Source organism: Metopolophium dirhodum, chromosome 6 (genome assembly GCF_019925205.1).
Source record: "Metopolophium dirhodum isolate CAU chromosome 6, ASM1992520v1, whole genome shotgun sequence".
Taxonomy (NCBI): Eukaryota; Metazoa; Arthropoda; class Insecta; order Hemiptera; family Aphididae; genus Metopolophium; species Metopolophium dirhodum.
This window is the reverse complement of record NC_083565.1, coordinates 30,862,549-30,923,966: the sequence shown is the minus strand read 5'-3', so window position 1 is coordinate 30,923,966 and position 61,418 is coordinate 30,862,549. Positions and strand designations below refer to the sequence as shown.

Genomic DNA, 61,418 nt, shown 5'->3' with positions numbered 1-61,418 from the left:
CAATATAAATTTTGAAATTATTTATTTAATAAATCTTGGTTTTTTCCACATTAGTTACAGCTGAAGTATTCACTTGAAAAATAATAAAAAATAAATATTTTAATTTAACCTAAGCATAAAGAACATTTTTGTTTAATGCTTTTAAAGCATGAAATATTCTCAGTCTAATATACAGTTTTTTTAGAAAATCAATATCAAAATCAGGGCATGGATGGTCAAAAGGATTATTATCTACCACATTTCTCAATTCTTAACCAACATTATTCTTTACTGAAATTATAGGGAATTCACTAATAAAAAAATTATCCAGTTCATTAATATAGTTAATAAATTGATCTGGTGGTACTGTTAAATTTCCATAATTTGAATTTTCTTTATTTTGATATGCTTTAAAATAGGTAAATAAGAGTGATTGATCTAACTCATTTTTAACCCTGGTATAATTAAAACAGATATGACACGTATGTTTTTCAAGACATTTTTTTATTAAATAGCCAGAAACATATGCAAGTGCATTTCTAGCCGGTATACACAAATTGCGGTAATCAACAGTACCAATTTTCAAAACATTATTACTAAAAGGATTTTTGTCTGAAAATAATAACTTAACAGAACCCAAAGCAGGAGCAACTTCACTAATATTTGTCAAAATTTGATCTAAATCATCCAAGCAATTAGCCCCATCAGAATGCTGAAAAAAGTTTAGTGAAAAATTTTTTTAAATGTCCACAAAAATTGAATAGGGGTAGGATTCACATTGTTACCATTTTGATTGCGAAAATTACCAAACAGATTTTCTATGGTATCTGAATTTACTCTATATGTACATAGTGAATATTCAGGGGATTTATCAATGTCATCCCATAATTGTAACAACGAATTTATAGTAATTTGCCAACCATCTTAAATGTTTAATTTGATGTGTAACATCATTATTTACTAATTCACCATTTACAATATTGGTTTCCAAGACACGCATACATTTAAAAACATCTAACATGTATATTATGTGTTGTCTTTGGGAGGTAGTGTTTTTAAAAGGTCGATTGAAGTCTTTACTTCCTGTTTTAGGCTTTGAATTAAATATGTCAAATAATTTGTACATATAATCTATAAACATGACAGAAGTTTCAGCAGTAGGTGACAATATACCGCCTTCAATACAAGTGCGTATACCGGCTGCTACGTTTGCACTAAAAATTTGACTAGCGTACAGCACTTTCATTTTTTTGAAAAGGGCCCAGATTTATATGTGCATCTGTTAATTTGGCTGCAAGGCGATTAAGGCCTTAATCAAATTTATAAAAATTAACTAAATATTTTTTTTCTGTGATTCCATTAGCAAATGTTAAATGATACTTAAAAAAGTTATTTCTAGTTGATTTTAACAAGTGAGGGACATCAAAAACATAAAATATTATTTTTTGATTGACAAAAAAATAGGGACGTTGAGGTGAAACATTCATTTTTTTTTTGCAAATCCAATAAAATGTGATCCCTGATCAGTTGTTAAAACCCTTATATTTAAAGAAATACTTTGTATTTTAGAAATTACAGCAAAATAATATTGTATTTTGCAATTGAAGACCAGTGCAACTATTTTTGATAAAATAATAAGCAACTGGTTGTTTCTAGTTATAGCTTACGCCCCTTAACATAAAACATAGTTTGCAGGTTCATATGTCTTCTGATCAAAAGAACTATTAAACCCTACAATGTAATCTTTTGACAAATTATAAAAAAGATTAGTTTTAATCGCCATTTCATCGATGAACAGAACACAATCTTTTGCATCATCTTTAAAATTATTTAATTTAAAATTCAATGATTCAAAGATAACATAATTTAACCCAAGTACTATATAAATTTTTTCAGTAACCCTTCGCAATATTCTTGTGCTCGGAAATTGCAAAATATTTTTTAAAAACTGATAAGCACGAGGTCCGAAAAAAAATAAATTGTGGGAGCTAATTGTTTAAGTTCCTTTGAGTAACGGAAACCTTGGGGTTTTCTAGTGGCTATTTTAACAAAACTTTTTGAAACTAAAGATAAATTAGGTTGTAAATGTACATCACAAACGTTATAAAAATGATTTACTGATGATAAAGTGTCATTCATTTGCTTTTATAACGTTTCAACCTGTTTTTCCAAATTGGCACATCTATTACTAAGTTCACTTACTTTACCTTTTAGTTTTAATTTTCTCGGAAAGTAAGCTCTTTTGTATTTTGTGTTGATGCTGCAGGTGAACTTGGTTTACTAAGTTCATCCAAAGTTGTAGTAGATGGAGACATTGCTGCTAAACAAATTTTCAAATTTTGAATTAGCATTTAGAAATTTAGTATATAAAAAAAAATACAGATATGAACTTACAGGTAGATGGTAAACTCAAATTTATTTGTTCGTCAACCATTGTAGAAACATCAACAGAGATATATGTAGTTTTAATGGTTGTATGCATTACTGTAATTAAGAAAATAAAATATAAGCAAATATAACATTTTAATATGTATACCTAATATCTAGATTCTAGATTATAATGAGTATGTTTATAAAACAACATTTTATACTCATAATTACCAAACTCAGTAGGCACAGCACTAATCAACAATCAAGTTTTTTCTGGGTTTGAAAACATTTTTTTCTTTAAAATGGTTCATACACACTCTATAATTGTTATAAAGGTTATCAACAGACTTTGAACAAAGTTCTTCCCTTCCACAATTAATTAACCATTCTTTAGACCTATAAATAAATTTATGATATTGAAGCAATTCCTTAAAAATTAACTAATACAATCATTGTATTGTTTTAATAAATTACTTACCGATCCAAATCTTTGGGTATTCTAAAAAGGTTGCAATTTTTTTCCTTTCTTGTACTTTTGGCATTTCTACAATTTTGAACAATACATACGAGCACCATTTTAGCCAATGCAATTTATTCAGTGACAATATTTAAGCTGGATAAATGAATTGGTTTTAAACTTAGTCAAAACACTCAAAACTCAAAAAGTCGACCGTTATAACACAGAATAAACAACTAATAAATATCAAAACAATATTATCACAAAATAATGTTGATATTAGCTTCCTCCAAAAAAATGACCGCTTATAATTGATAACATTATGAGTGTCCAGAGCCTGCCTTTGTACTTATTAGTTATTATCGATTATGATCGTTACGACTTATGGGTATTGTTAAATTGAGATACAATTTCGTTTTTCCTTCTGGTTTTTACTGTTGGGTTTGTTAAATTGCCCAGTAGCAGTAAATTTAACGAATATTAGGCATTAATAAGTCGCAAACGGATTACTCAAATTAAATTCTGTAAACGTTAAAATTATTTTTTTCAGTATGTTTATAGATTTTTGTTAACAAAAATAGGTATTGCCATTTGAAAATTGAAAGTTGATAGTGTTTTATCAAATAAGGGAGGAAGTTAAAATTATCGAAATTGCATCACAGTGTAAAATAGTAAAACCTAATAAGTTTAAAAAAAAAAAATATTTTAAAATTCCAAATACTTCCCGAGATATTAACTGGTTCACGATAAAAAAATAAGCCTATATAAACATGCAACATGCAAAGGATCAAAATTAAACACACCAGATCATATCCCGTTCACACTTAGTGCATTAAGTGCAGCACTTTGCTTAAATAATTTTCACTTATCCTTGGAGATAGCAATGTCCCACCGTCCCACCGTACACTACCTCTAATTGGACGATGTGTTGGTGGAGGGGGGGCGAGAAGTAAGGAGAGACATTACCGTCTTCCGCGACATCACATTGATACGTTGAACCCACAATGGATAGTTTTTCCTATTAAAATTACAATATATTAATAAATACCTACTGAAAGAAAAAATAATTTATCTTTATTACTTTATTAAGTTTTTTTCTGTCGCTAGCCTCAGTCAATACCCTTTTTCTTTTCGTCCCCTCAGCTCTATGGAGTGAAAGTGGAACATTACCGCTTTCCTTGACATCGAGTACATACTTCGATCCAGAAATGGGTGGTTTTCCATACTTTCCCTGTAAAAATTATAATATACTAGCTGATACCGTGCACTTCGTTACCCGTTAAATGTACAAACTTTTATATGACTCAAACTTTGTTCAATGCGTTATTAAATATTCGGTGTTTGATATTCTATATTTATCTTAAATTTTCTGCTGCCCGAGATAAAAATTCTAATTCGCAGCAGTTATTATCAGGTAGGCAATCTACCTGCGGTAGATCGCGGACCCCGTGCTGTTTGTACGTAAGTGTATGAATTAACTCTAAAGTATCAAAGTCATACCATGTTTGTCGTTTTTACTTGGTATAACTTTGATAAAAAATATAAAAAGTAAAAAAGGAAATTTAGCCCTTTTTAAAAAAGTAAAAAGTAAATTTTTGACATTTTCCCCTAAGATTTAACCCTTTCTAAAAATGAATCCTTTCTTAAAATTCAACCATTTCTAAAAATAATCATTTCTTTAAAAAAAAATCAACCCTTTTTAAAAAATAAATAAATATTTTATCTATTAATTATTTCTTCTATAACCAATAACGACCATATATATAAACAAACATTTCCACCGTAAGTCTCAAAATCCCTGTTTGATCACTTCCCCAGGCTTCTATTAATTTATCGTAGTGTGGTGTTCTATAGCCTTCCTCGATAAATGGACTATCCAACAAAAAATGAATTTTTCAATTCGAACCAGTAGTTCCTGAGATTAGCGCGTTCAAACAAACAAACAAACAAACAAACTCTACAGCTTTATAAAATAATAATAATAATATATAATATAAATAAATAATACAAATATCGATAATAGCTGGGCTTGAAATCGATTAATATCGATAAAAATAAAAAATATTCTGGTTGATATACATTTTTTATTTTAGACACTCATAACTCTAGAGTAAACAAATATAATAGTTGGCACATTATTCATTTTATTTTGAAACATTATCGTTTTATGTTATCTAAAACTTTTTCAATAAAAACGACTATTGTTTTTTGGAGAGAATTTTTATGCTTAAAGTTATGAGTGTCTAAAATAAAAAATGTATGTCAACCAGAATATAAAAATATATTTTTTTTTTTCGATTTTTATCGATATTAATCGATTTCAAGCCCACCTATTATCGATATTTGTATTATTTATTTATTATTATTATTATTTTTATATTATTTATATTTTTTTCTGCTAGATGGCGCCACCGGTGTAACTCAGTTTTTGTCTCTAAATCTCTAACTCACATCAGTTAGGTCCGTAATTTATGCTGTAAACCCGCCTCCATTTTTATATATATATAGATTAATAAATACTGAATGAAATAATAATTATCCTTTTTTACTTTTTTAAACTTATTGTCGCTATCTTCTGGCGGTACACTTTTTCTTTTTTCTCCGGCTCTAGAGAGTGAGAGGGAGGTTGTTTCAATTTTATTCGAGTCTACTTTAAACAATCGTGCTTTCTTACCAGAAGTATGTTTTAAGACCGGTGTTTCAGTCGATGATTTGCTATTGGGACGATGCTGACGTATTACACTAGATATTTTCAGCCAACGAAATTATAAAAAAAAACATTTGGTTATGTGAATATTTTATTTCTTATGGACGCCATGTGGTTATGTTACTGTGAATGTCCGCAATTGGTGAATGCTGACAGTCACCTGGTGAATGTCAACATACACCTAATGAATTGGTGAATGTTGAAAAACTAAAATAATACAGACATTTACTAGTGGATGTTGACATTTACGTCAGGATTTTGGACAATGTTGACATACCTACACAACAAGATTTTGGTTAATGTTGACATAGATACGTATTCGCACATATATTATTATTAAAGTACTATACATATAGTTAATAGTTGAATGTTTTTTATGTTATAAAGTAGAAACAACATAATATCTTTAATTAAATCAAAAAAAATATTATTATTACTATAATTATTAAACAATATTATAAAATATTATATTTGTATAATGATTAGGTATTTAAATTATGATTATTTTATAATATTACTTATTACAGCATGACAAACTGTCATGACATTGTGTACTACATAAAATGCCAACATTTCTACATTTACACTTTTTTGTAGTACACTTTGTTTTACAGTTACATTTTGTATATCCTTGCCCACCAATCAATGAATTTGATGTAGAAGCTTCCCTTAAAGAAATTTGTACATCCCTTTGTACATCAGTGATTGATATTAAATTTTCTTTACACACTGAAAACTGGTTTCTGGTGTATAATCGATTTATAACACCGTTTTTGGTAGCTAATTTATAAAAATCATTATCTACTATATCTAATACTACGGCTAAAATATTTTGGGGATCCATTTTACTACGATCAACATCTGGAACTCGAATACGGACAGTTTCTCCAACATTAGCCGGCTGAAACTTTTGTTTTGAAGTTCGCAACATTTTTACAGCTTGCACTTGAAGATTGGTGATTGCTACTTCTCTATTCAAAATTATTTATCAAAATTATCAATTTGTATAATACCTGTTTTATAATTGCGATTAAATAATATCGGCATTACCAACATTCACCAATATCGTTGTATAAATGTCGACATTCACTAGTGTATGTTTACTAAGGTCACAAATTTAATCAATAAGTCGACATTCACCAATGAATTTAGTGTATGTTGGCATTAACCGGTGACTGTCAGCATTCACCAATTGCGGTCTTTCACAGTAACATATATATATATTATATTGTATAGTCTTTTTCCATTTATTGAATTTTTCAATTTCTTATTTTGTTAAACTTTCTATACTTGAATGACTGACATCCCAAGAAATTAAGGTTATAACCTATCAGTTGACAGTTGTTCAATTTACCTGAATTTGGTAAATTTCAGAAGCTAACTTATATTCTAACTTAGTTACTTTTTATATTAGAGTAATTTAACTTTAACTAGTTGAAAAAAGTGAATTGCCCAGTTTTGCCTATAGGTAGGTATTTATTTTTAAATGTTATCCTTTATTAGATAGTATCTATTAGTTACTAAAAGGTAAAGTTCCTACTATCTATTAAAATGGCTCTATTTCTATGGCTTTAACATATTTATAATATTGTGAATTTGTGTAGGTACCAAAAGTTAAACAAATCATAATAATTGAGCAAACACTTCAATACCTTCATCATTATATATTATAATTTTTGATATAAGGAGTGTCTGAATACTTAAATTTTGTGTACCAGTAAAATAAACAAAATAATATATTTTAAACTGTACCTAATTTATGAAGTACTTACTATTGGTTAAATCTGATGTGTTGGCATTGTTATTTATCTGTCCATCCAATATTTTAATGCGCTTTAGAGACACTTCTTCAATTTATAGTCATTTTTATTGTATATTCTGTTAAAATCAATATCTATCTAGAATTTAAAACAATACGTATTAGTTATTTTTGACTGAATACATTACAAATATTATTATTAAGTAAATACCTACTTAATTGTATAGATTCAATGTCCACAGAAGTTAGTGTCACAATAACAAATTCATTTTGTGAATTTCGCACTTCATTTAGTAAAACCTCCTCTACCATTTTCATCATGAATGGATTTTTTTTACAAAGGAATGAATACACTATGTAAAAAATATATTTTTACCAATATTTTTGAATCTGAAAAATTAATAACTTGTGAGAAATTTTCTATATAATAACATATAAATAGATAATAACAAAAAAAAAATTTAAGTTGGACTCTAAGATCACCAACCCTGGTATTTGTAGGTAGGTACTAAATAATGAAGATTATACCTACTATATTCAAATTTTATAAGAATCATATTTCAACAGTTTTTTTATTGAATTTATCATTTTTTTTACTATGGAGTATTATTATAATACAAAACATTAGTACAATAATACCTACCTAATGGAAATAATTTATTTGTAATATTATAACATGCTTTCTAGACTTATTCATGAGGTATAAAAAATTTATAATTTTGACATTTCTTAAGTTAGTGAGAATTAAACTAAGCTAGTATTAAATCTTAATTAGGAACAAAATGTACCTTACATTGTATATGCAAATAGACTTTCAAATATTCAGCAAATATAACCTGGTGAAAATCGTGAAGCGTAATGTTGAAAAATTTTTCAAAAATTGAATTTCCTGTATTTACTTTGGATATCAATATCAACCTAGCAACTATATCATAGGCAGTAAATTAAAAATGATCCCTTAAATACTAAACATTCTAAAATCATAATATTAATGTTTCAAGTTTCTATAAAATTGTGTTTAATGAATAACTCAATTTTAGAAATATTTTGAGAAGACAAGCTGTTACAAGAATATAAGTATTAGGAATTATACCTATTAATGTATACTTATCATGTATTTAATATTATTCTATAATTTTTATTTTTGAATCTTAATGTTTAAAACTCTAATGTACAGTACTATAATATAATGCACATGACTCATAGAATTGTACAACTGTATAAGTTATTGAAGCAGAGCTATTCCATGAATATTATTTCTAAAGCAGCAACTTCAATGTAGGCTTCACAGTTCTATAATCTATTGATGAAAATATTGTGATTTATACGTCATATGTTGTGGTCTCCTTACAATCCTTAAAATTAACGAAAAACACTAAAAATTAAACTTACAATTTAAAATTGTTGGTGATTCCACAAAGAAAATCTTCAATATTTGTATTATTGTTATAATTAGTTCATATTTTTTTTATTTTAGCTGCTCTAAATCGGTAAATTTTTTTTGGGGGTCTCGATGCCCTCTTCATATTGTTTGATTTTTAATCTGTTAATGCTCTCTTTTTTTTTTAATTCATCTATAAATCGCCAAATTAAAGAATGCATACCATTTATTAGTGATGTAAAACACTAAATAATATTTTTTATTTAATATAAAAGTATATAAGTATATATATAAGTATATTGTTAGGTAACTACTTTTACATAAGACTTGTATTACCTTGATTTCCGAATGAAAAGTTCAAACAATTACTGGCTATAGAATACTATACAACTTTTATTGCAAAGCCATTTTATATTGACAAACAATATCCCACCAACATATTTAGATAACTTTTGCTTAAAACATTATTCTCTGTAAAGTAACATCAATAGGATTATTGAAAAAATGTGTTTTTTGATATTGAATCGTTTGACCAGCAATTCTTTGAATAATAGGTAACTTGTTCAATATTAGAGGTTCTTTATTCAGTGTATTCCAGCTTAAATGTGTATATTATCTAAAAATATTAAAGTTAAACATTTAGTTTAAACATGTATTACCTAATTTTTTTTTTTAATTTTACCTATATAATATGTGTATACTCATTATAAATTCTATTCTATAAGCAAATTCATCGACCGTTCATTGTAATGAAATTCTGGAAATCTTCTAGGAAGAGATGTAGTTGTGTTTTTTTTTTTAGATGAATTATTAGACGGAAAAAGTTTCTGTGCAATTCTAAGAGAACGGATTAAGGATCTTTACTTATAAACAGAAGGTATATTATACAAATATTTCACTCACCGCATTTATAACAAATATTATATGAGTAAACATATATTTGTATACTGCAAATAACATTCCACTATTGATTGGTTATTTATTACCACAAATTAAGATATACTGGATACGGAACGGAGCAGGTTATCAGCTTATAAAATGAAACTGAAAAGTGCTAAGACAATCAGCTGCTGTGTCAAGAATACTAGCGCTCTCTAGTTATATTATACTCTCTAGTTTTATGAAATTCCCGCACTTTTTTTGAAAATATATTATATATATTATTGTATTTGATTTGTCACAGAAAATGTGGGCAAGAGTCAAAATATTTTGAAATTTATATGATGTATTTTAAAATGCTAATACAAACATCTAAATAAAATTTAAAATATTTGTGGCTAAGTTTTTTGGTTGCATAAAAAAAACTAAATCTATTTGGTCTAAAACTGTTTCTGCCTAAAAATCCGAGTCAATTACGACCACTCAAAAGTACCAACTAGATTATCTTTCCCACCAGAAAATATTATGCAGTTTAAAATAGAAGCATTATTTCTATTGGCATAAAAGATCAAGAATTTGTGGAGCTCATTTTTCTAAAAATGATATTCACGATACTTGGACTTCTGGCGAAGGGTCAAATCAGTATTCGGTAAGTTATAAGTTTAATTTTTGATTATAATCATTGTCCTAACATAATATACTTAGTATAATGCTAAATTATATCACTGATGCTTACTAAGTTTTTGTTCTAAAATATATATAGATATGCTTAAAAAAGCCAAGATTAAAAGATGGAGCAGTTCCTAAATTATTTTTAAATGGCAATACTGGAAATATTGATACACCCATCACTCTCAATACCTCAAGTAGTTTTAATGTTGAGTATGACTAATGAGTGTACCCTATATTTTTAAATAACAATAATAATTATTTAATATATATTTTATATTTTATATTTTAGAATACTAATGAAAATATGGAATGGAGTGTATCTTCTGATATTAATACTAGTTATACATCTCAAACCAGCAGTACAACTTTGTCAACTAATTTTAATGAAAATTCGGAATTATATAATCTTTTATTAAAGAAGAGTCATAACATAAAATTACCATCTTATTGGTTAAATGATCTTACAACTAATAAAAAACTTAAAACTAAATTTATATCATTTTTTAAAATGGGATGTTATGGCAACAGATGTCAACGAATTGTTGAAAAGCAACTAGTAGTTACTGAAAGTATGTATTATGAATAGGTACATAATAATTTGAACTAAGAGAATTTACACATATTTTATAATATTTTTTTAGAGTCTGAACTTATTATATATGTACTCAACGTACAGCTCTCTGTTGAAGAAATAGAAATGTTTTATCCTACTTCATCTGTTACTTTAACAAAGCCCACCATTTTAGATATTGAAAAAATAATAAGTACCCTTGATAAAGCGTATGTATGTTATGGTGCAGCCTTGGTTTCTGACTTTCCAAATGTAAAACCATCTTTTGGATTTCAATATACCATGAGCAATGGTTATTGGAAACATTCAAACTGTAAAAAAATATCAATTGAAAATAGGTAAGAATAAGTAAACTGTACATTTTAATAAACTATTATAGTAGAAAACTGAAATTGTTAAACTTTTGTTTAGTGGTATGTGTTCATGGTGTCAACACCTATATTTTTCATTGAAAAGAAAATACAAGAGGTTAATGGATGGAGACAAAATAAACATATTTTTCTCACCATCTAAGTTAAAACCCCTAAATAAACTAAGACATACCAAGAGGATAGTGAGACAAAAGGCTGCAAGAGCCAATACTAGAATCATGAAGCTTCAAAATAGTTTAAGGCAGGTACAATACCAAATGAAAATGTTTTCTGAAGAATCATTAACAGATATAGTTGAAAAATCTGGTATTTCACAAATCCAATCAGATTTATTATGTGAAATATTTGCAGCTGCAAAACTGAAAAATAATAAAAGTCAACGTTACTCAGAAAATTGGATGCTCTTATGCCCATTATTTCAAATTCGGTAATTTTTAATTGTTTAGCGTTATTTTTTTAATATAATCTTATTTTTATCACAAAAAAATTAATTCATATTGTATCTATTTAATTTTCTACAGATCTCTTCAGGATATAACTTTTTGAAAGAACAAGGAGTTTTGCCATTACCATGTGTTGAAACAATTAGAAGACATTTGCTAGCAGTAAAAAATGGATGTGGTTTTGACCTATCATTTTTTAAGCTTCTGAAAAAAAAATATTTAAGTTAAACACCGAGCCAAAAAAAAGGAATTTTGCTTCTTGATGAAACTTTTTTGAGAAAAAATATTCATGTCAATAGCAGAAGTCTTACTTACAGTGGATTAGAGGACTTTGGAGGAGAGATAAAAAATAAGGTTGGGAGTTCTGAAGAAGCTGACCATGGATTAGTGTTCATGTGGCAAGGGTTAGCAACCAACGTTACTCAGCCTATAGCTGTATTTGCGTCCAAAGGGCCAGTTAAAGGTTTTACTATACTTAACTATTTTATATATTTTTACATTTTTTTTTTTTTTATATATTATATAATGTTTGTTGAAATTATAGGTGTTGATTTATCTCAATTACTTATTAAGGCTATTCTTTTGCTGGAAGATGCTGGGCTACAGGTTTTAGGTGTAACATGTGATACTAATAAGACTATGTTCAAAAACCTAGGAATAAATGGAAGCAAATCAGAGTTAAAAAACTATTTTATTAATCCTTTCGACGAGCTTAGAAAAATATTTGTTTTCAGTGATGCTCCACATGTAATAAAGAATATACGAAATCGTTTAGTTCAAAAAAAACTGTTGAAGGTATTTAACTTTTTAATTATAACTATATTATCTAATTTAATTAAATACATGTTTAAGAATATTTCTTGAACTTTTTAGCTTCATCCATTGAAGGATTATGTCAAATGGGAACATTACTATTCTGTTTTTAATAACGATTCAAAAACCATGTTGAAAATATGCCCAAAAATTACTAAAGCCCATATTGAATTAAACAATCTATCAAAAATGAAGGTGAAATATGCCACACAGGTAATAGTTTGTTAGGGATTAATGTAGTAATATGAATAATAATAATTTAAAAATATTAATTGTATAACATTGGAAAAAGTGTAATATTTCATCTACTAAAGAATATTATTTATGTGTCTATTGAAATAAATTTAAAATACTCATGTTTAAATAGATATTTAGTAATTCAATGGCCATTGGCATCCGATTTTACCGTGACCGGAAATTAAAAGGACTCGAAGATTCTTTAGAAACTGAAGAATTCACATTATTCTTAAATAATATGTTTGATGCTCTAAATAGGAAATTTTCTGCTGAAGGCATTAAGAAACACAGCAAAGATTTAGAGGTTATTTATGTGTTTCTGTTGTGTGTGTGTTGGCCATGAATTAAGATATCTTAATTTGTGGTATTGCCTAATGGCATTTGTTCTTTATATATGTCTGTGTTTTTATGTTTAACTATTTATCTATAATTTGTAGTACTTAATATCTTAATAAATCTAATAGGTTAGGTTATTTAGAAAAATTGGTTGATTATTTGTTTATTTTATACTAATAAATGTTTAATATTAGTGTGCATAACTTATATAAAATTGATTAGCTAATTACATTTTTTATTCTAAAAAATGTATTAAACCAAAGCCTTATTTGGTTAGATAATTGGGAATAAAATTTCATAGATAGTAAAATACTGGAAAAAGAATTTCTAACTAGAAATACAGCAGATTCTTTGAGATTGACTTTAAAATCTAGCATCGATTTAGTTACATATTTACTTGACGAATGCAATTTTCAGTATGTTCTAACTTCCAAGTTCAATCAAGATGCGATTGAAGTAAGCAAATCATTTCCAGTTAATTAGTGTGTATTAAAAGTCTTAATGATATTTATTGCAGATTTTTTTTGGTATTGTGAGACAAACAGCAGGACCTAATGACCACCCTGCTACTCCAACATTTCTACAGCTATACAGACTATTATCTGTATACTCGTTAGGCAAACCACCTAAATCAGGAAATTGTACATTATCAGAAGGTATGATTAAAATTTAACTAACTATCTAATTTAATTAATATAATTAACATACCTAGTACTTACTTTAAATTCCAGTTATAGTCCTGCATTAACAATAACTGATTTGAAAGAAGCAGCTATGAAAAATGTATCACAGCGAGTTGAAAAAATAAATCAACTAAAATCTCAGATAGACTTAATTGTTGAAGAAGGTAGATGGGACCTAGATGATATATTTGAAAATGCTGACATTAGTAAAGCTGACACATTTGACTGTGTTGTTTATTATTTAGCAGGGTAATATATATTATTTATTTTTAATCTGTAATACTACTTTTAGACTACAGTAGTATAGCCAAAGTATAATATACAATTTATAATTTATATTTATCTATTTGATTAGATATTTGGCCAGACGGATTGCAAAGAAAACGGATTGCCCTGACTGCTTAGCTGGGATTAAGAGCTTCGATGAAGTTACCATAAATCATGCTGAATTAATCAATCTAAAATCTCGAGGCTATTTAACTCACCCAGACAGTAATTTTTATGTACTACTTAGGAGGATTGAGAGTTCATTCATGAAACATGCAAATAGTGCCAATGTGTTTGATGATACTGTAGAGGATTTCATATCAAACAACTATATAGTACCATTTCCTTGTGATGTCCATAAAGAAAAAGTCATATTGGATAGGTATACTAATATCATATATCACAATGAGAATGCGTCAACATTCCTATATGACTAATAAAAAACTAAAAAGTCAAAACATAATAAAAAAGAAACTGTCAAAGTTAGTTTTCAAATAGTGTTACGAAAAATTTATTTGGAAATAATTGTATACAATTAAAAGTTATAATTAATAAATAAAATATGTATTAAAAATTTGAGAAATTTAAATATTTAAGTAGGGACCTGGCACAGTGGCACATCGGTAACATAAATAAATGATTTTTGAATAATTCTCTGTGATAGACGATAGTATTGATAATAAGTACATACATTATACACTAGGGCTAAAATAGCGCTAGTTGGTTTGACACATCTTAGCAATTAGTGTATTCAGTTTATCACATTCCGTTCCGTATCCAGTATATCTTAATTCGTGTTTATTACTTAACCACTCATTGTATTACAACGTCGTACAACGTATTAGACATGATTAAAATAATATCATGGGTGTATTTAGTATTTACGCATTATTTACATTAGTCAATAATAAATAGTAATAGATAATATTATGATAACCAATCTTTTATTTTAATAAATAATAATATTAATGATTCTTAGTTCATGGTCAACACCTCTACCGTGGTTGAGAATGCAACCGTTTTAATATTTTATATGGGATCGGGGTACTTGTCCCGAAATGTAACTATGCGAAAAAAGCTCAACGCCCGCGCCACGAGTCCCCGTGACTATTATTACTATAATTAGTCTACGAAGTACGATTTACGAGTTACGACCATAGACTATTCTATGTTTACGACGCACCGACCACCGGCTCATCGGGCTCGCGAACAAACTGTAAATATTGTCATCTCAGTATAATAAATCATAATATTATGGTACTGGTCTAGTTGACCCACGCCCAGAAAGGCAATTCCCCCGCCACTCAGGTTTAGTTGACGCCCGCCACTTACATCTCTCGTATTTTCGATATTATAATCAATAATCAATAATACATTATTCATTTATGATAATACAGAACAATTCAGGCGATCAAAATAAAAATATAATATAAATAAGTCGTGATACCTACGTATAATAAAAAATAAAAAATAATAAAATAAATCGTAGTCATCGTATAATTTTTTTTTTTGTTGTTCAGATGACGACTGAATAACTGAGGTAGGTACTCCATAATGTTACCCGCTATTATACCTATCTTATATCATTAATTTTACTGCACGGATTTTTCCAAACATTATTCTTAAAATATCTAATTAGAGAATTTCACACGAATACCTAACGTATGTATTATGAACTCGTACCTTTTTTATCTGCACTCTGCAATCTATCTGTATATTATACATTTTATAATATCGATCTATAATAGGTATCGATAGATAAGATATTTTGATCGCCTGAATTGTTCTGTATAATTATAAATGTATAATGTATTATTGATTATAACATCAAGAATACGAGAGATGTATGTGGCGGTCGTCAATTAAATCTGAGTTGTAGGAAAATTGCCTTCTGGGCGGGGGTCAACTAGACCAGTACCCTAAAACGTTATACCATTGTTTATAAATACTAGTAATTATGTTCTATGTGTACATTTTTCAGAAAAGCCAATTTAAATGTGTTTAAATATTTGTCAGCTTATTATTATTTGATTTGTATGTATAGGTTATCAAAACTTTTTTAATTAAACCAGAATTTGTATTATTTCAACAATTGATTGAGAAGAAATTTGGTAATCAAAAAATAATAAAATATTTACATAGAACCTTTTGGATCCAAACCCGCGATGAGTTTCTCATTATCCCGAATCATTTTGTATCAACTAAATACATTCTGACTCCGCTGTATTCACTGGAAAAAAGTAATTTGTTAGTCTTTAGATATCATTATTGCAAATTTGCAACCACGTCTACATTTTATAACATGTATATTATTTTATATTTTATATATTAGATTTAATGATGATGATCCAGAATTCTTTTATGCTGAAGTTTGGACAGTAGTAATAGATTTCATTTTAAAGAGAGTTGGCTGGGAAAAAGTTTAAGCGGATATCAATTGTGTCGGAATTCAGTGTTTTTTAAATGGAGGCGTTTATAGAACTGCTTATCATTTACATGATGTAAGTATAATATTATAGAAACTCAATTTAAATATTAAATGTTTTATTGTTTTATAATGTGATATTCATCTTATTAATTAGAGGTTAATTAATATATATTTTTCATTAATGTAAATGTTACTAACTAAAATATATTCCATTTTTAAGCTACTCTATTTCTTAAACTGTGGAAACGGTATTCAACTACCATTACACAATGCCGGGGATTGACAGAATTCAATTTTGAAGCTCAACATCTAAGGCCACAATAATTAGCACGTTTAGCTTGATATAATCATACCAAACATAGTCACAGGGAATTGTCGAACCAACTGTGACTCTGGAAGAATATTTCTGCTGCATAATTTAGCATTTCTGTTCTTTTACTATAAGTAACATTAAGTATTAATTTAATTAACATTTAAATCCTCTTTTTTTTTTTTAAGACTGTAGTTGCTTATGCTGCCGTGTTCGGAGTTGTGCTGTATTGAACGTCTGATTTATCATTACTTAGTCAAACAAATCAATCAGATTGGATGTGTACATATAGCAATATATTTATTCCAACTACAGGAGCTATCATCAATTCGTTTTGCATTAAATTATTACATTTTGTAAGTATTTATATTTTTTTATTTATATAACAACTAACCTGAGACCTTGGAAGTAGTAAATTCATAAAATAAAAATGGAAAGATAAATATCTCAATACTCATTTCATTTTAGATTCTGAGCAAATCGATGAATATATTGGTTCTATAATGAAGTGTTTTTGAATATTTTTTTTCGTCATCATATTTTCGGAACCATACAAATGGTATGATATTCAAGTTTAAAAATTAGTTCAACCTACCATATTAACAATAGAAAAATAAATTTATAATAGTAATAAAAATATATAATAAAATATCCTTTGAAATATAGGTTGTCTCGACTTATAATTGTTTTTTCATAGTGTATAATAATGTATCATTGAACTTGAATTTACATTTAACACATCCACTATAATGATTTACTCAATTATCTAATTTACTATAAATCATAGCAAGTTCTCTTTTTTTTTTATTTTACTTTTTTCATATAATTGAAAAATGTAATAAGCTTTCTTAACACACTGACTGCCATGTGAACGTCTGCAGTCATTTGTAATCCTTAAACTCTATACGCTTGTGACCTCTTGTACCAATAATTGATCATTACTACCTCACCATGTCATGACAAAGGTTTCTTAAACAATACTTTAGCTTACTTTGAAAGAGATATCGCTTCATTGTCATCATCATATACTAATTATTTGTTAATTCGTACTAAACTATATATAAGTGTGTTACATTATTTATTTTTATTATATTATTATAATATTTATGATCATTTTTATTTTATAACAATATAACATTTGAGAACTGTAATTGTTGGTTTTGTTTTCTTATTAAATGGTGTTTGTGTGTTCTCTTCAAAACTACAACAAAAACCATTAATCTAACTGAAAATGTAATTATCTGTCTTCTATTTACCTTTTAGAAATGGAACACATAGATGGTTGCATGGTGTCAATTCAACACAAACCTTATAAGACAAATAAATAAAGATATTGAGGATTGATTATTTATTGTTTAAAATTATGTTTTGTTCAGCCACACTTTCTGTATATTAATACATTTATTATATCAATCTAAATTAGTGAGGCCCAACGTTTTTTAATCTGTGGGCCATAGAAAATTCAAAATATAAATATTTAAAAATAAAAGGAGGAAATTTAAATACCTTGGAAATAATTGTATTTTTAAATATTTTGTTTCAACTTAATTAAACAAAAAATAACACAAAGATTACTTACTGTAAAATACAGATACCTAAATTCAAAAAAGTATTCCAATACTCTGCCCGAGTACTTAAAAAGTATTTGAATACTTTTACACAAGTACTTTACAAGACAGATGTCCAGTATTATTTTAACACGGCCTTCGTAATTTTTGTCCTGTACTGCACAACGCTAACATGTGTTTCATAGTTCTTAGGTCATAGCCTTATATTATGGTCATGTGCCTGTGTATAATATATTATAATACAATGGAGCTATATTATAGATCTATATGAATTATAAGTATTGCATATTTTACTGATTAAAGGTTTGATAAATTTTTAACATTGAATAATAATTGTGTTTGTTTAATCTATACTTATAAAATCCAAATACCACTCACTCACTGATCACTGTATCTCAAAAACTACTCAACGTACAGACTTTAAATTTGGAATAGGGGTTCTTCTCATGTTTTCACCGTGCAATAAGAAAGGATTTGCCAAAATTCGCATTTTAAAGAGGTGCTCAAACAGGGACATTGAAGTTTACATTGGAAATTTTATTTTTATTTATTAATAGTTCCCATTGGTTACAGTCAACAGTAGAAATTATTTGTGTTTGTTTATTATCGGTTGCCATTGGTTTTTTGAGCAGATCAAGTACAAGCTTGGATCAATTCGAATTATTGAAAATTGTCTACCAAGGTGATTGGTGAAAGAGTTGCCTTTGTCCGCGATCCGACGTACTCGGATTGCCTACCGGGGTGGTTGAGTTGCACTTACTGCAGGCTGCAGCATGTTACACCCAAAAGTAGATTAACAATCATCATTTTTTTAAGATTTGCGTTTTTTTAAGGGTAATGAAGTGCTATAAAAATTAATACCATTAATACCGTTAGAAACATTTCAATACGTTTTCATTAACCGTTTTTTATATTCACTTGCCGATCACATTAAAAGATAAAATTTAAATAAAAAATTATACATATCATTGTCCAAAAACAAAATAAACAACCAATCACGGGTGAAGCTGTGACGGGTCGGCTAGTATATGTATAAAAGTCACTCAATATTTATAAAATGCTTTTAAATATTTAAATTTAAAAACTGTTCCTTTAATATTTATTGAAGTGTTATTACATTTTTTTAATTTAATTTAAAACAAACATTTATTAAATCAGTTTCATTGAAAAATGCTGCGCGGGATAGAAAATTAAAATTCGTGAATATCATAATTTTATTTTTAAAAATACTATAATTTACTAATAATATTTCTTTCCAGTCTTCACTGCTAAGATATTATCTCCTTAGGAAAAGATTCATTCTAAAATATCTTTTGAATTGTGTCATTAAGAGACACGCTGCTTTCTAATTCTTTTAATATGACTTTTTGTTTATTCCCTTTTCCGGGATGTTCTTCATATTCCTATAAACACAAAACATATTTTTAATTATTAAAAATATTGTAATGGTAAACTCTTAAAATAAACATACCATAACATATGTTTTTCCTCTCAATGAAGATAGATATGGTCTTATCTCAAGATTTAAGATCTTGTTTAAACCGGCAAGTGTCACTCTACGAACCATTGTTGGTAACTAAAAAAATATCATTGCAATTAGTGCAATAAATTTGGTTAGCCATTCTAGCCATTCTAGCCATTTTAAGCTAATTTTATTAAGCAAAAGTATTATTATATTTTCTGCTCACTTTATTTGGTGAAACATAGTTAGGCAATGAAAATATATGTTTAGGTGGGATCATATCAGTTTCACCAACATCAATTAAAATACATTTGACCATATTTGCATTGTCAATCTTTGATACCATGACCCTAGCTCTATAAATCCCTCCATTATTCTTTGTAGAATATACTGCCACATAATCATTAGCCTTTACAGCAACTGGTATGTATTTTTCCCCTATAAATATAAATGTTAGTATACACTAAACACATTGAAAAAAGTTCAGTTTAATATTTACAAAAAGTGTAAAACCAAAACAATACATATTAATAACAGTAAAGTATTTATTTTATAATAAAATATCTAAAATAAGGTTTCAAAACCAATATAATGTCTCAACCAAATTAAGACTGTTAGAAATAATGTTAACGTGGAATATTATACAGATAGGTACTTACTCCAAATTTGTCAATATCAAACAATTATTAAATACTATTTTAACCCATTAGTTTAGTTTTAATTGTTATAGCCCCTGCTATTATGCACACCCTTTCTACTTAAGAGGATGTCACACCAAAACCTGTACGCGTGCAACGCTCCAGAGATGGCGTTGTGCGCCGTATCGCCGCCGTCGCGGCTGGACGTAACCACGCCCATGTCTCCTTGGCGAGATTCACGCGGCGTTCTCGCAGGAGAGGCGCATTATTATTTCACGAACAGTCTAGTTGAGCGGGTTCATACAATATTGACATTGACAATTGCGTAAATTGTTACCCGTGTATTTCTAATGCACGTACCATTACGCCGCGCGCTCGATCTTCGCTGGACTTACTTTTTAATGAAAGCTCCTGATTACTTAAATATGTGTATCAATACATAAATTACAACAAATTTAACCAGATGGCTTGATATACATTTGTAACCTAATTAGTAATTACTTTTTTAAAATACACATAAAATAATAATTCGTAATGAGTAAATACATTTTTTAGTAACCATGTTGCGTCTTTTACGTTTTAACCTGAAGCACTTTGCGTACGATAGTTGATTATTCTCCTATATACGTATCTATTAGTAATGATTTAAATAGGTAGTTGATATTAATATAAACAGCATAATATACCTAACCTAATTTCAAATTAATAAATCTTTGGAAAATTTCATTGTCACCCCTATTGAAAACTATGATTTAAGTAACAGTGGGTTGTTTCAAGTTTCGATGAATAATATTTTTTGAATAACAAATACCTATTTAAATTAAATAACAAACGGTGTTTTGTAATTTATTTTTCGACAGATTATTTTGTACGGTAGTTGTTTGTATTATTTTTGAATGAAAATATATGTACACACGTTGTAAAATATGTAAGTTTATGGGCTTATGGCTGATTTTCTGTTAATCGTCTATTTGGTTAACCCTCATAGTCCTGGTCTGGACAGTGACGATTAATCGAGTTTCTACTGTATACTTATAAACAGATAATGTGATGGTGACAAAATATTTTATTTGGTAAAATAGCAATTACTGTTCAATAATTGTTGACATTTTTGTTTATAGTTTCAATGAAATATATCATAAATATAAAAAAATTCTATAACTTAACCTACACAATAAAAAAATAGTTGGTTTGTGAAAAAGCCTACTACAATAAATTACAATAATTTGTTACAATCCATCTTTTATTCGTAAACTAACATTAAAAAGTTCTGATAAATTATTTCTGAAAGCTGGATGTCAAATTCATTTTTTTTAGTATTAGGCATTCGTACTACAGTAGGCAAAATTCATTTTTGTCAAAAAAATTGCATTTGAAAGTGTCATTGTCTGTATAATATAATATAATAATATACTTCAAAAGTTTCAAGTACTCAAGAACAATAATTTTAAGTTACAACAAATTAACTAAAATCTTTTATTTTGGTTAAAATATCTAATTTTGTCCACAAATGAACATAAAATTGCTTTTAAAAAACACTGTGTTTATATTTTTTTTTTAGGTTTTTTGGTTACAGAAAAAACAAATTTTTATTTTGTCAACATTTAAACTTTAAATGCTTATAAAAAAAAATTTGGACTATGAATTTTTAATATTTTTAAAAAGATATATTGTAACAATTTGTGAGGAGCCTTGTATTAAATTTTCAAGCTTTTTGATCTAACAAATAAAATTTAATTGATATTTATAGAAAAAAAATAAAAAATTTGAAAATGAAAAATTTCCGCAAACACCTCAAAACACGCGTCAAAATATTTTGAAAATTTTATCAAGTATAGAAAATAAACATTTGGTGGAAATTTCAAGAATTTACGGTTATTCGTTTTTTAACTACAACGAAATAAGAATAACGTTCCATGAAAATTCGAGTCAATATCTAATGTTGTAAAAATGTAAGCTTCAAACACTCATAACAATTTAATTCAACTTTCCGGTAGGCATTTTATTTTAGATTCTGAGTGGAACGATGAATGTATTGATTTTACAATGATGTGGGTTTTTTTTATTTTTGTATCTGTCATCACCTTTTATCACAGTAAAATTGCTTAGATTTTCTTCAACAGTATCCTTTTCTGATAGGAAAGTGAATCTAGTTGGTACTCTGGCGGGTCAAAAGTAAAAATTTCCTAGTAATTTTCAAAATCGCCGTGAAAAACAAAAAAAATGAAGGAAAAGCGGGAATTTTTACTCAAAATCTGTTTTTGAAAAAATTGATTTTGGTTTTTGTTGTAACTTTAAAACAAATGAACGTATATACATAAAATTTTCAATGGTAGTTTATATTTGCATTTTCTATACACGATAAAATTTTCGAAATATTTTGATTTCTTTTGAACTGTTTAGGAATATTTTCTGTTTCTAATTTTATTAGTCTTTTTTTCTATATGAATGTCAATAAAACTTTATTTGTTGGGTAGAAATGCTTGAAATTTAATACAAGGCTCCTACTATATTTTTACAACGATATTTGAAAAATATTAAAAATATTTAGTCACAGTATTTATTTATAATCATTTAAAGTTCAAATATTGACAAAATACTGAAAAATCACGAAAATTAACAAATTATTTTGAGTTGAGAATTTCTAAAAATTTTTCTTTTTAAATCTAAGATTTAAAAATGTAATACAAGATTCCTAATAAGTTTGTCTACCTTTATCAAAAAAAAATATTTACAAAAAAGTCAAATTAAATTTTTATGATCATTTGAAATTCATATTTGTACAACATTTGATATTCACTCTATTTCTCATGTAACGATTTTCTTATTTTGTTGTAATTAAAAAATGAATGACTGTAAAATACTTTAAAATTTCACTGAATATTTATATTAGCATTTTCTATACACGATATATCGTTCTAATAGCAGTTGATAAATATTAAAAATACATAGAAACAATTTTTTTTTATAAGCATTTAAAGTTCAAAGAATTTTTATTTATCGATTTTTGATATTTTGTTGTAATTTAGAAACGAATAACTCAAAGTGTTCACAGGTAAAATTTTCAATTTATTGAAAATAAATTAGAAAAATAGAATTTGACACATTTTGAGCTATTTATAGCCATGAGAATTGTTTTAAATATAATTTATTTACAGTTAAAAATTCATGAGCACGGAGAAAAACAAAAAAAAATGAAGGAAAACCCGGAGTTTTTACGCAAAATCGGTTTAACAAAATCGATTTTGGTTTTTGGTGTAACTCTAAAACAAATAACCTTTATAGATTCATGCGATTTTCACTGGTTGTTTATACTGACGTTTTCTATACACAATAAATTTTCAAAAATCAAAAAATATTGATTTGTTTTAACTGTTTCCGGACATTTTCAGTTTCCAAAATTGTAGAGAAGAATTTTTTCTAACAATCGTCCGATGCACGTTATGTTATTTTATTTAATTAGTTAAATAATTAATTGATCAAAAGTAAGAAGATAACTTGTTAATTTACCATGCGATATATTAGAAAACCCGTTTTGACCTATGGTGCGGTACTGCTGTTATCGCGCGCGGGGTGGTGGTATGAACACCTAGTATCGAGCGCTGCCGCTGCCTATAATGGGCGCAGCACATGACGAGCGTAATTAAATGTTTTTTTACCGAAAAACATGGTTTTGTAATTCCAGGAATACGGCTTATTGAAGCGTTTTACAGTATAAATACCTATTACAAAAATTGTAGAGGAGAATTTTTTCTAGAAACGTAAGAAGCCCGATTTTTGATATCTTGTTCCAATCGTTCAATATCGCATGGTAAATTAACACATTTTTTAAACTTTTTATCAATTAATTATTTTACTAATTAATAAGAATATCGAAAATCGGGCTTCTTACGTTTCTAGAAAAAATTCTCCTCTACAATTTTTGTAATAGGTATTTATACTGTAAAACGCTTCAATAAGCCGTATTCCTGGAATTACGAAACAATGTTTTTATGCCATATTTTGTCTACCATATTTTGGTGTGACATCCTCTTAAGTGTTAGTTTACTAAATTACTCGAAACACTTGTGCCTTTGTTAGAAAATTGCTTATCTTAGAAATTTTTTTAGTTTTAAAAATAATATATTTGACTGAAAATTGATCCTTACTATTTTCTCTTTTTAGTTGGTCTAAAACATTTTTAAATTCTTCATAAAATTTTATATTTCTTACAAATATATCATCGACATTATATCCATGTAAAAATTCAACATGATCTCCACTTAGCCATTTTTTTGAAACTGAAAATTTAAATATATATTTTATAAATAATTTTAATTACAATTGAAGGATACACTATGCATTATATACAAAAATTAAAAACATTGAACATTTCTTTGAAAATATTTAAAATAGTCAGAAGTATTATAAAATTAAAACCTATAAAAAAAATGTTTAGATAGTAACAATATTCTTTTACCATAAGTTTCTTTAGTTCTCAATTCAATATTTGATATAACTTCTAGTTCAGGCGAGTTTATCGACAGTGTCTCTTTTTCAGTAATATTTTGTGGTTTTTGAATAGATTCTTCTACAAATCAGAAATATTATTATGAAATATTGAAGTACTTTTATATATTTATACTGGCGTAAGTTCTGATTCATAAAATGATAATAATTTATAAATATACTACGTATTATTTATTCAACAAATAAAATGAAAGATAATACAACTATAATAATATTACCAGTTTGTATTGATGTACATTTCATTATATATTTAGAATCAATATATGTTCCATTTTCTATATCTCTCAATTTTACATTTTGCAGATAATTTTTAGAGTTTTCATCGAACTCCTAAAAAATATTAAATATATAAATTTAAATAACATTTAATTTTTAAAATATAATAAAAGTGAATATAATATATATAATACTGTTTGTAAAATAATATTTGAATTACCATTATTTGTCTTCTTATAAGTTTCAAATAATAATAGTAAAATTGTGTAGTATTAAACAATGTTATTGTTTAATATAAACATAAATGTGATAGAATATTAACATTATTTCTTATATTAACTCATTGAATAAATTATATTTTCTTATTAGTTGATTAATTACAATTATAAAAATATAAGATACATATCTGTTTTCTAATAATCTTAAGTATAGTATACATTACATACAATCACAAATGCCTTTGCAACGTCACAAAATGTTTGAAACATATTTTTAATTTGTTCAGTAGTTTGAATATCTTTTAAATCACTGAGTCCTATTTTAACAGCTATTCCAGGCTGAAATTAAAAAAATATAGATTAGACTTTACATGACTTATACATGACTATGACTTGTTTGACACTATACATGTTATAGCACATGTATGTATAATGTATATCATTAGTTTAGATTTATTTTGATGTACAATAAATAATAAAAACTCTGTGTCAACTTTATAAACATTGTCTTTAATAGTTATACTAATTGATTGATAGTTTTTGATTAAGTACTTGACGATACTAGTTATGTATCTAAATTATATATTATATATTTATATTCTATCGGTTATAAATTGTATATTATTATTTAGAATTAGAATATTATTTAATTTAGTATTATACCAATATGTGGATTATTTTTGTTTATTTTATGTTGTTGTTCTTGTTTTATAATTATTTCTATATTAATTATGACACTATTTTAAGTTAATATAATGATTTGCAACATAGGTTTTGCTGGTGTTAAGGTTTTTTTTTCTATGTAAACGGAGTTTGAAACCGTTAAACTACAAACAAATAAATAGTAATTATATTTGTATTATTAACTGGAAAACAGACTATAAAACTAATTCAATAATAAATACCTAACTGAAAAAAAATGTTTATGATTTTTACATAAAAATCAGATATTTTATAATAATTTGTAGTTTGCCTATAAAATTATATTAAATTTTGTCACAAAAATTTAAGTAACAATACAAATATGCAATTCATAAATTTAACTTAACAAGATAAAACCTAGTTATGATTTTGTGTTTACCACAAATAATAAAAAAAGGTAGGGTTATAAAAACATTTTTAATTAATCTGCTTTGATACTTATAGCCATATTTAGGCTTACAATTAATTTTTGATTTCAAAGATGATTTTCAAAAATTAATAATGTAAATCACTAATTCAATATAATTTTATAAATATTATGTCCATGGGCCAATGCTGAGCTACAAAATATGCTGTATTAAATATTTAGGATTGCATGGTTTAAAAAATCACAAGCATTCTATTAACCATGGTACACACAATATACTACCAAATATGTTTTTAGTGTAGGTATCTACAATAGTACAAAACATTTTGTAAAGAACACCTGATGTAATGATTTTTGTACCATCAATATTGGTCAGTGTGGGGTATACGATTTAAATGATAGTTGGTGAACACACACAATATTATATTAAGGGCCTCGTGCAAAAGTTATTCATACAATATTATGAAATATCATCTCCCTTTTACAAAACAACTCACTTTGCTACGTAAATTGTTTTAGTCAATACCTACTTCATATTTTCAAAATTTGCTTTGTTTATCCTAAATAATAAATTAAAAGTATAAGACAAAAAATACCTTTTTCAATTCATCGGCTAATTCATAAATAACATTTGATGGAACTGTTTCAATGTTTCCAAAATCAATGTAGAAAACATCATAACTACCATTAATATTTTTTAATATTTTGGCTCTATATAAACCATCATATTGAGATGAAAAAACTTTGACCTTGTCTCCCACAACTAGATGATACTTTAGTATTTTATCTAGTTAAAAAAAAAAATACATATATAAATTAATGGTTTCGTAGTTTATTACATAAAATAATTATGAAAACAAATTAAGCCATTAAGGTACTTATTGATTATCTCCAACTACCTATCATTGCTATATTATAATAACTATACTAATTAGTTTAATACAATTTTGACTATCAGATAAGGTGTTTTAATGTTGTAGGTACTCAAAAATAATATTAAAAATAATAATAACCATCACAACATAAATTATCTTCATATTCAGATGAACTCAAGTAAAGAAAATACAGATGTAAAAAAAAATAAATGTTAACAATGGAAGTTAAGTTAGTACAGAGTCGTTTTAAAAAATCTTTAGATTAATATTTGCTTGGACTGAAGAACACACATTTCAGAAATAATGTAAAAAATAAACCTTATAAAACCTACTTTCACAATGGACTTATATAAAAAAATACTAAAATTTAAAGTTTGTAGTTAATAAAACACCAATTGTCAACATTGCAAGTGGTCTTAAATTATGAGTCACAAAAAAATAAAAAATTACCAATAACAATAATTAATTATTTTGAATTTACAAATTTCTAAAAATTGTTCTAACGATTTGACCAGTAAAAAATATAGATTAATTTTACCTGTACTCTCAGCAGTGTTGAATAAAGTATCAGAATCAACGAATCTATAACTGCCATTATTGCCACATTTCATAGCTTTTCCAACATACAAACAAGTAAAATCTTCAAAATAAGTCAAAATGCAATAATCCTCATTTTTTAACGGCACATTGTTAAGTGTTTCTTTGCTAATAACTGAACTACTAGATAGATATAAGCTGTGAATATAAATTTTTCTATAAACATAATAATCAGGGAATCATTAGATAGAAGAAAAAATATATAATTACCTTGATTCGATACTATTATGATCAGTGATTATATTTTGAACACTTATAATTTTTGGACCAATAGTAGAGTCAATGCTAAAAAAAATTTTAAATAAATAAATCACAGAAACTAGTAATTACAATAGAAGCATTATGTAAAGTTAAAATGAGTTCTAAGCTTTAGAACCTTTAGAGCAGTTCTGCCTAACTTTCCTTTTTTCATTGGAAAAAATTTATAACATGCCGGCTTTCATCGCCTATTATAAACATTAACAAAATACATGAAATATACTAATTATACATTATTTCAACTTTAAAATTAGCCGAGGGTAATAGTCTTTATTGCCGTTGACATTTACAACAATTAGGACATATACGCAAATGATAACAAAACTAAGGATACCAACAGAAGTACCCGTAGATCATTAATTCAATTATTTTATTAAGAAAACATTGAATTAGGGGCCCTATTAAAATTAATAAGACTAGACGTTAGTCTAGAAAACATACCATTTTAAATTTGTATAAAGTACTATAAGATTGGAATTCAAAATAAAGATTTCTATACTATAACATTTTAAGAGGACGCTACACCCGCATGTGTTGTCTCCGTCTTACAAATGTACAACCATGGACCAGAACCGAAACCGAAAAGAACCTGTTCTGGAACTGGAACCTTTATTTCCAAAAATGAAAAACTGTAAACGTAACTATAACCTTAATTATAAAAAGGTTATTTAGGTTAGGGTAGACTAGTTATTTGGACTAGTAAAAGTAAGACTACAGAAATGACTATTTTGTTTATCCGTTTGCAGGTTCAGAAAAATAAAAGTATAATCTTTTAATGTTTTTTTTTATTTTGTGTTGTGACTTGTCACACTTTTTTTTAACTTTTCATAATCCCTCCTATTTTCATGAAATAATTACAATTTAAACATGAATAAATAAATAATTTCAGACTATTTTTTTTAATAAATCTTTAATTATCAGAAATCAAAATTAACTGAAAATAACCGGTATTTTTCAAAACCAGAACCGGAACCGAAAAACCCTATAGGTTCCAGTCTCTGTGTATAACATAGCAAAAACAGTTTTGCGCAGGAAAGAACCGAGAAGGTTACAGTTTTAACTAAGAAAAGAGATTTTCACCACATAAAAATGAGAGTTTTGGCTGTGCAACGTTGTATTTATTTTTTCGTTATCATTTATATGAACATTTATTCTCCAGTTTGAAAAACACAAATAATAATGGTTTTCGAAACAGTAAGAACTTTTTTCATATAAGTGATAACAAAAAAATAAAAACAACGCTGCACAGCCAAAGTTCTCTTTTTTATGTGATGCAAATATCGTTTCTTAGTTTTGACTGTAGCGTACTCTGTTCTTTCCCGCGCAAAACAGTTTTTGATATACGGTACATTTGTAAGACGAAGACAACACATGCGGGTATAGCATACTCTTAACTAATCATTGCTAATAATAATAAAATATACATAAAATAAATAATATTAAAGTTAATAACTTACTCTTTTTTTGATTCTAATAATTGTTTTTCATTAACACGATTTTCCAACTCTGTATCATTATAGTTAACATAAACAAGAACCGCACCTTCGTGTAAATTCTAAGAATAAATAAATAATAATAATGAAATATACAATTAATAATACAATAAAAATGTATTTGTATAAATAATATTTATTATAAGTTATCACTCAATAATTACACTTTCTGACAGAAGAGGTTTTATAGAAAATGTTTCTCTCTTTGGAATATCATCTTTGAATATGACTGGTAAAGCCTAGAATACAATAGTTGTTATAAATTAAGTGAATTAAATTTAGACGTCTAAAATGTAAATAACTTTTACTTACTAATGGTTCATACATAAAATAATATGGAAGGACAAACAGATTTTCTAATTTAGTTTCATAAACATTGCCATAATCAATTAATTGAATTATGGTATTGTCAGTTAAAAATTCATTGAAACTAATTAGTTTCCCTCTGAACCTTAATAAACACAGAAAATATTTTGTAAAAAATGACACTTGTTACATGTTGTGTATAATATAATTAAAGTACATTATTTCTTGATAATATACTAAAAATTTACCATTCCCCTTCAATCTCAACCGCTACTATCTTTAATCCTTCAAATTGTGTAACTTTATCAAAAAAGCTACTCTCTAATGACATTGATCGCATGTCTTTCTTTCGCTTTTCCATTTTATGATAGGTTGACACAAAGTATACATTTTTAAAATGACTTGGTTGCAAATAAACCTATTAAAATAAAATAAATATTATAATTTTAAATATTTAAAAAAAAAAATGATTATTATTGGTATATGACAGATATGATTTCACTGATATTCAGTTCAGGTTTAGGCATGTATGTGGTATGTTTTTCATCCTATGTTTTATTATGTTTATATTTACAGGCATGGATTGATGAAAAAGGGTACATGTTCCCACATAGTCTTATTGAAAATAATAACCAATGTTAGGACTAATTAAAACAAAATATGTAGCAGATGATTTTATTCGCAATATTATTTTGGTGCATTATTAAGCAGTTTATATAACTGATTTTGTGGGTTTCAGATTAAATTATTTCGTAAACGTTACATTAATAATAAAGTAAATATATAAAAAATAGCTCTTTAAAATGATTAACCTACTTCCCTCTTGGTTCCTATACATTTATTATTTATGATTATTATAGTTATTTTAGAAAATAATAGATCTGCGATTTTATCAGAAAACACGGACTAAGGTATAATTGTGATGGATTATCATAATATGTTGAAATTAATTTTGATTTTTTAAATAATCATAAGAAGTTGAGAGAATCATGACATACACCATACACTGGTTTAACAGTATGCATTATTTTATACATATTGAAATGTAAACTTATCTTAAATATTATATTAAAAATTCCACGTTAATAGTTAATTTATACTATAAATCATTGTTTTATAAATTAAAGAAGATATAATTGTTATGCCAGATAGTTATTTTATTTAAAAACATTTCTGAGTACGATAACGGAATCGTTGTTTTCTGATTACTGACACCAGCCACTGGAGTAGGATAACTAATTAAATAATAAAAAAAAAATCAAACACAGAGGACCATATATGGGGATATACAACCTTTGACAAGTCATCTGACAACCGTACAATATAATTTCCCTCTTCATATACGTGCGCGAAGAATGTATATTTGTTTAAATACAGACTACCAAATATTCAATATTGTCTATTGGCTAATAGTCTATTAAATAGAAAAATACGGCTGATTGGAACAAAATTATATTTATATATTAAAGAAAAAGTTTAATATATTTGTAAATATTGTATTTAATGTTTTTTATATAAGGAAATATATGAAATATGGTTCTTCAATTGTTGGGGCTAACTGCATGTCCACCCATTGTTCATGTTAAATCAAAGTCTATAGACCACCACCGTTTAAAAATTAAAACGACCATGTAGACCCTATTAAGTATTTGGAACAATTGTACGCGAATAAAGGTAAATAAGAGTTGACTCAGGGGGGTTCTCAAACTGGTATTTTTAAATTTTTGTTTATAAATGGTTGCAATTGGTTTTAATAATAATAATTATTATTATTAATGAGACAAGACTGTATATTTCCATACAAAATTCTCGAGTTTGAACTACGGTTTCTTATTTTTCTTCTTTATCTATATAAAAGAATGTTTGGTTTTTCGTTATTCATAGGATTTTAGTACGGTTAGGTTAGTTAAGGATTTTATAATAATTGATTGTACCTATTAAACCACCATAGGTTGAATTATGGAAAAACGACCAACTTGGTATAACTTTGATGTATAATAGTTAAATTAAACACTTATGTATATTTTTTTTTATATTGAATCTACAATAGTCTATACAGGAAAAGAAATAAAATATTTGTAAATTAAGTTGAACAATCACTATTTTTTTCCAGGCAACGCCGCGTAATTCAGCTAGTAAATAATATTTATACCCTCCATATGAAACATTTAAAAGTAAAAACCACAACCATTATAATTTTTTAACATACCTCGGTCCACGTGTTCAAAGGCAAGAACTCCAAGACTTGTTTGGACGAAAGAGAACTTAAATCCATTATTATGTACGTGTAAACTAATAAAATTATAAAATAACCAGAAAAAAGTTTGAAGTAATCGATGAATTCGCTCACTAAAAATTCAAAATTACAAAAGATGAAAAGATGAATGGATAAGTTGTAATCACCGGCTACTTGTCAAACACAAAATGTTAAATAAAATAATATTAAACTGGTTCGTCACAAGTTCTAGTAAATATGATAAGGATGTTTATAGGTATCACGATTAATGCAGTGAAGCCAACGTGAAAAAACCTAGTTTTTGATAGAATTAAAATTAAATGCAAAATGAATTCATATCCAAAACGTACTATTGGCATTTTTCATATTTTTCAGTATGGCCAATTTTGTGTTTTGAAGCTCTAGAATTTCGTACATTTAATAATGAACCATCAATAAATTCAGTAAAATATTTTATGGTTGCTTATTGAGTAAACCAATTTTTAAAATTCTTATAAAGCCAATAAATCAACTATACTAGAGATGAACTTACGTCAAAACGCACTATTTCCTACCAATAGTACCTACACTTTGAATAAATTGGTTAACATAAAAAATAATGGTAATTTTTTCCAAAACTTACTATTACTAACAATTATTTTTTAGTTTATGAAAACTCATTTAATTTGAATTTATTAAGTTTATGTACTATTACTATTTTTATAAAATTAGTAATTAGGTACTTTTTAAGTTTTTGTCAGCTTAGCCATTTTTTTCTTGGTCTTCTTATGTTTAATTATATTTGAATTAATCATTTTAGTGTATTGTTTCATTCTCATTGACATGTTATAGCTGATAAGTGATAATAATTTAATATTTAGTGTGTATTACAGCATCATCCCAATAAAAAACTTTAAGAAATTATATTTTTAACTTAACTTTAACTTGTATACTCATTAATAAGTCCAGATGAAGCAAAAGAAAATTGTATTTGTGTATGCAGCGTATTTACAAATAAATAGATAACATTATATACCCTTTCGGGACCCACCTTGATGTGGTGGGGGAGTTTTTTACCCCCGTCAGGACCCACCTTGCCGCGGTGATGGTTGGGGGGGGGGCTCACGGGCCAATCGTTGGTCTATGCCAAGAGGTTCCACCTTACAGCCAGTCATGACCTTAATTGGTTGGGGCTGGCAGGTCTCGTCCACCTGCATACACTTTCAAACGGATCCTTGCCAGCAGGTAAAATGGATGGAAGGAAAACCGCAAACCACAATATGAACAGCAAAATATGTAAAATTATTGTTACAACTCCAGGGGGATCGGACCTCCAGTTTCGTTGGTAGCAGGTGGATCTGGTGTAAAAATCAGGTCCAACAGACAAAATAATGCAACCAAAAACTAAGCTTTTCTACATTCATACTTTAATAATCATTATAAAACCATAATAATTTACCAAACATTTCAAAACACAATATTTTCAAGTTTCAGTCCATGATCTCTATCCATTCCCTTTACCGTTTTACACTACTAACTAGTAACTACTTCTGTAACTAGTCAATTTATAGGATATTGTGCATCGCCAACAGTAATAAATCTTTTTCTTTTTAAAATTAATTTTTTATTAACCTGTACATTTTGTTAGTTGTAATACTTATAATATAAACCACTCTGTACATAGGACCGCGGCCTGTTATCACGGCCCACGAGGTTTCTTTAAAATATTTATTTAAATGACCCCATTTTGAATGAGATGTGTCACTATTAGCTAAGTTAATAGTTAATAGTTATCCATATTTTTATTCAAATTTTCAAACAATGGGTACGATATAATATTGTAAGAAAGTAATATTAACACTAACCCTTATAACATTTCCGTCTATAATATAGTTATATAATATTTTCTGTGAATATGCAATATAATAGCTATTATTATAAATTATTATTTACTAATTAATATATTTAATATTTCTGATTCTTTTTTTATAAAATTAATTTTTACAAAATTGAATTTATTTTAAACCTGTGCCTTAGGAAAAAAATTTACTTAACGTGGCAATAAAATTAATTAACTCGTAAAATACTAAATAACATAAGAAAAAAAGTAACTCGTTAATTAATTTAGTTAAAAGTAACTGAACTTTAACTTATCAGCTTGTTAATTCCCAGCCTTGCTTTTTGGAATACAAATAAAATTTTATTGATTTTTGTAGAAAAAAAACTAAAAAGTTTGAAATTTGAAATTGTCTGAAAACCGCTGAAAAGTCAAAACAAGTCAAAATATTTTTAAAATTTTATCAAGTATAACCATATAGGAATTGATAAAATAAACATATGACAATTTGTGCCTATGGATTTTTAATATTTTTCAAATGTCATTGTAACATTATATTAACAGCGTTGTATTAAATTATCAAGCTTTTTTACAAAATAAATACAATTTTATTGACATTTATAGAAATAAAAATAAACAAAATTGGAAACCGAAAATATCCGTAAACAGTTCAAAATAAATCCAAATAATATTAATAATAAATTTTATCATGTAAACAAAAATTATAGTATAAACAACCAGTGAAAATTTCAAGTAGTCATTTGTTTTAGAGTTACACCAAAAACCAAAATCGATTTAGTGTAAAAATTCCTGGTTTTCCTTATTTTTTTTTCTCGACGCTTTTCAACACTAATGGGAGTATGGGATATTGACCTCCCCAATACAAGTATTTTCCCACACATTTACAAAACAATGGCCATATTATAATATAAGGTACTATATTGGAGATATTATAAACACTTTAACTTTTTTTAAAAGTTTGACACACAAAAAAAAAATTTTTAAAAAAACACAATTGTAAAAGCAATACATTCATTGCTCCATTTAGAATCTAAAATGAAAAGTACCTACGATTCATATTGGACGGCAGTACGCTAGTTTGAGTAATTTTTATTTTATTAAAACGATTCTGAGACAGTTAGTCGGCCAATGATATATTGATATTAATAAGTATATTTGATGATATTATTGTAAATAAACTATAAAGTTGAACATTTTATACATTTTTAACTACAAAATAATTATTAAATTTTGTCAAAGTTCGAACTTAAACAAAATAATTAACACATTGCTTATAGAAAAAATTGTGCCAATGTATTTTTAAACTGTTATTGTAACGATATAACATGAGCTTTGTATTAAATTTACACGTATTTTTTTAAAAATTCCCGTTTTTCCTTAATTTTGCTTTTGTTTTTCACGGTGCTTTTGAAAATTACAGATAAATGTTTACTTTTGGCAACACATAGTACCAACTAGATTCACTTTCCTATCAGAAAGATACTGTTGAAGATAATATAAACACTTTAACTGTTTTAAAATGTATGACAGACACAAAAAAAAAATTTTTTAAAAAAAAAACACAATTGTAAAAGCAATACATTCATTGCTCCATTTAGAATCTAAAATGAAAAGTACCTACGATTCATATTGGACGGCAGTACGCTAGTTTGAGTATTTTTTATTTTATCATAAATTATTCATAAACAATTGTTCTCAATATTTAGTTGTTTATTACCGTTATGATAATTAACAATGGAGCCAACGTATTATTTGAACATACACGTAATGACATGTGAGACAAATAATAGTTAAAAGATTTTTATTTATGTTGTTAAAAAAAAATACATTAGGTATGTTATTTATTAATTACTGAAATTGTTACAGAAATTTTGATTTATTTTTTTACATTATGTTGTCTATATTATGTAATATGAATTTTTTTTAATTTTTTTTATTATATTAAAGTTGATAAAATACGATAACAATGATAAATTAACAAGGTAAGTGTGCAAGTCATTAATAATCGTATTAGAATCGTACGATAGAAGTCACTACCTATATTTTATATTTTAATATTACTATAGGTATTTAAGACGTCAAAGGGCCTTTGCCATAACGATATAAGTCACTATACGGTTATTCTCAAATGAGGTTGGTCACAACTAGGTTTGCACGGGCAAAAACTGAAATATGACATTTTTACCAAGGATTGTAGGCAGTTCGCGTTTTTCCCGTGCAATTCCGAGGTTTGATCGATTTTGAATTTTGCCCGTAACGTATTATATAACAATGTTTATATTGAAATTATTGTTTCAAAAATAACCTCAGATATATCCTTATACTTACAAATATCGTAATATGGTAATATGGTAACTTTATTATATTACAACTTATCTAGTAGGTACTCACCTATGTACCAAAACAACGCAGGAAACATTAAACTATGCGTATTATAACAATGTCCATCGAGGTTTTTTTTAATTTTATAACAACTTGGCCATTGATTAATTTTGTGTTCAATTGTATACATATTACGCGTGTTACAGACTTATAGAAATACGGACCACAAATATACTTACTACATTTATATATTAGTGTCAAACAAGTAACAACCACATCATGCCATAATATTATACAACAATAATTTACCAATACTATATAATAGTAGGTACTATAATATCCTTATAATATGGCTATACTAGTATAATATTATAAGCATAAACAAGGATGTATAATATTATTATTATAGACATTTATAGTTGGGTGGTGTCAAGATATTTGTACGCTTATAATATATCATAATATTATTTATTATTTATTTAACAATATTACATTAATAATTATTAACTGCTATTGTAAAAATATATCAGTAGCTTTGTATTAAATGTTCATGTTTTTTGACCCAACAAATAAAAATGTATTGACATAAAAAAAAATCTAACAAAATTGAAAATTAAAAATTACAAATAGGTATCTGTTAACATCTCAAAAAGAGTAAAATATTTTGAAAATTTTATCAAGTATAGGAATTGGTAAAATAAACAGATGGTGTAACTTTCAAGTGTTTACGGTTATTTGTTTTTGAATTACAACAAAATCTCTACATGAGAAATCGAGTGAATATCCAATATTGTAAAAATGTAAACTTCAAATGCTCATAAAAAAGGAATTTGACTTTCAAGTAAACATTTTTGCTAAAGTTAGACAAATTTATGAAGAATCTTGCATTAAAATTTCAAATTCTAGATTTAAAAATAAAATATTTCATGAATTTTTTACACAAAATAATTTGTATATTTTCGTGATTTGTACGTATTTTGTCAAAATTCGAAATGCTTATAAAGAAAAAATTGTGATTGTGTTTTTAATATTTTTAAACTGCCATTGTAACAATATATTAGGAGCCTCGTATTAAATTTCAAGCTTGCTGACCCAACGAATAAAACTAATAATTAATAAAAATGAATGACTCTAAATAGCTATAATAACATATAAGTTGTATTCTGATGGTCGGAAAAAAAAGACGATTGAATGGGGATATAGCCCCTAACCTCCCCCACCCACTGATCATGCCACTATATAATACCGGGCCTTATTAATTGCTAAAAATGTACATAAGATTATGACTAAAATAATATTAAACACTGCAGTAATGTACCTATTTTGCCTATACAATACGCCGGGCAACACTTTATGCTTGCATACAAATATCCATGTACCAATAAACGATTTCATATTATTATTTAATATTATTTATATTTTCATTTTGTATACCTATACCTCAATTTTCAGGATTTAAAACGATTTTCAGCGTAGAATATACAGTATACACCTAGATTATTGGTAGGTATTAAATATTTTACAATAATTATAATATATTTTATTTATTTTTGATTATAATATAACAATACATTTTAATTAAATAGGTTGTCAATCGTTTTCAAGACTTACCTACTGTTAGATCCAGAAGGACAGAATTCATGACATTTTCAGATTATTCGGATTATGATTGAATAATAATATTGCATATCAGTTGTTACATAATCCCGTATGATAAAGGATATGTTTAACTATAACTATCACTATACATTTTACAGTTAATAATAAGCATTCATACGTCATATGTGTAGGTATATACAGGGTGTATTTTATGTCATTGTACGCAGAGGTTTAAAATGATTATGGATCAATGACATAGAATTTCGTTAAAACGTATAAATACGTGTTTTAAGAAAATAATATTTTGCTGTTGTTAATTTTATTCATTCTAGTAGGTATTGATAATGACAATAATAAGATAGGTAATTGGTTTGTATTTAGATTTAAAAAATGCTTTTCATTAAAATAATATTAAAATATTAATGTGGTATTCTTGGTATCGCTCTAGATGTGTATATTTCATATTATTATTTTTCAAATAGATTGCAAATAATTAAAATTGAAGAAATGTTAACTTGTAAAACTAGAGGAACTAAGATTTTAATCAAAAATAATACCTAAATATTTTAATTTAGTAACTTTTTCAAATTAAAAACAGTTACACATTTTTAAATTATTCAAGGATTTAAAATTATGTACGGTGATATTTTTTAATCAAATTGCATACTAATTTATACTAAAAAACATATAGGTATTTAGATTGTTTAATATTCAGTTCCTTCTAGAAAATGCTTATGTAACCAAGATTTTATATTATTAATAGGTATATTGGTTCACTAAGTAATAAAATATTCATCAATTTCTTTTATGTTCAATAGAAAATATAAAGTCAACAAAACTAACAATAACTCCTGAAATATTAGGATTAATAGGACAATATTTTATGTAAATAAGAAATAACAAGACGACTGTTCCTCGAGTTTCACAAGTTAACATTTTTTCAATTTTAATCGTCTTATTGATATTGTCCTTTTTTTAATGATTATGGATCGATGACACAGAATTTCGTGAAAACGAAAAAAGACGTGTTTTAAGAAAAAATAATTTTACTTTTGTAAACTAAACCTATACCAATTATTATTACAATTAAAAGTATTTATGCATATTTTACTAAACTTTAGAGGACCATAGTTAATAAACTAGAGAACCAAAATTGATGATTTAAATATCAAAATGTTCAGAGAAAAAAGATTTACCAGAACTCATTAAAAAATATAGTAGTTACCAATTGAAAAAATAAAGTTGATTTTGCTATTGGTATACACCTCTTTAGTTTTTAAAAATTTTGAAATTGTTATAACAAAATTGCCTGTTAAAAATATAGAAACATGTCTTTTTTCGTTTTGACGAAATTCTATGTCATCGATCCATAATCGATAAAACCTCCGACAATGGCATAATAAGATACATATAATACCAAGTGTTCAACACTATACATTTTTGAGTTGTAATAATAGCTTTTAACAGAAGGTTATAATAATATTTTAAATATTTAATATACATTTTTTAATTGTTTAATACAAGTAATAGGTAGGGCAGGGGCGGACTTACCATTTTTCCGCCCCTAGGCACTACAACACTTGGCATGCTCCGATGTTTAATCTTTAATATTGTAATTGATGTTTTCTTATAGGTAGCCAGGAAGGTACTGATTAAAGTGGTGAGCACTCTAGTCTCTATAATCGTAATCGATTAGCAGATTTCTGAGCAGTATGCACTATGCTGGAGACGGGCTACAGTGCCGCCGTCGCAATGTTTATTTTTATTAATTACTTTATCAAAACATCTGATTTCCAGAATTAATCCCAGTATTCTAAGAATAGACTAATTTGGTAGCCACGCGCCCAGGTCATTCCAGTTAATATTAAATAATTTACTTGCCAAGCACTGTGCGAGCTGTCCACCATCTAGCTAGTAGAGCAGCTATATACCATATACTCGGCGGCCCGAGGTAGTATATTCGACGGCCTTGGCTGGCGTTTTGCGCATGCACCATTCACAATATTGTATGTGTTTACGCCACATACCCGTTTACCACCTCCCATGCATTAACATAGGCAACGCCAGCAACTGCCTCGTCGAGTGTCGATGTCGAACCTCTAGCGATGGCGGCGCGTGCCGTTCGCAGGATTAAACTCAAACGGCAAGGTTATTATAGCTTATAAATTAAAACGTTACTGCGATGTGACTACGTGAGCCATTCTCCAGTTTCATGCAAGTTGTATACAAAACAAATTAATATAAAATATAAACTTAGATAAATATAATTATGAAATTATGAAAAACTAAAAAGTAAAAATTAACTAAAAAATTGCACCCCCAAAAATATTGCACCCTAGGCACGTGCCTTGGTGGCTTTGGGTATATCCACCCCTGAGGTAGGTACATAATAACATAATAATAATAATATGTCAATTCTCAATATATTCAAGTCCGGAATTAGTTAATTCCGAGTTAAATTCCTATTGAATAGACTAGAGTACCTATAACTAATCTGCAAGTCGTCCAGAGAATCAACTGATATAATGCCGAAATATTAATATATCAATATACCTATAACCTACCTACCTATAATACTAGGTCCGATACTCGAAATTAGTGCTAAACTTTTAATTTTTTAAATACAACAAAACAATTCGTAGGTAATCATTAGGAAATAGAAGTCGGATGAACTAAAATTGACAAATATTGAAATATGCATCAAATCCATAAATTGTTTCACCCTTTAAGTTACAATACCTACCGTAGAAGGTATAAAACATACCTTACTAATAACAAACAATTATTCATACTATCAAAAATTCATAACTTCAACAAATAAAATCACTACCTACTACATATAGCAAAAAATACTAAAAGGTACGTAACTGATTGTTGCTGGCTGAAAATAAATAAAAATTAAAATTAGATAACCATGGATACTACCTAGCCGGTCGGTATATCGACGCTGAATAATAAACAAATTTAAATATTTTGTTTTAGCTAAAAAAAACAGTGTGTATTATATTGAACAATTTTTCTTTTTGGTATTACCCGTCGATTTATATAGTATCTCCAAAATAAACTACAACCAAAAGTGATCACGTTTTGATGGAGATGATGACCATACATCAGAAAACTGTCGAATATCCATGATGTCGTAGGTAAGAATAATAATAACGAAATTATTAAATCTGGCGATATTAATCATTGTACAAATTATAGACCTATATCTATCTCTCTATCTCTTTCAATATCCAAAATATTTGAAAAATGATTAAAACAACGTTATTTTGAATATTTGAATATATATAACTTTTTTCTACAAACCAATTTGGAAAAATATATCAACAAAATATGCACCGTTATTAGCTTCGAATTTTATTCATTCTGGTAAGTATTGACAATGACAATATTAAGGTTAGGTAGGTAATTAGTTTGTATTCAGATTTAAAAATGCTTTGCATTAAAAAAATTTTAATATTTATGTGGTATTCTTAATATAAGAAGTGGATATTTCATATTATTTTTCAAATAGATTGCAAGTAGTTAAAATTGAAGAAATGTAAACTTGTGAAATTCAAGTTATCGTCTTGTTATTTCTTATTTACATAAAATATGATCTTATTAATCCTAATATTTCAGGAGATATTATTTGTTTTGTTGATGATACATTATAGTTTCAATTGAACATAAAAGAAATTGATGAATATCGTATTACTTAGTGAACAATGTACCTATTAATAATAAAAAAGCTTGGTCACATAAACATTCTTATGAAGCAAAGTCCTCAAAGTATATATATATATATATATATTATTAAATATTAATTTATTATTATTACTATAACATCGAATCTTATAATATATATCAAATAATATGTATTAGGTTTAATTATAAATTATAATTGAGGGTTACCGATCGGGCCATAGTGTGTCGTGGGTGCAGGCGATATCCAATGTGGGTTGAGCTGGTCGTCCGCGGGTCTATTACATATTATAGCTTTAAAACTTCTGGTTAGTACGGTATGGATTGTCATTGACTCTTCCGTCCTTGAATACAGACACCCATGGCTATCTTCACTTACCCCTTTCAGTTTCCCTCAAGTTAGTTATAATATACATAATATTAACTATTTAAGTATTAAGACATTTTTTTATATAATTATAAGATAAAATGCAATATAATAAATAATAATAATTTACTAGGTATATATTATAATTGTAAACGACAATTTAAATCATAAAATGATGAGTTAAAACAATTACTTCATATATATTAATAAGTACATTTTAAATTAGGTACATATTTTTTTTACCTATTTTACAGTGTAAATGTATAATATTTAGCACTTAACATTAAAATTTTTCAATATTTTTAATTTATGATCTCGTCGATTTAACAATTATTTAATTACCATTGACATCGCACAGAAACAAAACAAAGAAATTGCATTTGCATAATTTAAAAAATGACATTATTTTTGGTACATAAATTATATTATAATATTATCTCCGTGTAGCATTCTACCTCTGGTTCTGAGAACTATTTTTCTTGGCTCTGTCTCTCCTCTACAATATAATTTTATTTTAGTAATTATAAATTGTATGAATTACTAAAATATCCTACGATTCCCCCTATTAAATACAATCCATAAATGTGTAAATCCTGAAAGTTATTGATTACGTTTTCCAATGCGTTGTCTATATCATTTACGATTTCATCAAAGTTTTGGGTGGATTAGTGTAAATTTTTTAATTAGGAGGTTTTTTTAAATTCACTAATTAAGTACTTCGAAGACTATAGCGGGTTGATTTTAGATAAATTAACAGGACATGTTTTAACACTTTGAACTGCTATGGAAAGTCAAGATGATGCTCAACTATTTATTAAACAATTTGGAAAGTTTGATGATAGCAACTGGATAATTGATAATAGGATCAATAAGGGGAATAATTGTCGGTCAGTATATTTTTGTTAATCGATTAATACTTAAAGTCTAAAGCATGCTATTGTAAACAAACTAAAATCTTGTAATTTAAATATATTTAAATATTAATAATTTGTATTAATTTTTACATTTATATTTTATATTACACACCACCATATTACTACCTAATTCTTAAGAACAAATCATAATTTACAATCACACTTTGACTTAAACAAAATAATAATTTAAACTCTCAAAATATATAGGTAGTATAGTTACCATAGGTTTCTTATAAAATACTATACATAAAAACATTTATACAAATAGCAGGTACTTATTAAAATAATTAAAGTAGACCTGCATTGATATTAAATTAATTTTATTAATTAATTTTATTTCACATGAATTTAAAATATTTATACATTATACTCATACATCTTATTGTATAATAACTTAGATACATTTAAAGTTATTTGTTATTTGTTCTGTTTAAGGTTTATAATGCACAAAAAATGGCTATGCAGTTATAGCTCACACAGAAAAACCTCAAACAGCAAAAAAAATCAGAACTATGAAGGATTTATTGATATCTTAATAAAAATGGTTACAAAGGGTGCAAAAAAAAAAATTATGAATATTTAAAAAGAGACCCCCCGCTTAATACTATCATCAAAATAAATCCTTTACATAAACATAACTGTGCTAGTGCCGATGCACTAAAACGTTTATTTATTGACCCAGAAGTGAAAGCTATTTTTTGGCAGTACTTTGCTGATGGACTTTCCCCTTGCCAAGCAATAAAACAAAATATATCAAGAATTCAAACACTACCAAATTACATTGTTAAATTAGCAAATGGTGCACTAAATCCCAGACCTTGGACAGTGTATAAGCTGTGGCATAATTATTGAACAGAAAATTATTGTACTATAAAAGATCCCTTTGATAGACTGGAAGAAAAAATCCCAGAATATCTTAAACAAGGTTTTTAATTATTTGTTTATGATATTTTTATATGTACATCTACATACATGTCACCCTATTTAGTATTACCATAGAGTTTACATGTTTAGATTATATAATTTTAAATTGGATTTGCAGGTGTAATTATTAAAATAAACAAAACCACTCCTTGGGTAGTTCTAATTGTTACATCTTTAAACTAAAGAGCCCAAAATACAGAGCAGCTCTGAAATAATTTTTCTCGATTCAAGCTCAAGCTGTGATTTTTCGATGGCCTCAGTTACTGTAATTTTAACTGCAACTAAAGGTGGTGTTGTACAAATTGGTATTTTGGTGCACAGGCAACAAACAAGTATATCATATGAAAAAGGATTTAAAATGCTAAATGAGCATTTTCCTAATTGCTTTTGGAGGATTAGAGGTAATGATAAAAATAATGAACAATGAACTGATAATGGTTTTAAAATTATATCAAAATTATTTTTAGTTATTATTATTTTTGTTTTAATTCACAAATTTAATTTTTAATGTAATAGTGTCAAAAAAGATAAATTATGTTTAAAAATGTATTATAATTCATATTATTTTGTTAAATTAACTAATTATGTCTTATAAGTTATAATAATTGTAGGATACCTAATGTTAATATTGTAAAGCTTAATAGCTTATAAAACAATAAAACAAAATATGGTTTAAATCAGGGGTCGGCAACCTTTTTGATGTCAAGGGCCAAAAAATAAAAATAAATTTTTTCACGGGCCATAATTTGAATACACCTTATTTTATTTAAACAAAATATTGTAGTAATTTAAAATTTAATTTATTTAAGTACATCACTGATTGGTACATTAATTATCGAGGTATCTACAAACAAAGTTATAATAATAGTAATAAAAAAATACATAGTAAAATATAGTATAATATTGGAAAAAATCAATAAATAAAAATTAATTTGATTTTTGAGTTTGAATAGCATCAACAAGTGTATTGATAGCAGGTTTTATTTTCGATGTAGAAATTCTCAATACAACGTTTAAGTGACCATCGGTTAATCGCGAAGCATATTTGCTTTTCCGATATTTCATTAGGGAAAAAGTTTGTTTACAAATATAAGTGCTCCCAAATATGGTCAACATTATTTTAGCAAAATATTTTATTTTGCTAAATTTTGTTTCACAGAGACTCGAATAAAACTGAATTAAATTATTACAATCACGAAAAGCGGTTTTAAGACATTCGTCACTTTGCAACTCAATAATTTCCATTTGTAAACAGCTTTCAACGTCATCAATATCAACTACAAACATATTTAAAAAGAGACCCCCCGCTTAATACTATCATCAAAATAAATCCTTTACATAAGCATAACTGTGCTAGTGCCAATGCACTAAAACCCTTGCCAAGCAATAAAACAAAATATATCAAGACTTCAAACACTACCAAATTACATTGTTAAATTAGCAAATGGTGCACTAAATCCCAGACCTTGGAAAGTCAAGATAATATATAAAATCTCAAAAGTCATAGTATAGATAGCTCTATAATATACAAAAGCGAAATTTTTAAAAATAAGTAGCAATGATAATATTACCTAAACCTAATGTGAAAAAAACAATAATATTCTAATGTAATTATTTACACATGGGACTATAGGAGACGAGAGGAGGATCAGAAAAAGCTTAAATATAACAATTATTAAATAATTTTTATAGAGTGGTATTTTACATCTATTCCTGCATAATATATTGTATTCATCAATTATTATTTGGGATGTTTTTTTAAAATCTCTATTAAAATACTACGAGGATTTAAAATATGAGTTAATAATTTTTATTTATATACCTAACACTACTATAATAAATGATACATTTTTAAACATAAGGTATGAACATTTTGAATTTTAAATACTTACATTTTAAGGTTTTAGAACATTTAAAATTTATTTTGATAGTTATAACTATATAAATAATATACAAAATAAATTAAAACTATTAGTTGAATATTATATAACTCTGAATGACATTTATTACCTACGTTATCATTTATATAGAGATAAATATACGTTTAAGTGACTACAGTATTTTTTTATAACAAAAAAACATTTTCGAACAGTGAGTACTGAAATTATTTTACTATTTATATAGATGAATATTTAAATGTTTTTTTATATTTAGAAGTGAATTGATGATATAAATATATAAGACAGTAAAATCGAAACTTTATAATAATCCACCTTTATTATTATTATTATTATATTATATTCTAAATCTGAACAAAGTTAGGTAATGTTGTAAATATTAAATACTATTAATATTTGTATAAAGAGAGCAAATATTGTAAATAGCAAGAATTCTTAAAATATATACCTGCAGATAAGTGCAGAACAGTAGTATACTAAAAAAAAAAATAGTGGATGATTTTATAATTGTTTTATTAGTGAGATTTGGCATAATTTATATTTAAATTTAAATATTGCGTTAAATTATGAAGACGCTTAGGCTGCTTGATTTTTTTTTTGTAATTGTGTGTCTACCAGCTGTGCAGTAATTTTCTGTTGGAGGTCTTCCTGCATTATTTCGATGCATACCCTTGTAGTTTCCTCGTCTCCTAGCCACTGAAGTAGGTTGAACACGAATACGTCTTCCTCGTTTAGAACTAAAGTAATAAATAAAAAACAATTATAAATGAAGCAGCATAATACTATTGCATATTTTTTAACACAGTTATGAAATACCTAGTAATACTAATTAAACATTTACCTAGAAGCACTATTAATAACAAAGTCTACAGCTTGAGTTGGAGTAATTTTTTTTTAAATATTTTTTGTTAAAATAGTTAAATATTTTATTGATGTTTCTGAAACATCTTTTTGTAAAACAAGTCCAAGGTTATTTATTGCATTTAAAAATACTACCAACTTTTTTGAAAATTGTTCGTTTAATAATTGCTGGCTTGCTTCATTTTTAGATGAAGTATCATGTGAGTGTAATTGTTGATCTTTTGATTCACTACAATTATTTTGATCACTTTCTGACACAACTGTTATAGTTTGTTCAACTAAGGTATTTTTCTCCATCAGTGATGTTTGAGGAGTTGATAGTCCAAAGAAATCCTGTAATAAAGAGTTAGTACATAGTTCACATCTTAATTAATCTAATAATTGAGTAAATTTTGTTTTATAGTATACATTACTTCAAAAAATGGTTTTGGTGGACACTCATCACCAAGAGCAATCAAAGCTAGAATATAGCGATCATTACAATTAACTACTGGACAATTTGGAAATTCTTTTGAGCTTGGAAAATGTTTTTTTAGAAAAGCTTGGTGTTTGCAAAATCCCCCCTGTTGACCACTATAGCAGCTACACAAACCAACTATAGTATTAACCTCGTACATGTTTTTACTGTCTTTAGTACTAGGCACTTTATATACATAATCAGCTATTTGCACCACAGTGCATATATTTACTGTTGACATTCGAGTAAGCTGTATTTCAAAATGGTTTTTTGATCTTCTGTTATAAGCAAAATCTAACAAGCGGTTAATAAAATATTTATCCTAAATAATAGCAATAAATTCAATAAGTGCAACTATGTTATAAGCTTTTGTGCGTTTCAAAACAATTTCTTTTAAAATACGAATAAATGCCTCAGAATAATTATTTGTTTGATTATTTCGTGTTATGAGACTATAACTGTTTCTATAAAGCATTGACCACTGATTGCTTCTTTTTAAATTTTCATGTAAACGATCTTTAAATTTTTGATTATTTTCTTTTTGATTTATGTTATTTATAGAATCTTGAAACTCATCATCAGTTTTAGAATATACTACCTGAAAAATACAATACCTAGTATTTATTTGTATAATAAGTTCAGCATAATTAATTTAACGTTGTTACCTGTTTAAAAAGCTCCATAAAATTTTGCCTCTGTGTAGGCAATACATTACTTCCAGTTGACATTAGCCATCTCCATTCTGCTTGCATGAAATGAAATAGGCAATGTAATTGAGTTGTTAAGGGCCAAACTTCTTTAATAGCATTTGTTTCGGCAACAGAATAATCAGTCATAATTATCTTTGGGTACTAAATGCAAATTAAAATTACAAAGAGTTTATTAAGAGCAATGTAATTAATGCTCATGCTTTAAAGACTTAAAAATAATCAAAACCAGGATTGGTACTATAAAGGTTTGATACTTAGTTAAGAAAAAATATTGAATATCTATAAATCATAAATATTTTATCAACTTCTTAAAATTAGAAGAAATTTATAAATTATGTGTTTACTTTTAAATTCATATTTTAAATAATAAAAACTATACATATTATTATTGTTATTATTATTATTTTAAAAGTATAAACTAATAACTATCAAGCTATTAATAAGGAAATAGGGAAATATTTGTATTTTGTATTTGTATTTGTATTTTTATTTAAAAACAAATATACAATTATACATTTGAATTATCTATCTTCTGTAAGCTATGCTTGTGGCGAAGATAGAGAATTACAATTAAATACATTACTTAAAAACTAAAATTAGAGACAATAATTGCATAATAATCTATAGTATAGAAAGAAAGAAGAAAAGAAAAGTGGATAAGTGGATGTGGCTCATCTGTACCGTAGGTTACAAGTGGGTCACTGTAATGGATGGTGTTAAATTTGAATTCAATGATATAATATCATTGTATAAGAAAAACGATTCTGAGCGAAAACGGTCAGTCACCCTATGATATTACCAAGTATATTTGATCATATTATTGTGAATAAAGTAATTTATATGTAACCTATTTACGTGGAGCCTTGTTTTAAATTTTTAATCCTTAGCCATAAAAGTTAAACATTTTATACATTTTTAACTACATAACAATTTATAAATTATAAATTTGATAAATGTTGTCAAAATTAAAACTTTAAATGCTTATAAACAAAAATTGTGCAAATGTATTTTTAATATTTTTCAACTGCTATTAGAACGATATATTAGGAGCCTTATATTAAATTTTCACGCTTTTTTACCCAACAAAAAAATAATAATCAACAAATTTATAATTTAAATTTAGGTATGAAATTAAAAATTATTAATTATTAAAGATTAAAACTTGTAACACAAATATAGTCTACTAATAATATGTTACTGTTGTTAAAGTACAAATTATTATATTATACTATGTTTGTAAGTATTAAATATTTATATAAAATAATTGTATTTTTGAGTATCTAATAAAGAATCTTAAATATAATTATCATTTGGCATAGGTCATGAATTAATAATTATTGATTTTTAAAATTTTTTTTGTATTAAAAAAAATTGCTGTAATTAGGTAGGTATAATTATAAAAATTTAAAATTAATTAAAAAAGGTTTATTAAAAATAATAATGAAATATTATTTTTAATTTATTGGTTAAGAATTAATTTCAAAATTAAATAATTCACGAGATTTATAGTAACAACTTATTGTATGACACTAATTTGATGTAACATCGGTATACATTGCACTTTTTACAGCTATAGATATGATACAGATTAATTTATTATCTGATCTATAGGCCATGGTGTCATGAAAACATATGTAATTACTTAATAGATAATGTTTTAACTTATAATTTAAACCATATTTTGTTTTATTGTTTTATAAGCTATTAAGCTTTACAATATTAACATTAGGTATCCTACAATTATTATAACTTATAAGACATAATTAGTTAATTTAACCATATCGCAATAGGCATCGGGAAAGTCTAGCCTATGGCTATTGCATGTTTGTATTTGTTAAAAAATGAAAGATACGGTTAATACGTATACTGAAAAGATACATAAGTTTACAAGGTATAAATTAAGTAGCAAAAACTATGTTTATATCATGGTAAACAGAAATTAATTACAAAGAAGGCAAGAAAATAACAATAGTACAATATCTTAAACTGAAGCCTAAAAAAGAACAAGTATAGGTATAATTTACTAATAATCAACATTTAAAAAATAACAGTAATTAAATGCATGCAAAATGTACACTAACAGTATCAAAAATGCAAAATAATTAACCATTTATAAATTAATTAATATTATATTCTGAACTTATATAATATTAAAATTGATTTAGTTTCTTTATTACCTATTATTGATAGTAAGCAAAAATGTTACATTTTTAAATATAGCTAGATACAAACAATATAATCAACACATGCAATTGAATTATGATAAATAATTAATACCCAAAATTGTGTTATGTAGTTACTGACTTAGTTACTGGCGGTGGAAAATATGGACGAATTGTATATTACAGAATTCATAGAAAAAAAATGTATTTTAGCGTAAAAATTTAAGCATATTTCGAGATTAGAGAATTTAGCCTATTATACATATTTAAAAACATTTTGTATACTTGTTCATCAAAAATAGTTTTAGTTGTAAATGACTAAGTATTTAGTTGCAAGAAAAAAAATGTTTTTAAATTAAAAATCAAAAACAATAGAAGTTGGTCAATAACTTGTTTGTTATTAAATTAGAAATGTTATTAATTTAAAATTAGACTGATTTTAAATAATTTACCAAAAAAAAAGATGTATATAACATATTTTCAAGTTTAAGCATACTATTCAATGTTAAACGTAAATATTTTAAATTTATTAAGTTTAAAGTAAACGCCATAAACCTATTATGTACATGTTTCTTATTGTAACTTGTATATACATTTTTAAGCTTTGAAGTAAAAAATCCTATTTTCTGAAATTTTTACCAATTTAAGGATTAAAAGGAGAATGTTTGGAGGGTCTTTTAATAGCATATTTTAAACTTTTAATTGTGTTGATTAGTTATAAGTTTTTAAGAGCCAAATCCGAATATCCCAATTTATATAAGGTTAGGCCCATTTTCTCAATGACCAAATGCATTCCGCGTGTTTATAAGTACTGTGGAACCGAATGAGTTTCTTGCTTTTTCATAATCATCCTTCTTCAGATACAAATCCCCCATCAACATGCAAGCATCGCACGCATTTAAATGATCTTTAGATTTCCTGTATGCAACAATTGCAAAAAAAAAATGCAAAAAAACATTTTAAGATTTATTGCAGCTTTATGATAATTTCTAATGTTATTCAAATACACAAAGCCAGTTCCAAATTCAAATCAAAGTTCTCAGGCTTAAGGTTCAAAGACTTTTTGTATGTTTCAGCAGACACTTTCATATTTTCTGGAAGGCAGTATCATTGATTATAGATACTAGTAAATACTAGTATTTATAATCAATGCCAGTATAAATACTGCTAAATTTTTTATAACAGACACATTTTTCGGTTATAGTGCTGTTGCATTCAGTTGCGTTTTAGTACTCTTTAACTATTATATAGGCCATTGCTTACTGAAAACAAGCATTCGTCCGATCAGGGTCTATTTCTAAGAGTTGTTTATATTTCAAAAAATTTTTTCCAAATTTACCGTTCTTATAATTATAAGATAAATATAATAATATTTAATAATTTATAATGTATTATTATTATACACCTGCTATATTGTTTAAAGTTTCTTGACATTCTTTTGTACTGTTGTAGGCAATCTTAAATTGTTTTAATACTCTTTTATTTTGTTTAACTTTAATAGTAGTTTTCCATACTCATTACGTACATGCTTTATATAATTTGGGTTTAGACCACGTACATAAGCCAAATTAGCCGTGTTTAAGAGGACATTGTACCCTCATGTGTCTCTCCGTCTATCGTTTTTATTTCTTCGTTATCGAAACTTCAAAGAAAGTTATTAAAGTTTGAAAAACAAATAATAATGGATTTTGAAACAATAATAACTTTTTTCGTAGAAGTGATATAAAAAAAATAAAAACGATATTGCACAGCCAAAAAGTTCCTCTATGTGTGGTGAAAATTTCGTTTCTTAGTTATGACAGTTGTAACCTTCTTAGTTCTTTCCCGCGCCAAAACGTTTTTGTTATGCCGTACGTGTGTAAGACGTAGACAACATATGCGGGTGCGACGTCCTCTTATGTAATTTGTCTCAAATAAAAATTAGCATAATCTGTCCATGTATCCACACAAAAAGGTTTTATTGAACATGCTTGAAATAAGTATTCTTTTGATAAATCATTTTCTGATTTTTTCATATAAACAAATGCAAAGTTTTTTTTTTTTTTTTTTTATTTGAAATAAATAATCTTAGGGGCACAATCTTATGAGGTAGAAAAATTATTCATTTTAATTAATTTTAACAATCATTTACACAATTAAAATAATTAAAGTATAACATTAAATATCAATTAATGCCACAACATACACTAAAAATGCAAATTTACTTAAAAATTCAGAATTATTAGGATGAATATTTCTCGCATTATCTAACCAGTGAATGCAATCTGCATACTTTTTGCCGTCAAATAATGAATTCGCATATAGGAGCATAACATCCAAGTCTTTAGGTTTATGTATAAGTAATTCTTTGCACATTGTTTGTGTTTTAATTAGATTTCCATTTTGATGTTCTGATATGGCAGAAATTAGAAGCTCATCTAAAAATATATATATATATATATTAAATATAATTTATAACATTGAACAATAATAAATGTTAAGTTATTTCAGTAAATGAATTTGTAGAATAACAATTGATACAATTCAAACAATAAGATAAGCTGTAATTAATTAGTATATTTATAATGTAAAATCTATTTTAAAGTAAATTTTAAGTTCTTAAATGAATAATAATATACTAAGTTTCAACACTACTTCAATTATTAAGATATCTATTCTATTTATGTTTACTCTTTAGTAGATATACCTTTGTCTAATAATAGTTTTTCAGTTTTTTAAACTAATATAAGTACCTAGTATTGAGGCACATTTCAATGAATAGCCTTATTAGGCTCAGTAAATAATTAATTTAGTGTTATTGTATTTTGTGAAACCTGGCTTCTGAATGATTTTGAATTTAAATTAAATAGCTATAAAAATATAAACTCATTAGTAACATAAAATAAATGTGATGGTTTAACTGTATTGGAAGAGAATCCTTAAACATAATAATAGTTGAAAAACAAGTACTAATTGCAATTCATTAAAACTTACGCTTAAGATGACAAATGATTTATTCTCTCTATTTTATATTTATAGATCACCCAATGATGATATAGATGGAAAAATGTATTGGTTTGTTAGTTTATTAATGTGTTTGGTTTGCTTTTATCAATAAAGATATATGAATATTTATTTTATTTAATATATATAATATTTAATATTCAAAATGTTTGAAACTAAAAACATGGATTACACATGGCATTAGAATAAGCAACATTGCAATATAGAACATAGAAAGAGATGACTTTATTAGATGACTAAAAAACTTACTTAAAAATGTAAAAATTAAAAACCATTTATTATATTCTTCAATGTTTATTTATATTTGATTTGTTTTGAATATTTCATGTTTGTGTCCTTTCATTTTAGGACAATATAGAGAATATACTGCCACTATTATGTTAATGATATATATTCATAATTTATATTATGATAGCACATAAGCATACATTAATACACCATATATAAGAGGTATAATGGGTATGAGAACAGTGAGTGAATGTATAATTTCATAATTGTCCTATTAATTAAGATATTTAAAAATTGTGTTTTTAGTTTGTTTAATTTATCAACACGAGTTATTGCTAAAAAAAACTAGAATTTTCAGGTATTTGTGGAGTTGCTAATTACATATTAAAATATTTCTTAAGTGAAAGAACTCAAACAGTGTGAGTAATTTAAGATTATAGTATGGCTAAGAGCAATATTGAATATAAATATAAATAGTAATATGGAGTTATTTAGTTTTGTCGATGATAAAACTATATTAATACCTGAACCAACAGTTTATAGATTGTACATGAAGCAAATGCGATTTTAAATAATGTGTATGCTTGGTTTTGTAAAAATAAGTTTAAGTTAAATTTACTAAAATTTAAATTTATTTGTTTTAATTCACCTGTTAATAATATTTTACATGGACATAATTTGATTGTAAAATCTAAAATGTAATCCTAGTTTAAATACCAAATTTGACCCGAAATGTGTAAATTTTGAAAAAGTTAATGACTTAGATGGGATAGTCATGTTAATTATTATAACGGTATTTAGGGTGTACATTTTTCTATGTATTTGACGAAGCCAGGTATTAGATGTAAATTATAAAGGAATTATTTATTTAGCTTTTGTGAAATCTATTTTCTCATATACTTTATCTATTTGGGGAGGAACTTTTATAACATTATCTTTAAGCTCAATGTTACAATAATTATTATTTTTAAATTTGTACTAAATCGTCCCATACTAACTAATACTATTATAATTTATGAAAAACTCAATGTAAATAATTTTAACATTATTTATAATCAAGCTATATTAGTATACCTGCATAAACATAAACATTTAACACCTGTATCACATCATAAACATAATACTAGATATAAGCAAAATGTTAATAAACTTTTACCGAAATGCCAAAAAGTTTTTAGATAAAAAAGTGTATAATATACTGGTCATTATTTATGTTGTTTGTTAAATATTAATATTAATAAGTTTGATAATTTAAAGTCATTCAAAACTACCATTAGAAAACACCAAAAATAATGTGAGAAAGGAGCACTCTCATTGTGTTTAATGACATTTCATTTTTATTTAACTTTTTTACAAATAAATAGTATTTTGAATGGCTGAAGATTGAAGCTGTGTTTCAAAAATATGTTATTAATGGTTTTGGTAGTTTTGTATAGGCGTGTGTGTGTCGATGTGTTGGCTTAATGAATATTTCATGCATAATTTTACAGAAAAACTAGTTTAATTAATTGCATACAGTTCACAAAAGTTTATAAAGTAAATTAATAGTTTAACAAAAATATGTATTATTTTATCGTGGACCAACAATGATAAAAGTAAGTGAAATAATACCAAAAATATATCCTAATTTTCCTAAAAATTCAAAAATTATTTGAACATTAACAAGGTGTGAAATCTGTATATAAAATATAAATTATAACAAAATTGTTCTAATATACTCTATTCCTTGAGAGAACATGTCGATTCTGTCCATGTAGAATAATGACCGAATAAGCTGTAATTCAAACTTTAAATGCCATTCTAATATCTATTATTAATTGTTTTTAAGTATCTAATAGAGCATCTTTACTTTGATTTTTAAATTTTCATATTATGAGCATTTTTAATTTGTGATATATCTCACTCATATCTTGCTTGAAAATTGAATCATGAAAAAAATTGTCAACTCTTAAGCATGGATGAAGTTTTTACCTTAAGGTTTGATAACGGGTCAATTTACTCTAATATCAAAACTAACATCACACTATTGAAACTAGTTAAGAGGATGTCAGCACACTGTTTGTTTTCTCTCTCTGACCCACGCACAACATAGACAAAAACCATTTGCGTAGAATCGTTTTTTCTATGTTTTTAAGTAATTTCAGAGTAAAATCACTCATAACGGTTTTATATTTTATTTTTATTTGACATTGTATTTGACATCCAAAATAAACAAAAAAATTTTGTAAATTTAAATTCTGTTTAAATCGTTTTGAAACAATATTTAGAGAAATATCGATATGTCTTTCTTAAAAAATATTAACTCTATCCTTTTTTGTAATGAGTGATTTTACTCTAAGATTACTTAAAAACATAGAAAAAAACGATTCTGAAATGCGTTTTGTCTATGTTGAATGTGGGCTAGAGAGAACAACAAATAGTGCGCTGACATCCTCTTAACAAAAATATGCCATTTCTTATATGTGTATGATGGAGACAACAATTGCATGGGTAGGTAGCGTCCTATTAAGAAATATTTATAAAAAAAAAATTAGTGTATACCTATATTTTATAATACCAGAAGGCTTTTGAATTTGTTAGAGAAATATTGTTATAGAAAGCAAAGTGAGTATTGAATTAGTTTAGACAGAAAATTAATTTAAAATGTTTTACATGAATTTTAAGTTTTATATTTCATATATAAATATGGTAGCAACATACAGGGTGAAGCTTACATTATATTTTATTAAACCCAGATACCAATCCTGGAGCAGTTTACAAAAAAAAAAGTCGTTTGGTCATAGGTTATGTATGCTCATCTAAATATAACATAGCAATAGATAGTACTGATAATAATTATAACTTACCTAGGCGTTCACTATATTTCTAAAAAAAAAAAATATATAATTATATAAATATATTCTAAAAATTTGAATTTTATTAGTTTATACCTCCATAGCCCCATAAAGTAGTGTTAGGGTATCTCCTAACAATTTAATTGAGCTGACTTTTGCAAGGGTTGCTCCAGCCAAATCTTTCACTTTGGTAAACCCTAATTTGCCAAATTCATGTAAGATATGTAGAAATCTGTTAAAAAAAAAACAATTAATTTTAAAATAAATTAGTAATACGTTAACAGACCTATAACATTTAAGATCTATACTTAAGGTAATATTAATAATAATTGTAAAATATTTACTTAAAAGTGTCATTTTCTGATAAGATCGCTGTAATAACTGATATCGGTGCTTCAGAGTCAGAATGTTTTGGAAAAAATACATCCTGTAAGAGTTAAAATTATTATTTGATGAATAAATTTAATGTATATTTATTCATAATTAATCAAATGCGTTTAATAGACATTTTTTGTCTTAAAAGTAAAGTACATGGCAAAATACTGCTCAGGGGCTCATATTTAGCTTTATTAATCTGCTGTTATGCGAATAAATTATATATATATAAGGTGAATCTATTTATCATTAGAGTACTTATCAATTCAGTAACTAGAGTCCTTTTAAATATCAAATGGAAAAACAGGATTTTCCTGATTAAAATGAAATCATAGTTCATACAATTAATGTCCCATAAACATCCCATATACATAGTTAAATTATTAATATATTGCTTACCAATGATGACGAACTCATAGTTGGAAATATAACCAATTGATTTTTCAAAATAAAGACAGCAGCTAATGATCCACATAAACTTTTGACCAAGTCTGTTGTCAGTCAACTGCAAAATAAAATATATACTGTAGTAAGTAGAGGTACATTAGAATAAATATAATATAAATATATTTACAGATGTTATAAAGTAAAATATTACAGTGATATTACAACTACATAAGGCGCTTTATAGGCTGGCCTAAACAGGAATTAAATAAAACAAAAAGACTTAAGATGGAAACATAAACATTCATTGTTATAAAAGATATGTATATTTGGAATTATGGTAATAGTTGTCTCCAGTCGTGGAAAAAACACAATAATAATATAAAGTACAACCACATGCCACACTCTAGAGAACCTATTATAAGAGATTCTCTCACACACTGGTATATTACCGGCATATACAATGCTACGTCGTCTACTCGTCTGCTTATTTGTCTTGTCTATCAAAAAACGCAGACAGGTGTACATCATAATTAAACATAAATATGGTATTAACTATACCTACCTAATAATAAAAACATGCATGCAGTTGAGATTATACCATTGTATTTAGCCATGTATTCTAGCACACACTACTTATACCCACTAACCGACAACGATGAAGTGGTGATCCACAGTTGGAGTCAAAACTTAAAAGCACTCAGCATAGAATATTGAAAAGGTATTCCAATCACAGTTGTAGACACATAGAAGTTTTGAACGGACTATGGTTCCAGATTCCAGTATTCCAGTCCGCTATAAAGTATTCAAGTCCAGTGAAGTGAACAAGCAAGGATATCGATAATTGTATGACTATAAATTACACATTGGAAATTTAGAAATTCATAGATGAATAAAATATGTTAATATAGGTTATAAAGGCGTATACAACTACAAGAACGCCATTGGTCCACGAGTGATGGTCCGTGTGACGTGGCTGCGTGTAGATCTGCAGCAGCTGACGTGCCCATGACAAAATAAATAGGTATGCTATCAACTTTGTGATACGCAACTGTGTGTTCTCCCACCACAAAAATTACGTCATCCGTTCTCCGATATTGTATATTATTATTATTATTATTATTATTATTTCTGCTGGTGAGAACGGCTTACGCGACACAGTTCTTGGTGAAGTGCGGTAGGGGTGCGCGTTCTCGACCAATATTAGTTACGTTGATAGCATACCTATTTATTTTGTCATGGTTTAGCCGACGATGGCACGCCGTGTACATCCTCCATGAACGGTATAAACCATATTATGTCCATATGTACAAGCCATGGTTATATACTATTGGCGGCAATTGTGCTTGGCGATTTTTATCGTTCTCTATAATTTCGAATCTATGATGGGTAGTTGGTTATATATAGGGGTATATAGGGATTAGAGACATAGGTATATATACCGGAGCCGGTGAACTGGGTGAACTAACTGGCTGGCGAAAAACGACATTACCTGTTGACCGTAATTTATAAACTAAAATATATAAAAAATACTATACAGTTCGGTGTTTGCAAACTGTTTTGATATTTATTGACGGGTTTTTATTTATATGATAACAATAATGTTGTTTTTATAATATTGATAATGAGTAATAATCAATTAAAAATGAAAAATTATAGAAATTATTCAATATCTATAGTTTGTTACCTACCTATTAAATAAAAAATTATTTCAAACGTCACTGAATTCTGTCAAAAAGGTATTAGAATATAAAATAAGTAGGTAATAATTAATTATTATACATTTATACGATTACCCTTTTTCACGTAATTTTTTCTATTAAATGTTGAAATATTTATCTATGTAATGGCTGAATAATATGCCTTTAATGAAGTTATAAACAAAGTAAATAGGTAATTGATATTATTTGAGTTACATTTTTTTTTTTGATACCTAACTTAAACTCATTATGATTGATTAAAGAAACCATGTTTTTTAGTTTTATATTCAAACCATATAAAAAAAATCATCTTTCGTGTGGCGGCATTCGTGCGACGCCGTCAACGACTACCGTATTCTGCAAACCAGCAATAATTAAGTAGGTCTATATAACTATGCATTTTCGTAATTTTTATACATTTTAATCTAATTTATCTTTAAAAGCTTATATAAATAATATATCTTATAGAATAGAAACTAAAAAATTGAAAATTGTAAAAGGAAAATATCTAAGAATAGCTCAAAAAGAGTCAAAATATTTAGAAATGTATACCAGTTGGAAGGTATAGAAAATTATTTCGACAAGTTCTGGGTTTGAGTATAAAAAATGCCGTTTATCGTAATTTTTTTTCAATTTTTAAGTCACAAAAGTACCAACTAGATCCAATTTGATACGAGAAACCACCCTCAATTTTGAATATCAATACATTCACCCTACTATAAATCATGTGCGTACACCGAGTAAGTATGTTTAGGTATATAATATTATAGTAATATTAGTCGATCGAATTAAAAATTAATATCACGGACAGTACATATCGGTTGATCTCGTAGGTAAGTATCATACACATACTTTTACGCCTTATATACAAATAAAGAAGTATATTTTATTAGTTAAGAAAAACAAAACATTTTCGCCGATGGATAAATAATAAAAGAAGAATATCTATTACTATACAGTGTATTGCTATGCTGCATGATGCAGGAGGGCCTAGCGGAATTGTACATAAACATTGATCTAATAATTTATTTACCGTTAGAAAAAATGCGATATTATAAAAGACGTTTGGATTTTGATATTTAATAAAATAATTATGCACATTTCATAATGTTTAATTAACTATATCAACAACCTATGCCTACTTTTTAAATACTGAAATACAACACTTGTAAGTATCTCTTACATATTGAATACAATTATTGTACTATTTTATTTTAAGTTATTAAAGAAAATGTAAACGCTATATTATGACAAAAATATGCTACTCCATCAGTTTTTCAAAAATTCCAAGACAATTGGAGTTTTGCACAAAAATGAATGTATTAATAAAAAAATTGTTTGAGGTAATATTGTTAATGCAATAGGTACCTAAAGATACTGTTTTTTATTTCCAATATATAAATGATTACAATGTATAATCATATAACTCAAATACACAATACAATTCGGTATAATATTATATTGTAAAATATAATAATATAATTTAATTAATAATAATATAATTTTATATTATAAAATAGCCGTATAAAGGGGTCCCTAATAAATGTTTTATCAACAATGTTCAATAATTATGTTACATACAATAATTATCCAGTTATATTTGAACTTTCCAGTTATAAGCATAAATCTGAAATGATGATAGTAATTCTCCAAAATTACACTGTTATAACAATTAAATACTTAGTAAAGAATTAAAAAGAAAAAAAAATAGTTGAAACTTCAATTTACAGTCAATAACTATATTGTATCTAAAATTAATAAATAAAATAATACTAAAATGTTTTTAAGTACATAAATATGCATTCTATATAGTATGTTGTCTTTAATACAATTTTAGGCTTGTTATGTAGGTAGTAAACAGCAGCGACAATATAAACCTTTTACCCATAAGAGCAGACATTGAAGCTACCCGCACATACAAACAAATATAAACCTGTCATAATTCTTTTATTAAAATAAAATAAATTTTGATATCATTTGAAAATATAAATTTAAAGTAGGGCATTAGTCAAGTATAGTATATAGTATATGTATAGTATATACAGAATAAGATTATTGAATTATTTTATTTAATAATGCTAATAATACATTATTTAACAAATACCACTGCCAAGTGCCAATCTATTGAAATGTTAAACTTCATAATTTAACACTTTGTGGGTGGGTGTTTGATTTTGATTCATTTGTCAACATTTTTTTTTACTTTGGTGCCATTGCCACTCATGTTAAAAATTATTGGATTCATATGTGAAACTGCTAAGTTATCAATTTTAAATAAAATACTAATGTAAACTGTGACAATATAAGTACCATTATCTTCTAAGTGGCATAATTTAAAATATGAAGCCAGATATTATATGCAAAAATATGATAGATGAATATATATTTTAGACTACTTTTGTAATTTATAAATTATTTATTACTTCACAACACAAAGTGAAATACGTAAATAGTATTTTACTAACACATTTAAAAAAAAATAAATTATATTATAAACATATTTTTACTCTTATTATAGTGAGAAAAAATAGAATGATGCATATTACATGTGAAATATACAAATCAAATAAAACCAATTAATATAAAATAAAATAAAAAAAATTTAACTCAATGTCTCAGTTCAAAACTACAACAACTCGAGTTATAACAATTCCGAGTTATGTACACAATCTTATAGAGTATAGACTATTTCATATCGATTTCAGTTCAAGAACCCAATAAAATATGGTTAAATTATTTACCACGAGAGAGCATTTTCAGTATTATAATTTACATTATGTTGCATAGATAAGCAATATAGGAAACACATTATACCCAATAAAACAATTTTTTGAGTTTTTGCAGTATTGACTGAGGCATCGAATTATTAAACAGCAGATTATTTTAAATTTATTTTAACATTTAAATTTTAAATATAAACACATATATATTTTAAGCTAAAAAAAAAGGAATAACTATCCCCTTGTGTTATAATCAGAAACGTCTTACAAAGTAGCAATTTTATCATTATTTTTTTTCAATATTTACTTAATATATGATCCGGAATGC

The 61,418-nt window shown here is 26.4% G+C and overlaps 1 protein-coding gene and 4 pseudogenes across 1 annotated transcript; 1 reads left to right on the top strand and 4 right to left on the bottom strand.

Moving 5' to 3' along the window:
- Window positions 1-2,338: 2,338 nt before the first annotated feature.
- Window positions 2,339-2,925, bottom strand: LOC132946282 (52 kDa repressor of the inhibitor of the protein kinase-like; annotated as a pseudogene).
- Window positions 2,926-10,712: 7,787 nt separating this feature from the next.
- Window positions 10,713-11,577, top strand: LOC132946116 (uncharacterized). The gene is made up of 3 exons (XM_061015954.1): window positions 10,713-10,773; window positions 10,846-11,113; window positions 11,187-11,577. The coding sequence occupies exons 1-3, from the start codon at window positions 10,713-10,715 to the stop codon at window positions 11,575-11,577; spliced, it is 720 nt and encodes a 239-aa protein (XP_060871937.1).
- Window positions 11,578-19,532: 7,955 nt separating this feature from the next.
- LOC132946056 (uncharacterized) lies at window positions 19,533-32,147 on the bottom strand (annotated as a pseudogene).
- A 14,024-nt stretch (window positions 32,148-46,171) lies between these two features.
- LOC132946391 (uncharacterized) lies at window positions 46,172-47,449 on the bottom strand (annotated as a pseudogene).
- A 3,112-nt stretch (window positions 47,450-50,561) lies between these two features.
- LOC132946576 (uncharacterized) lies at window positions 50,562-57,412 on the bottom strand (annotated as a pseudogene).
- Window positions 57,413-61,418: the final 4,006 nt, after the last annotated feature.

Coding starts and splice junctions, on each gene's coding strand:
- LOC132946116 (XM_061015954.1), top strand. CDS start 10,713: ATGGGATGTTATGGCAACAGATGTCAACGAATTGTTGAAAAGCAACTA. Junction 10,774..10,845: donor GCAACTAGTAGTTACTGAAA/GTATGTATTATG, acceptor ATATTTTTTTAG/AGTCTGAACTTATTATATAT. Junction 11,114..11,186: donor AAAATATCAATTGAAAATAG/GTAAGAATAAGT, acceptor ACTTTTGTTTAG/TGGTATGTGTTCATGGTGTC.